The 72,089-nt window shown below is 45.1% G+C and overlaps 1 protein-coding gene across 3 annotated transcripts; it reads left to right on the top strand.

The window, feature by feature from the left end:
- Positions 1 to 14,833: 14,833 nt before the first annotated feature.
- Positions 14,834 to 41,720, top strand: TLX1 (T cell leukemia homeobox 1). 3 transcript variants are annotated; one of them, XM_028730473.2, is made up of 3 exons: positions 14,834 to 15,392; positions 20,397 to 20,598; positions 33,998 to 41,720. In XM_028730473.2, the coding sequence occupies exons 1-3, from the start codon at positions 14,873 to 14,875 to the stop codon at positions 34,218 to 34,220; spliced, it is 945 nt and encodes a 314-aa protein (XP_028586306.1). In that variant the 5' UTR covers positions 14,834 to 14,872; the 3' UTR covers positions 34,221 to 41,720. The 3 variants fall into 3 exon arrangements, with proteins under 3 accessions (XP_028586306.1, XP_028586307.2, XP_028586305.1); XM_028730474.2 differs by having other exon boundaries at positions 20,361 to 20,598; positions 34,149 to 41,720; XM_028730472.2 differs by having other exon boundaries at positions 20,361 to 20,598.
- The last annotated feature ends 30,369 nt before the right edge of the window (positions 41,721 to 72,089 follow it).

The raw sequence follows: 72,089 nt of genomic DNA, 5'->3' as shown, positions 1-72,089 counted from the left end.
CTACCTCCTCAGTAGTATGATACATGTTAGATGTTACTGCTATTCTGTTTTTGTTTGTTTCATTGCAATTACGATTATTTTATTTCTTTGTTCTCCATTATGATTCATGGGTGAAACAATAACCACCAATCAGCACAAGCAGGGCAACTTATACAACAGGTATATTTTGTATACATAAAACATAATGCATGCTGTCTTGAGCTCCTATGAGGAAAGGCAACTTATAAGCAGATTCTTATTTTTATTGGGCAGCAAAGCAGCCTCTGGAGGCTGAGGATTTCAGTGGTGGAGCAGCTGGGGAGGGGCTACTTAACCCTTTCCCTTCCAGATACTTTTCTATTTAAAAATGCTCCCTCCCTAAGCTGCTTTTCCTTGTTTGTGGTGTGGGGGAGGGGGGGAGATGTGGTGCATTCAGCTGTATCTTTTTCTTTGTGTGGTGATCAGCAGCTTTGAGGTGGGGTTTTGAGTTTTAAGACAATGTTTTGGAAAGGTTAAATAATCCTCCATAGGCTATTTTTATTTTTTTATTTTTTTATTTAATGGTGCTGCATGGAACATCTATTTTGGCCCTAAGAAACATTGTAAACAACATCCTCTTCCTGTACCCCAAATCCGAAGATACAGTATAAATAATAATACGTAAATGATCTGCTGGAAGTGTAGCCATTATAAACCAATCAGTATGCTGTTTGGTTCTGAGCCAATCTAAAGAGCTCTGTACTCAAAACGAAACAATTGTGTTATTAGAGCAGGTCAATCACATTGGCATAAAGTTGTCAACAATCATGTTAGTTTTCCTTCCGTGATCGGAGTGACTGAATCCCAAGCCCTCATTCCAAAAGCGCACTCAATGGGTTTCGGAGTTCCACCGTCAGCTGATCTCTAGTTATATCGTGGGCCTAAAGAATTATATTCAGCTTAACAATACAAAAGCAGAAGGGGGAAGGAAAAGATACGAGGATCTCTGTATAAACACCTTAATGCAGATGTGAACTTGCAACCTTCACATGTTTGTCATGTACAAGAGTTTCAAGTCTGCCCTAATGAATGTTAGAAGGATGCTGGAATGAAGCTACATGGTTTTAGCAGAAATGTTATAAAGAATTAAGTAAAAATAGATTGTCAATGGGCCAAAGTGTAAAATTTAAGGTCAGATTGTGTTAAGATATATTATAGAACAAAAATTGAGAAAGATGGAAAGGATTTGCTGAAATAGCTAATTGAACTAGAATACAAAAAAGGGAGGTGTGAGGAGGTCGATGAAACAAGTAAATGAAAGGTAAAGATACGGAAATATTGGGTGTGTTTTTTAAGTGTTTTTGTTTTTCTTACTGTTTTGCTGTATTGTTTTCTGTTTTTCTTTTTATTTTTGATGTATTGTAACTTTTTATTGTCTTTCTTTTTTCTTCTTTTTTTTGGTAACTATTAAACTTCTAATAAATATCATTTAAAAAAAAAAAGAGTTTCAAGTCTGCCCAAATCTGGTCAGAACCAGGGGCAGCTCAAGAGCCAGGAAGCCAATCAGCTGGCAGATGCTCCGATGCCCACCTTTTATCCACTTTTCCTCCCATTTGGAGATCACAAGTGGTTGACAAACTCAGGAATGATGATGATGATGCATCAGAGGAAGAAAAGGGAAGCTGGTCTATTCCTCCCGCTTTGCTGAGACCAGCTGCTCATGGTTTTTCTCCTTCATCTGTCAGCCAACAGCATCGATTCCATCAGGCTACCGGAGCTCTTTCCATCCCAGCTGGCCATTGTAAAAACTGGTGCTGAAGTTTGCTCTTTCTCACCCCCACCCCTCAGCTGAATCTCTTTAACCTTTTGTAATTTTCAAATGAAGGCCTTTATACAATTTTAATAAATAAAACAAATAATAAACCTGAGGACAGGGACTGCCTTTTTTATTGATCAGTAAGTTGTTCTGGGACACTTTTTGCCAAAGAGTGGGGTTCTTAAAATGCTTTAAATAACAAACTGAGCATTGAAACCATGTTGAGCAGAGCAACCTAAAGCAGGGTTTACTCAGAGGTTAGTTCCCTTGTGTTCAATGGATCTTACTCTTGAGTAAACATGTTTGCAGCCATGTAGGATGTTTCTAAGCATGCTAAATGGAACTTACCCCCAGGTAAGTGTGCATGGGATTGTTAAGCATGTTATAATAATACTTACCATTGGTACAATGCTTTCAGATATTTAAAGTGTTTCACATGCATTATTCATTGTAATCTTCATAAGAACCCTGCAAAGCAGTATTTGCCAACGTGATGCCCTCTAGATGTTTTGGACTACAACTCCCATCAGCCTCCATCAGCATGGCTAATTATAAGAGATGGTTCAAACTGTAGTCCAAAACTTCTAGAGTTGGAGAAATAAGTCAATGCTACTATCACCTTATACTGCAATCCATGAAGCGCTAAGCCTACTTGTGAGCAGTATGCCTTTGTACAGTAATAACAGGTAGGAGACACCAAGTACAACTCAGGAGGTTGAATTCTGCATCTTCCATGAACCATAGGCAAGCTGCTTCTCTCTCTGCCTCAGACCCATCTGCAATATAGGAGATAATAAACACTACCATCTTACAGGGTTGTTGTAAGGATTGCAACTAAATAATGGATGTGAAGTGCTCTGAACACTTGAAAACAACACATCTGTATTAAGTAATACTATTATTAGCTCTCCATAAAATGTACTTCCATTTCCTGGTTTGTTTGTTTGTTTTTTGTACCTAAGAAACTGTTCACAAGGCGGATGGATATCAGAGAGAAGAGGGACGGCATCTGCATTGTTCCGGCAAGTCTCTTCACCCCACCCCCTGGTCCAGATGCATACAATTGACTAGGTGGAGAAGAAGGGGAATGCACATCCCATTGAAAGTAAGCTGGACTTGCCTTTGAATTTGGATGCAGTCCCTCCTCACATACTTTGAAGTGGAATCTTATTCAGATATGCATCTTGCATGTACCCACCCCAGGATAACATAACTACAGGGGACCAGAAATGGATCGAGGCTCTTTTACACTGCTGGGATGACACACACTATACAATGACACAGAAAGGGGCCTTCTGTACAAAGGAGGGACCTTGCTTGTGGCACGCTCTCCCTTTGGAAACACACTTGGTTGCTGACACTTCTGTCATTTCAGCAGCATGTAAAGACCCACCTGCTGCTCAGGCATCTAGAGTATCTTAGAGTATGACCGAGAGTGAGTAGGCAGCCTTGCACCTTTAAGCAGCATTTTTCATTTCAATGAGTTCTTTCAAGGTTCCCTTACATTGATTTATACTTTATTGTTTTCAGCTGATTTCATTTATTCAGTGTATTTTTAATGTGTGTGCTGCACCTTGACCTGAGATCTATTATGAAGATGAAGGGTGGGCTAAAAAATACCCTTTAAAAATAAATAAGACTCAAAAATTGTCCTGCAGGGGTCCCTGGCCACTAACTAACCAGCCAGTGTGGTGTAGTGGTTAAGAGTGGTAGTCTTGTAATCTGGTGAACCGGGTTCGCATCTCCGCTCCTCCACATGCAGCTGCTGGGTGACCTTGGGCTAGTCACACTTCTTTGAAGTCTCTCAGCCTCACTCACCTCACAGAGTGTTTGTTGTGGGGGAGGAAGGGAAAGGAGAATGTTAGCAGCTTTGAGAATCCTTAGGGTAGTGATAAAGTGGGATATCAAATCCAAACTCCTCCTCCTCCATGGCTAGACAAAGCAAGTACACCTGTCCTTGCCTGGGCAAGTGGGGATGGAGGTCTTTGTTTGCCCAGCATATCAGGGTTATGAATAGACATTAATTCAAAATGCAGTGTATCCATTTCTTTAGTATGTTGATACTCTAGGCTTTCCATAAAAATGCCCAAAACAAAAAAATCCACGTGAAAAAAGTGACCAATGGAAACCCATTTCAAAGTGCACCAGAAACTGAACTTCACTAAAGTGCCTCACATGAGAACATGCACACACAGTGCCGGATTTACGTATAAGCTAAACAAGACATAGCTTAGAGCCCCACTCTCTTGGGGCCCCCAAAAAAATTAAAGGAAAGAAACCTGGATGTACATTTCCAAAATATAAGATAAAAAACAAATAAAATAAAGCCTACATACAGCAACAGTGTTTTGTGTTGTGTAGGCTCCTATGATGTAAGTAATGATGCAAGCCTGCTAGCCTGCTCCCTAAAATATCACTGGTTTGCTCATTTCTATATACAGGGTGCCTACATTCTGCATGGACTCTTATGTGCAATTGGCTTTAAAAGGTAAATTGGACTGGACCATTAGGTCCAGTCGTGGCCGACTCTGGGGTTGCGGCACTCATCTCGCTTTATTGGCCGAGGGAGCCGGTGTACAGCTTCAGGTCATGTGGCCAGCATGACTAAGCCGCTTCTGGCGAACCAGAGCAGCCACGGAAATGCCATTTACCTTCCCAATGGAGCAGTACCTATTTATCTACTTGCTTTTTTATCTACTTGCTTTGACATGCTTTCGAACTGCTAGGTTGGCAGGAGCAGGGACCGAGCAACGGGAGCTCACCCCGTCGCGGGGATTCAAACCGTTGACCTTCTGATCGGCAAGTCCTAGGCTCTGTGGTTTAACCCGCAGCGCCACCCGTGTCCCTTTATATACAGACACCCTCTATATATTCTATATACAGGGTACCTACATTCTGCATGGACTGTTATGTGCAATTGGCTTTAGGTACCTATAATTAGGTCCATAAATTACCATATAGCATATATTCAACACAAAAAACAGCAACAAACTGTTGTTGACAAAGGAGGGCTGGACATATAAAGGACCCATTACCTTCAATAGCTTAGGGCCTCATCAAACCTAAATCCAGCCCTGTGCACACGCACCAACATCAAGGGAGAAAGTATGAGAGGACTAGCCTGAGCCAACCTCCCATCCAAGGGAAACTAAGCTTTGAAGCAGGCTGCCTATTGGGTGCTTCCTTGTCACTGGGTTGCACTTTTTTGAGGGAGGTGAAGTGTATATTTATCCACCTTTCTAGGGATCAGCCTCCCATTACACAACAAGGCAGAGAGGGGGGGGGGGAGCCAGATTCCCCACCAGTAGCCTCCGGGAGTGCAATTAAACCCTTTGGGGGAGGGAGGGAGGGACCCCCTTGAAGCAGTCATCAGCTCCTTCCTCCCTAACCCCCGAATGCTTCAGCTCTCCCAAACCACAAGGACTTTGGATGATGGAGCTGGCGCCAGCAGGTTCCCTAAAGAGTTCAGAAGTCAAGAACTTGAGGCAGGTAGGGCGGGTGCGGCGGGGGAAACCCGATCGCCTACAGACAAGGCGCTGCAGGAAGGAAGGGAAGGGGAAGATCCTGCTGGCCAGAAGTGGGGGGGATCAGGGCCCTTTCTCTTGGGAGGGGAAGGAATAACAGGATATAGCCTGTGAGAGGCGCGGGGAGGGAGAGAGCTGCGTGTCAGCCTGTCTGGTTTGGCGCGAGGAGGTCGCGCTTTCGCATTGCTTCAAATAGAAACGAGTGGCACTTTTCTCAAGTAGAAGTTCAGCAGTCTCAGCTTTGAATGCTGGAATGGGCCTCTGGCAGGGCTCTTCTTCGGTTATTATGTCAGATACGTAGGGTTGCCATATTTCAAAGAGCAAAAAAGAGGACACGTTTGCCGACTTCTGCTTTTAGCTGTGGATCGCTTTGACGACCCCACCCATGAAAAGGAGGACGTGTCCTGGAAAAAGAGTCCTGGCTAATTCGAGGAGTTCCTAAGGATTAGCTCCAAGTACAGATGTTCGGTTTTCATTAATGAGAAAGTCCTCGAAGGTCTCTCTCATTCTCACACACGTGTTTGCTGACAATCCCGGGATAAACAAGGCTTGTGACCCTGCGTGTGGATGACTGTGTGCCAGCGAGTAGAAATTAAATGGCTGTAAATGAATGCGAAATACAGATTTCTGCGCAAACAATAAAAAGAACTTCTCACTGTGTGAGAAGCAGATAAGGCTTGATTTGGGCCAGGCTTCACCCTCAAATTCTCGCAGCTTTTGAAAGCACCTGCCTTTCAGCATATACACCTGGCGCCTAAGAATTCAGCAGTGGACGCTTTTGCATTTGAGGTGTGCGTGGGTGCGCGTGCCCACGCGTGTACATTTCCCCATGTATTCCAACGGCTGTTGCTTTATTCCATTTCCTACTTTGAAAAACACAGCTGGCCAAAATGGAAAACGTTCAAATGGCAAAGTAAAACGGGAGTGGAGGGTGGGGGTAGAGGGAAGAAAATGAAAATATTTTAGATCCACTCCTGTTTTCTTACTCGTCGCCAGCGAAGAAATCTAGCCCTTGGGTGACTTGGAGTGAGAAAGGTCAGCAAGGAGCGGCTGCGGTTGTGTGGACGCTTCTTATAAATTGGAAGTGACACGGAACGAAAACGTCCTCGCAAATATTTATTTGGCACTTGGGAAGCCCGGGCTGGGGTTTCCTCGGGATACTTGAGAGCGCTCAGAGGAGAGCTTCGGCTCCGCGCGAGAGGCGAGGCCACGTTTCCCAAGTGAGGGGCAGGGGAGGGTGTGCGCCTGAACAGATGCTCTTTTCCCAATAATATCGTCTCTCCATCACTTAGCATCGGGAAAGCAAGAGACCATCTGGTGAAGGCCTGTTATTCTATATAGCCTGGGGGACGAAATTTGGGGGTCCCGCAAGCAACTGGGAATCGAAGCACTATTACAAACTGAAGAGTTTGGTTTATTTATTATTTTCCTTTAAAAAAAAAAAGACCTGTACAGATCTACCAGGACAAATACGGTAATTTCAATTTCCAGTATTTTCTAGTCCTTCCCAAATGGACTGCAAACAGCTACATGGTCACACCATAATGGGTCCTGGGTCTTTTCGGAACATATTTGGAATTCCCTTTCAGCTTAAAAATAAAAATACAATTTTCTGCCTAGGCGGTTGAGTCAAAGTAAAGATCTGACTACCGTAACTGTAAATTTTTGATTTACTCCGCTTCTGCTATGACTAATCAGAGCTGTCAGTTAATTTAAAATTTAGTCACTGCATTAAAGTTGCTTTAAATCGGTGCAGTTAATACACCGAGAATACGGTGTGGAGAAGTGTAGAAACACCCCCCCCCCAAAGGATAAACAATTATAAAGGCTTTGTTTAAATGAAGAGACGGGTGGTGTTCGTTCTCTAAGATGCGCTCAGTAGGCTTTCGCGGAGCACGACTGGTACTTATTAAAATCTGATTTAGAGTCCACATTCTATAAGATCAACGTGTGACTCGATTACCCTAATGATTAATCGATTAATTCCATCAGACCCATTAACAACTCTGCAGTGGCAGTTTTTTAAGAAACAGCAACTGTGCTTATCAATGTAATAGCAACACATCTCATCACCCAGCGAAGAATTCGACCTGCCCTTTAAGGTCCATTGCTTACCACCTTTTAAACTCCTTTGATTCCTACGAATTAAGTTCAACGGGACCTAACTTCCAAGGATGTTGCTTCAGAATCTGGATCATACATTACCTTTAGCTATTTGTGTAACAGAACTACTAAACAGATCCATAAATGCAAATTCGAACCGTATATATAAAATCCATCCATATTTTTTTTCCATTTCTTTCTTTCTCCAACAGAAACACAAACGTTCCCTTTCCCACATTTGCAGATTGCGTCTCAGGATCTTCCAGCAAATAGATAATCGTAATAATAATTGGAGGCTGACAGCGCGATATAAACGTGACTCTTGGAACTAATTGTTGTTTCCGCTACCTGCTGTTAAGGGAGGAGGTGGGAGGAAGAGCTATGGCTCTGCGTGTTCTGGCATTCTGCAGGCACTCGGAATTAATTCCTGTCTGCTGAGCTTCCCCAAACAAACCTCGCTCCAAGACGCGGCTCTGCCCTTAAGTTTGCGCGCCTGCGTAAGCGCGTTTCTGCGCGTCTATTTCTACCTCGACGCGCGCCCCCCACCCCGAGAGTTGCATTTTGTGCCTGCGTGATAATGGCTCCCGGCTCTAAATAATCCCCCTGACCTGGTAGGCTAGCATTTCTTTTTAATTATTTACCTGTTAGTGGAAGTGCTACCGCTCCCCTCCCCATTATTATTTTTTGCGTGCTAATGGTCCCTGCTCCTTTGGGCTGACAAGCCTTCTAAATCTGGCCAGCAGATCATTTCATTAAAGTTTAATGTCCGTCAATTGCCCGACATAAAAAATATAGACTCGGATCCCATCTAAAATATTAATACTTTAATGCTTGCTGTTAAATAAGCCAGGCCCCCGAGCGCCCCAAATCAATTCGCCATAATGCACTCCTCATTTGGCCACCGGCTCGGAGACATTTTTCTTGCGCTGTTATTAACTTCTGTCAATTGCTCACCCAATTAGTGCTCGCGAGAGGAGGAGGAGGAGAAGGCTTTGGAAAGAGAAAGCCTCTCTCGGTTCCTTTGAAAGCCAACACCGAAAGCGAGGAATGCTGTGAACTCTCCGGGCCGCAGGACTGGAACAGGCTAGGAGGCACTGGCATCAATCTAAGGATGGATGGATGGATGATGGATGGATAGGAGAGCCAGGAAAAGACTAGCTCCTGGATAGAGGTGCTGACTTTTGTTTTGTTCCAATCCCATGTCTTCATTAAAACACCCTAACAGTGCAATCCTGTCTGTTGAGTCCAAAGAGGTTTCCTCGCTTGGGAGCAGCTATAGGACTGGACCTTAAGTCGTTATCTACAGCTGCGGCAGAATGAGAATGGTAGGGAGAGTCTAAGCGCAGGCGATTTGGGAACGGGGTGTGTGCTGTGGTAAGCGAGTAAGCCAGCCCTCCTCCTACTGTTTTTCATTCAGGGGGTTGTTTAAGAAGTGTGACTCCCCGACCCCCCCATGCTAAAATGGCACAGTGCGTTTTGGCACACCAGGGCTCTGCTACCTCCCCACCTCATTCTGCTAGATGTGTAGACCCGGAGGAAGCGAGGTGTAGAGAGAGAGAGCCGGTATCATCCTTGTCAAAAGCTTAGCCTGATCCTAAATACTGCTCTGAAGTAAATCACACTAAGTTCGACGTTGCTGTTTCCGAAGCCATTTCGAGCACTGGCCTGGTGAACAGATTCCACTATGTTCAGTAAGTACCTTTAGAATGGCAGCCTCTAACTTCAGTCTGGATCCCTCCCCTCCTTTGCCGGGTCGACTCCTTGTGGGGCCTTGGACAAACCTCTACTTTTGTCGGGTTGCTGTAAATCCCTTGGCAAATTTGTAAGAGCTGCGGGAATGACACCCTGCGGGAGCAGGAAATATTAGCGGAATATTTGACCTTGAAAATGAATTGCGGAGAATTTAGGCTGGCCTGCGAGTTTATAGACCGGAAAGATGAACAACAAATCACTTTCGAGAAGCTCAAAGATAATTGCCACAAAGCTTTGAATCCAAAATTAAGAAACAAATACACAAACAAACAAACAAACAAACAAACAAACAAACCCCTCTGCCTTAAATAAAGATGGTGATGGATTGTGAGACACTGGACCAAAACAATAACAACAACAACAAAGTTGAAATGTCCTGAAAATATTAACGAATTGGAAGCACGGTTGTGGAACGACACGTGATGTGGCGGGTGACAAAAATGCTTTTTATATGCCAGTCGATTATGCGATGGGTTGCTGGGATCTCCGTCTGCCACTTACTCTCTCGTTCTTCATCCTGAGAATATAAACCTCTCCCCCCCTCTCTCTATCTCTCTCTCTCTCTCTCTCTCTCTCACACACACACACACACACACAATCCATCTCACCAACTGCGATCAGATGCGCTCTGATTTGGTATCGTGGAGCTAAACCTTTCCTTTTTAGCTATTTTATCTTCCCAGGCATATATGCCTGTTGACACGCCAATTTAGCAGACGGAACAGTCCGTTTCTTTCAGCTTAAAAACAATCATTTCAAACAGAAATACTTTAGCTTCTTGAAGCTGCCACAGAGTCTGGTCAATTTCAAACAGCCAAACGGACTCTAGAAGAAGACGGAGTGGGGGGGGGGGAGCAAAGGAAACGCCACGTGTTGATTTACAGTGGTGAAGTTTCCGCCGGTACCCCCCGTGACACAACCTCCATAGTGAACACATCTTTTAAATAAAGTGTAAGCAAATCTGAACAAATGGACAATTGACTCGAGTTGTCTTCTAAGCCCATGAAAATTGCTTGGCTGTGTTTTATATTATACAGAAGTTTATCCAGGCTATTAATTTCGGGGGGGGGGGAGAGCTGCTAACTTGCTTCATTGTTCCGAAATGGATAATAGCTGTCCTTATCCAATAATGAGGGTCACTTTCAAAGCACATTCTCAATAAAAAGTTTGCATTTTTGTCACCATGGTTTTGGTTTAAAATTATGCCGATTTATGCCTTTGACTTTCACGAGAAATCGGCTTACATCTAATAAAATGATGGCACTGAGGTCTTTGTTAAATGGTTTGAGCGAAATAGGAAAGAAATGGTTGCATGTGTATTTATACAGGCTACAGCCCTTGCGCACTTTCCTGAGAACAAACCCCTGTTTAAACACAATTGGATGTACGTCGGGTGACGAATACAGTTTGGTCCCAAATTAATTTCAGTTCAAGTATAACTGAATCAAATTGAGTAGTAAGCGAATCCCTTGAGTCCAGATAAAACCCTGCTCTCTCCGTCTGCTCTCATTGGAGAGATGGGAGGGGAAGAGAGGAAGTTCCACTTGAGAACTGGAGGCAAAGAAGGTTCCATCTATGGCAGAGTTGACCAAGTTAACAGCAGGACTAAGAACGGGATCTGCATTCTCTGGGAATGTTTTCAAACGGGTTATGCTGCCTTGCGTACTTGTAGCGAGGTGTATGTGTGCGGAAATAATAATGGCAGTAGCAAAAGCAAATGTTGTAGTGGTGTAGTCACATAAACATCACTGGGTGGCATTCAGCTTCCTTGAATAATAAGAAAGTGAGAAGAGCCCTGCAGGATCAGACCGAAGACTCATCTAGTCCAGCATCCTGTTCTCACAGTGGCCAACCCGATGCTTATTCTGGGATGGCCGCAAGCAGGACCTGAGGGCAACAGAACTCTCCTCTATGTGCCTTTCAAATATTTGGGTTTCAAATTGCGCCGACGTGACATTGACTTCCCTGAGACTTAAATCCCCCTGAAACCAATAAAATAAATTTAATTCGAGATGATTGTAAGATTAGTGTCTTTGTTCTTTAACTCTCAGTCAATGAGGTTTTGGTTCAAGTCCCACCCACCCCTTCCTCTGTTATTTTCTTTTGTTTGTTTTAGATTGTAAGCCCCTCGGGGCAGGGGACCTGTCTGACCTGTTTTTCTAAAGCGCCATGTCCATAGATGGCGCTATATTAAGAATAACAACATTAGCCTGATCCTGCTTGGGAAGAACTGGCCCGTCCATCGGTAGCCGCAGCAATTAGTAAATGTCGAAAACTTTCTGGCTTATAAATTTAGAAAATATGCAAACCATTTCCTCTGTGAAAGTAATTCTAAACTGATGTGAAAGGGGAGGGCCGCAATCTGAGGCAATAAGAAGGGAAACAAGGGAGAACGGAGATGATTCTAGGTCCTGGGAAATGGGGCTCCCAATTTCACTCAGCTCTGAAGGGACCCAGCAAAGCACAGAAACAGGTGTAGTGGAATCATCTGGAATCAGGAAAAGCTCTATAAGCAAGTTCCCCCCCTTCACCAGTGTAGGAAAATGTGGTATTTCCTCTAATACATGTATCCTATTCAGCGTGAATAAATCCGTGTTGGTTTTGAAAATGTCTGGGAAACTCCCCTCCCTTCTAAAACAGTATTTCATGGACACAATTCCTCGAATGGATGGTCAGTGTGGTTTAGTGGTTAGAGTGCTGGACGGGGCCACGGGAGCTCAAATCCCCACGTAGCCCAGAGTAACCTTGGGCCCAGCACTACCTCTCTGCCTAACCTTCCTTCCAGGGTTATTGTTGTGAGGATGAAAACAGAGAGAAAGAAAACCATGTGTGCCACCTTGAGCTGCTTGGGGGAAAGGTGGGGTATAAATGTAATTAATTAATTAAGTCCTGCGCTTTCTGACCTGGAAGCAAGCGCCCTTGCCCTCAGTGAGACAGCGCCTGAATCAATGTGGATAAAATTGGGGTTCACACGCAAGAGACTCGTTTCGTTAGTTCTGAAATCGTCAATGCTGCTCAAAACAATCTTCCGTAGAAATATTGGGGTTTTGGGGGTGGGGCTTTTTTATAGGAAAGTTCAAAAGTGCCATTCTCAACCCTTTCCTGTGGTTTTCATTAGCAGCAGCAGCAGAACTAGCAAAAAGTTTTCCATCATAGCTGCGTAGACGCGATCCTGAACTTTAACGAGTCTCCTTCTTTGCTAGGGGTTGCGATTGTATCTGTAAACGCGTTTTAAAAATGAAATGATAGCTCCAGTCCTCTACACACTTGAACTCAATGGGACCTAATTCTGCGTAGACGTGCATAGGGCTGCTCCATAAACTTCTTAAAAGTTTGTGTTGTTGGCACATTCCTTTTAGAGGACGCAAACTGCTTGGTGGAAGCGGGGATTGAACTGGGGGGGGGGGCGACATATAGAATCCAGAGGAATGATAATTGTCACGTCATTACCTTACCGGTTTTCAGAAGCTCAATACTAGAGCTACTTTTTGAGTCATGATTGTACAGTGGGGAACGCTGGAAGATTTGGATTGGGGTTGAAGCCCTGTCTCTATATCCACCTTGGCCCATGGAGGGAATGGGAAGGTGGAGCACATAACATAGTATCCAACTAAGTTTTACCCACTGAAATTAATGAGCACGACTCATTATTTCAGTGGGTCTATTTAATGGACTTGCCACCCCACGACTATAACCTCTGAGTTTTAGCGGATTCTACTTTCTTAGTTCTGAGATCTTCGTGGTCCAACCTGAGTTAACGCTACGGGGGTTACCCTGCCTTTCCTACCAAAGCTCCAGGGACCCCAACTCCTTGAGATCTAAATCACAAGCCTATCTTATTAAGAAGATTGTCGTATTAATAGACTAGGAGGGGGGGTGCTTCGGTTTAGGCCCAGGTAGGACAACCTCGAGAACTGAAGTAGCTCTTGCAGAATTATGAGGGCACAATGGAAGGATGGGTAGTTGAGGGCATTCCTTGAAGCTGCGGTTCCCTGAGGCTGGTAGAAGCCGGAGTGGCCTTGTCTCGAGGGAACCCTAAGACGGAGTTCAGCAGGCTCGGAGTCCACTTGTTCGACGCACGGACGGTCTGGACTCCTTAAATTTTCTGCGCCTGCCTGCCCACATGGACAGACCAAACCTTGCACTGGAAACTGAGTCAGCAGCCAGAGCAGATCAGGCCACACTCTGAAATACATTATGCGGGTATAAGTCTTGTTGAAGCACCTTACTTCTGAATTTTGAAAAACAGCTTCTAAAAAATTGCCCTGGGACTGTTGAGCTGAAGGGAAAGAAATCCTGCGTGGTCGCTGGTGTCCACTCTTCACCAGCTCCATTGGCCAGAGTTAGAATCCAACAACACCTGGAGAGCCACATGCCTGGCATAAAGTGGGTGGGGTGTGTATGTCACTTGTGCATATCAGATGGTAGTTCAGAGATTATATAATTTCAGAAGTTGGTACCTGAGTTCCCCTTCCCTCCCCAGTTGTCCATTACATTTCGGTGTGAAGATCTGATGAACTCCAATATGTTCATTTTTCTTCTTCCAACTGATCATGAACAAAAAAAATATGTATACAAAAAGCAGTAGCTGGGCTCTCAGTTTTGTGGTTTTTAAGAGGTATGGAAGCGAAATTAAAATGAAAGACTCAGGCCTTTAAAAAACTAAACCCAAACCCACTAAACCATAGTCAGAGTAGACCCTACTCTAAACGGTCTTTAGTTCATTTATTTTAATGGGTCTGCTGTGAGGACGACTAACAGTTTCACGCACTGTGTGGAGAAGTATGAATGGCCTTGGAGGACATGTTCCGCTTAGGTGGGGTCGTGTAGCATGAACCTGGGGATCGGGACCACGAAGTGGCCCATTGGAAAGCCGTCGCCGACCCATCAACTTGACCCTCCATGCTCCATCTTCATCTCGTCCTCCGTCTTGCCCGCTAACTACATTAGCCCAGGCAAGTCCATGGACTGTGCGCAACTTAGCAGACTCGGGTGCCCAGCCTCTGCGTGGTGGGCCTGCAGTTGACGAGGATCTCAAGAAGAAGGAAAGGGACTCTTCCTTTCCTTTCCCCTCCGCGGCTTTTAACATTCCCTGCCCCGCCACCGGCTGGGTCTGGGACGCACGCGGTGCTACAAAAATAACGGGGCGCAGAATTGCGGCCGCGCGGATAATACGCTGACTCAGGCGGGAGGTTGCGCGGGTGCTTCGCTGTCTCCCCAAGCGCCAGCGCTCTGACTCTGCTGCGCAGACGAATGGTCTTGCTAGGGTCCATGGGTGCCTGGCGGGGCTCCCCGCTTGGGTTTGGCTGGGAAAGAAACTCCTTTTCTTCTCCCTCCCTCCCTCCCTCCCTCTTTCTCCTCGGCTGTCATTCATCCAGCTTCTCCGTGCTCCAGCCAATGGCGGAGCAGGGCCTAGCAGCACCAGGCTTTTGGCTAACATGATTGATGCCCTCGCAGCTAGGCGAGAGAGGGAGCCCACGGGCGCGCACATCCCCCTACACCCTCCCCCTCCCCCTTCCCCCAGCTTTTCCTTCCTCCGCTTCCATCCTCCTTTTTTTTACCTCTTTGGGATCAAGTGAAGCGCGACCAGGAAAGCTGCGCGTATTTTGAAAAAACCTCTCGCCTGGAAGAAGAAGGGAGGAGGAGGTGGAGGTGGTGGTGGAGGTGGTGGAGGGGGGAGGGTAAAAGTCGCCCTCTTTGGGGTGGCTGTGGGCCCAGCATGGATCACTTAGGGGCGCACCACCTCCACCAGAGCCACGCCGAGCCCATCAGCTTCGGCATCGACCAGATCCTCAACAACCCGGACCAAGGCAGCTGCATGATCTCCAACGCGCGCCTGCAGGACGTGGCGGACTACGGCCTGGGAGGATGCGTGGTGAGCAGCGCGTACAACCCCATGGCCGGCCACTACGGCTCGGCCACCGGCGGCGGAGGCGGCGGCGGAGGCGCAGGAGGAGGAGGGTCGTCCTCCGCCGGAGGTTACAGCAACGGCGGGGCTTGCAGCATGGCTTCTCTGGCGGGGTCTTACAACATGAACCTGGGGGTCGGGACCATGAACGGAAATAACCTCAACGCGGCCGGGGGCGTGATCCGGGTGCCGGCGCACAGACCCCTGACCGGAGGCGTCCACCAGCCTCTCTCCACGGCCGTGCCCACCGTCCCGTCCGTGAACAATCTCACGGGGCTGACTTTCCCCTGGATGGAGAGCAACAGGCGCTACACTAAGGACAGGTTCACAGGTGAGTGGGTCTCTTTCCCTCCTGCTGCACACCTGCACTGGTCTCCCCCGTCGCTCGCTCACTCGCTCACTCGCTCTCCTCTCTCTTCTCTCGCATCCGAAAAACAAAACAAAAATAAGCTCACTGGCTCGGAGATGGAGCGTCCCTTCTCTGCCCCTAAGCAACAAATTTACCGGGCAGGCCTTGGGCACGATTTGTAACTGGTTTAATGGCATCGATTGGCCGTGATTTATAAATAGCTTTGATGGATTGATCTTAGATTTATGGCCCACTAGAGCGCTCATATATATGCCTGGGATTTGGCGGTAAAAAAAAAGAGAGGACTCCGTAGTAGAGAAGTTTAATCACACTGATTATCATTATTAAATTGGCTGTATTTGACAGCACTGTTATCCCGAGGTTCTAATGTTGTTGAAATTCCAAGGGAGGAAGTAGGCTTTCACCCTCTCGAGCTATTCAAGTATTTCTCCCAGAAATGGAATTGGCATGCTAATAACCCGTAGTTTATCCAGACTTTGTTCAATGACATTCATAGGAGCTGAGGTCTCCTTTATTTTTATTTTTAAATTGGTGGGGTGATCCAGCCCCAGTACTCACGCGAATGAATTTATAAATGATGCATTCCTGCTGTAGCTGAATTCCCCCTCCCCCTCACATGGCTATATCTCTCTATAGCTCTTAAAACTGTCACAGATATATTTATTTGAAAGGCTATAATAAATGCTACCACTAATAGCAATAATCACCACCACCACCACAATAGTAACTTATAATGTGGTCAGGCGAATAGTGTGTGTGTGTAAAATATAACATTTTGGCCAAATAATTATGTTTATAAAAAGTAATAATAATTCATCTACTACCGAAAGAACAGCCTATTCCAATGTTCAGGTAACATTTTAATAACCTTCCCGACTGTTTTCAATAGAATATACAGCACACGTGCGCGTGCCTTTATAAAATAATTTATATACACATACACATACACATATACATGTTTCCCAGCCCTAGACAGACAGCATTACGTGATACTGATCTGTAACATAAATAATGAAAAGGGGCAGGATCCAGATGCGAATGGCAGGGGCGAGAGTGGCCGATCAATAGTCTGGTCTTGGGAACTATGTCTTCCTTTTGCGCCTCCTTTCGGATCCAGTCTTTTCTCGAATCTCTGGCCTGTAAATGGAGAGATCTTCGCTGCTATTATACACGAAACAGAATATGTGAGCCGATCAAAACGTATATTAGTTCAGAGGCAGATCCGTTCGAAGGAGAACCGCCACATAAACCGGTGGCTTTCGGAACATCTCGGGGATTTCCTGCCCCGCTCCCCTCCCACTGCAAACAATGACGGCCATAATATTTCAGTTTTAATTTAAAGAGTGAAACCCGAGCTTCATCAATAAAATCCCCATTATCTTTCGCTTGGAGAAGGATAGGATTACCCCAAGGGCTGGCAACTTACCTATCTCCCGGGGGGTTGTAAAGTTCAAACCAATGACTGTTTGGAGAGCCCCAAACAAGACAGATGGGCAGATAAACACCCGCGCAGTCGGGGTCTTTCCACCGAATAGAGCGCGCCCACCGCGCCGCGCGCCGAGGCCTGCGATCCGCGTTGGGTTTGAGCCTCGAACCCTCCGCCCCGCTTCGGTTTCAGGAGGGTTTCCAGGATGTTGTTATTCCACAGCAGGGAAAACGCCCCAAGGTGGGGAGGAACCGGGGGTTTCGTTGGAGGAGCGAGGAGAATCACAGGAGCAAGACCCGTAAGAACTAGTCTTTTATTACAGATGACCCCATAAAATATAGAAATGTAGATGTTATCTTGCATTCCCTCTGCAGCCTTTATTTTATTTATTTTATTACGTATTGCAGCCATGATTTCCAGGCCTCAATGAGACGGCTGCAGCACGCCTGGCTCTGTGCCGCTTGCTTTTAGAGCACAATTTTTTAAAAAAGATTTTTTTTAAAGCGCAGTCTGATTTATTCATTTATTTCAACGAGAGCGCCTTGGGCTCCTAGGTTTGTTCTTCCGACGAGGCTCCTGTAGCAAGTTAGAGGCCTACCTCTTCCTCTCTCCCCTTGCCTTCCGCTGAAAGCATTCGGGCAAAATAGGAAAATTGTTGCCGTTAAACCTGAGGGAAACACGTGTGTGTGGATTGGGAACTGCGTGATAAAATATACGGAGCGTTTGGTGGAATTTATTTTCCTCGCTTTCCTGTGGAACGCTTCTTTAATATTCATAAGCAGCGCAATAGCATGCACGTTTACTCGGAAGTAAGGCCCGCTATGTACAGTTTCACTTACTCTTAGGTAAAAAGTGCATAGGATTGCAATCGAATCTAGCCATAAATAAAGATATTTTGAAAGGTCTCTTAAAGTCTTCGGATATGCCACTAGCGTTCAGATATTCTAGGACGGGGGGGTGGGTACAAATACTAAAATAAATTCATTTCAGATTCTTCACCTATCGCCTTCCCCTTACTTCCAACTTATTTCCAGTTCCCCCAGTTCAAGCTTACGGTATGTATTTCGCTCCATGCTGCCCCTATAAATGCCTGGAGTATTTTTGTTTGTTTAGAAATTAAAGGAGGAAAAAGTACATTAGGCCTGAATAGAGAGGTGTTGGAGGATCGCGCTGTTAAGTGTCCTATTTAACAGAATAATTCCCAGGCAAACTTGGAACCAGAGGCAACACTCCAAAAGGTCCGCGTCCTCAACCCCCAAGTGACTCTTAAATCCTTTTGTTTTCCGCGTCCGAAAGTTTGATCTTGCCACAGTGGTTTTTGGAAAATATCTTTCGTAGGAAGACTAATCACAAGGGAGAGGAAAAGTTGAGAAAGCAATCTAAATAGTATTTTGGGGGCTTGCTTGTTTTTGCTCTGTTTTGTTACTTACATAGCAGATTGTTGTTGCCATTTGAGAATGATTTCACGCCAGCATCGGAAAGGTCGGAAAACAGGCCACATTGCATCGATTTAAAATCAAAACGACAACCATATGAAAAATCAAAAGAATATATTTGATTACGCGGCCCATTTCCCATTCCTTCCCCCTCAAACACACGCGCGATTCATGCCACCCGCTTTTTACCTAATAGTCTTCGTTCGTATTCTTAATAGTTTTTACGAGCATTCCTTTAAAAGCAACCCGCAGGTTTCGTGTGCGTGTGAATTGTATTTTTAAAATTAAACAAGCAAGTGCTCTCAGTATTTCATGAAACGCTGTATCGATTATATCGAACTGCATCCGCTTGAAACACAGTAACACCCAAAGAGCAACGTAGGGGACGGGGGGGCGGGAGAAGTGTAGCCCAATTCTAACCACGTTCGTTCTACACTAAGTCCCACGATGGCCGCAGTTCTGTGCGCACTGATTCGAGAGTAAGCGCATTTGCATTGAGTGAGACTTAGTTCATTGGTAAGCTTTACAGCGCAATCCCGCGCGTCTTTCTTCGGAGGGTGTCCCATTGTATTCAATGGCTTTTTCTAGCTTAGGGCTGAGGTTTACAACAGGGATGAGTAACCTCCAAATGTTGTTGGGTCACCACTGCCATCATCCCTGTGCATTGGCCCGGGCCTGATGGGGGCTCCAGGATCCCCAACCCGTACAACTTTACCACCGCTGCTCATAGCCTGACGCTCTGCACCCTTTTCTTCCGAGGTAATTCGACCCAATGTTTATGACCCAGTCCTACGTTTTATTTCGAAATAAGCCCCATTGATTTCAGTGGGTCTTGATTCGTGTGTTGAGAGTCACCCGTAGCAACGTTTTCGGGGGAAAATAAACCAAAGTGGTTGGTAGGGAAATTGCCTGAAAGTCAGAGCTGCTTCAGTCTTTGCAAAATTAAAGCCTTCGGGGGCAGGAGCGGGCGCGGTGAAACATTAATAGGATTTAATTGCTGCAGTGATTCGTGACTCCTGCGAGGCCCAGATGAGTTTTGTCCTCATTTCGCTCGCGGTGTTGTTCTGCGCTGGCCTCCGGGGTAGCGAGGCAGCAAAGCTCAGCCTTCCTTAGGATTAGCCAACGTTTTGCACGATTACATATGTATTTTGAAAAAAGTCGCGCCCGAGTCCCTCGATGATCATCCATTTACTGTCATGTTGCCCATTCCGGGGTTGTTGTTGTTTTATTGTTGCTTTGCGGGGGGGGGGGCGGAATGCTGAACCCCCAGAAAGTGAATGTTAATGGGCCAACCTAAGGTGTTTCACCCTCGGTCACCTCCCCAAAGTCAGCTAGGGACAAACCCTTCTCATCCTTGATTCCCTATCTGGGAAAAGGGACGGAGATGTTTTGTGGATTGTTCCACTGGTCTCAAAGCCTTCGATAAATGTGCCCTGTGGACCATTCAGTCTAGTTTTGTCTTACTTCGAGGGGTGAGGGGGAAAGGGAAACCCCAGTTTCAGTCTTCAAGGGTCTGTCTGCTCGCCTTTAGAATATCCCATCTCTGGAACTCCTTTCCAACTCGTCTCCCGGCCCACCAAGAGCCCCCAGATTAGATTTGAAGTCTTTTCAATATCCAGGGGACTAGTCTCGTGGCTAGTTTACTAACTTGATAGATGTCGTCGTAGTGCTCTACATGTGTACGTCTAACCCAGAGGCTCTTGGGGCAATAGAAATAAATAGGATGATGTAAATTAAAAAAAACTGGAGAAGCTCAGGCAAGTCGAGATCTTCGGAGAGAAATTTGGAGAGGTTTCCACTTTCCCCTTCGCAAGGCTAAACGAAGAGAGGGTGTGGATTGTGGGCCATGGCCTGTCTTGAGGGGAGGGGGGGGTGTCTGCCTCTGTGCCTGGGATTTCCTCCCGTGCTCTCCTCGGCCCACCTCGGCCCAGCCTCGCTCTCTGACTGTCTGTCTGTCTGTCTCTTTCTGTCTCTCCTCTGCCGACGCTTGTGGACCCCTCCTGATCATGTCGCCGCTTGCTTCTTTGCCCCCACCCCCACCCCCGCCCGCCCTGTCTCCCCCTCCAGTGGCCCTCTCACCGTTCACTGTAACACGCCGTATAGGTCACCCCTACCAGAACCGGACGCCCCCCAAGAAGAAGAAGCCCCGCACCTCCTTCACCCGCCTGCAGATCTGCGAGCTGGAGAAGCGCTTCCATCGGCAGAAGTACCTGGCCTCGGCCGAGAGGGCGGCTCTGGCCAAGGCACTGAAAATGACCGACGCGCAAGTCAAGACCTGGTTCCAGAACAGGAGGACAAAGTGGAGGTGAGCGGCCGAGGCCAGGCCTCGTGTGTGTGTGTGTGTGTGTGTGTGTGTGTGTGTGTGTGTTAAAGAGAGAGATTCTCCTCTTTGCAAGCGCGAAAGTGCCCTGGGATGCGCCTGGGCCTGCCATCTGATCTAAAGATGCCCCCCCCCCACCAAAAAAGGGGGTGGGAAGCCCCATTAGCTCTGTGGGCTTCACTTTCCAGCCAACTCCTACATTAGGATGCAGAGCCAGGTAATGGCACCTCCGCTCCTGCTCTTTGCTTTCCTCTGGCTCCCCCCCCTTTTGTGGGGGGTGGGGGTGAGATGGGCCTTCGGGGTTGCCTGAACCTGCCTCTTTTCCCTGAGGTGTGAGCCAGTTGTGACTCAAACCATTATTGGCGGGTGGGATGTGTGTGCGCGCGCGCGGCCGCGCGACAGTGGCGCCATTGTATTGACTCTCAGTGTCTTCCGCGCGCGATGAATGGGAGGCTATTGTTCATGCTCTAAGTGGTTCTCCGCAGCCTTGTCTGCACGTGCAGTTTGCTTAATACATGACGACCCTGAAGCTTGAGTTGGTTGGGAGCAGCGGAATACTTTTACCCAGGAAGTCATATCTGCAAGCGGAATCAGTATTAAGGGACCTGTCTATGACACCTATTGAATTCATGTCTCCCTTATCTATACCAATGTATATGTGCGTTATTTAAACCCTCTGTTATCTCTGCCTGCCGCGTGTTCCTTTCGGTTTTTCGTCGAGCCAGTCGCTTCCACGTTTGACAGCCTCTTGCATTCTTTTCAGTCCCCGTTTCAGACCTCTTTATAAGTCTCGGATGTCACGAATTTCACACACATCAGACAAAAACGCTTGTCCACAACCCCCCCGCCCCCACATGGATGTTTTATGATTAGGCAGATGCTGGCATCATCTATCTGCCTGCGCTCGCCCCCCTCCCCCAAGCCGTGCGCCTTCTAAATCGTCACGTGCATAGCCTGTCTCGCAATTTGCCTCGCTTTCAGAGCGAGAGAATTTGATGGCCTGCCACTGGAAGGGTTAAAGGCGTTCCAGCCTATCTATCCATTGACCGCTTTCCGGGGGGAGGGGGGGCTCGGAGGTGTTCTTGCGCTTTGCCTTTTCAAACAAAAGGATCGGCGGGAAAGAGTCTCAGGCCCGTTGCTATAGTTGCAGAAACAAATCAAGAGGCATTGTATTGAGAGGGTCCAAGTGTACATCCGGCCGTCGGAAGTGAGCGGAGGTTCCTGGAGCCCTGGAGAACTTTCTGAAGGAGGCGCTTCGCTAATCTTGGTCATGGCCAGGGCAGCATGGAGCCGAGGTGAAGGAAGCCCCTGCCAGAGATGCTCCGCAGGCTCTGAATGTTCTTCCTCTGGCTTCAGTGACCGTGTAGAAAAGAGGCCTCATCTTGCACGTGCTCTGTTCTTCTCAACAGAGCATTTAATCGGATTCAAAGTCCTGCCCCACCCTAGGAAAGGAAAGGCGTCGCCCCTGGGCATTTTTGTTTTAATTTGCAGGAGATGGTTAATGTAGTATTATTAGCACTACTACTATTGCTACTATTAATAGTGAGAGAGCCGCCTTGGTGTAGTATTGGACGCCTGGGAGACCAGGGTTCAAATCCCTGCTCAGCCACTAAGCTCACTGGGGTGATATTGGGCGCACCGCAAGTTGTTCAGCCTAAGAGGGTTGTTGTGAGGATAAAATGGGGAGAAAGAGAACCATGCATGGCTCCTTGGAGGAACGCTGGAGTGTAAATGAAGCAATACATAAATAATGGGTATTTTGGGGAGAGGGAGGAGCGCGCGACACCAGCATGCCAATCAGAAGTATGATTCTGAATTAGACTGCAGTCCAATCCGCTCACGCATTTCTGAGAGTCCCATTTAACGGAACAGAATTCGCTTCCGGAAAAACGTGCATAGGATGTCACTGTTAGGTTGCAAACCTATCTGGGAGTAAGCACGACTGAACGCGGCAGGACCTATTTCAAAGGAAACCATGGCTAGGATTGCGCTGTCGCGGGTAAGAGAGCAGCAGGACGAATTCGGAGTACAGTGGTACCTCGGGTTAAGTACTTAATTCGTTCCGGAGGTCTGTTCTTAACCTGAAACTGTTCTTAACCTGAAGCACCACTTTAGCTAATGGGGCCTCCTGCTGCTGCCGAGCTGCCAGAGCACGATTTCTGTTCTCATCCTGAAGCAAAGTTCTTAACCTGAAGCACTATTTCTGGGTTAGCGGAGTCTGTAACCTGAAGCGTATGTAACCCGAGGTACCACTGTAAATGGTTTGCCCAGGTGAGAAGGCATTTACATGAGTTCAAGGGCCTCAAGGGAACCAGCGTTTATTCAGAGTCACTTCCTAGAGAGAAAAAATAGAATATTATAATAGAATAATAACCCTGAGAAAGTCTGGGTTTCCAGTTTTAATATAATAAACAATACATGGGGCGGCGGAGTCTCCCAAAGACTTTTACAGTGGAGGTTACAAGCGCTAAGCGCATGATAAAACGCTAATGCCCTTTTTGAAAATGGACGTTATGAAGCCAGCAAGTTTAAACACGTGTTTGTAGAATGCGGAGTTAAAGACTTTTTGAGGGGTTAGTAAAAAACAAACGGGTGGCGTGCGGGTCACGGCTGTGCCAATAGCCTCGCCACTGTCTTTCCACAGCTAGAGCTCAATGGTAGAACATCTGCTTTGCATGCAGAAGGACTCAGGTTTGCACCCCAGCATCTCCAGGTAGGGCGGGGAGATAGAACTCTACCAGAAATCCGAGAGAGCCGCTGCCAGTCAGTGTAGACAATACTGAGCAATGTGGACCAAGGGTTCAAGGGAAGTAGGGAGGCCGGGAGCCTTCGGGGGTACACGCTTGCTTCCAGATCACGCGTGGAAGCCTGTGCTGAACCTTGGTCCCTTCATACCTTCTGCCTTTAAGAATATAAGAAGACCTCTGCTGGATCAGACCAAGGCTCTTCTAGTCCCAGGGGTGCCAACTTTAATAAAATATGGGGTGGGGGTGGGAGTAAGCCCCTTCCCACATAATCGATCACATGCCGTTGTGCAGGCACACCATTTGAATGGCAATGCCCACCAACGTGCTGGTGGGGGGGGGAGGGGAGGACGGCCCTCTCAACCTCGGCTCCTAGGCTCTTATGTCCAGTCCAGTGCTGTTAGTATAGTGCCCCCCTCCCGAGGCTCACAAGAAACCAGCAAGCAGAACCTGAGATCAACAGAGAATAGCCCCATGAGCCTACAGGACAAGCTTCTGAAGGCAGGGAGGGAAAGGGTTCTTCCCACAGGCTGCCTAGTGATCTACAACCTTCCGGATCCCGTGGAATCCTGTGCCCGCAAAGGTTCTCTGCCGCCCTTCCGACGTGCACCTGAGGAAGCCGGGGGGGAACAGCTACCCAGCGCGACTCCGCCCCCCGCGCCCGCGTGTTCTCATGAACTAACAATACTTAAAGCTGGTTTGAATCTTAGGAATCGGGCGTTTGAAGCCCAGAAAAGTGGGTTTGCGGTTTCCTAGTCTTAAATTAGCCAGACTAGACAGCAAACTTTGCCCTCACTGCGAATGTAAAAGCAGAGTCGTAGCTATGGGGCGGCTAGCCAGCTGTTTTGTTTTGTTTTGCCCCTGGAGCCTTCAGAGGGGCGCCATTGAGGCCCAGCCTCTGTATGTGCATGCAAATACGCATGGATATGTGCCAAACTGGCTCTTTGACCCGAGCGAAATAAAGCCTAGTTTCGCCCCTGGTAAAAACAAGGTAGTCCTTTCCCGAGCAAGTCCCCCTGCCCTGCCCGCTTCGTTTTGCGGTGCTGACATTTCACAGCACCCAAGAGATTTCGGCCCTAAAACCCACCGACAGAAGATGTATTTGAACGTTTCAAACGGGAGCTCAATGCCTTTCACATGAGACATCACTGGGCAGGATAAGCAGTTTCAACTTTTTTTTTTTGAAAGTATTCTGAGCAAGGATAGATTTCATCAAAGTAGATTTGACATTTTTGCCCAAAATGAGTATATTCTGTGCTAAGCGGGCGGGCGGGGGGAGGTTACTGTCGGAATTTTGCAGTTCTGACAAAGAAACAAAAGTCTTACGTCCTCAAAGCGAACCATTATTGTTAGCCATTAAATGGGATTAAACGAACTATGGTGTAAAAGGACATATAAAGACAAGAATTTGCTTGAAGTTTGCGCGGTCCCTTCAGTGGATACTAATTCTCTAGAAATATGAATGTTAAGATAAACAACTTTGTTAAAACACAAATTATTACTATTTAATTTATTTTTACAACTGAAGCAATTTCAATGGGAGAACAACTCTCCGGTTTAGAATAGAGGCTTTATCCCTGTTATGCTCCCCGACGTTGCAAATGGCCCCTCCCGCTCGGCCAGATCAAAATCTGCTTGAAAACTGCACACCTACCACAGGACAAAGCAGAGAGCTTTTCCTTCCTGTAGACCAGAAATCCTCTTCATCCGTTTTCAACCTTTCCTTCAATTTATAGTTTTTAAAAGGCTGGGGGCATAATTTCGCTAAAGTAGAAAGGAGTAAGGTATTAGGGATTCCATTAATCCCCCAATAAACGTCATCTCATAACTGAGTGCTTGTAAGATGAATGTTCCAAATGTTGTCTGTTAATATATTTTAAAATAGTTATCAGTATGTGTTGAGCTATGTATGTAGGTATTTCAACTTTCTGGGTGACTTGGAGGCACACTTATTTCTCCCTGGGTATGATTGTGTCAGATTGCAGCCTCACAATCTTTTCAGAACAACAAAACCGATCCTTGCAGTGTAATTCCCTTTGCATTGGCTTCAGTAGGGTGAAAAACACTTCTTTCATGGTTGATTCTCTCTCTCTCTCTCTCTCTCTCTCTCTCTCTCTCTCTCTCTCTCTCTCTCTCCCTCCCTCCCTCCCTCCCTCCCTCCCTCCAATTGTAAACTGCCTTGAAAATTGTTGCAGTTCAAATGCATCCATGAGATTAAATCGCTTATTTAGAATTGGGTATAACTAGTGACACAAGTATGGAACTTGATATGTAGTTTTTATTTTATTTTAAAAGCTCAGTCGGATTTATTCACATTGCCTGTACTTTAGGGCTGTGTTCATATTAAAATATGGGGTGGCTTTCATCTAACTTTTACTCAGAATACAGCCACTGAAATTAATGCATCTAACTTGTTCATTGTCATTCATTTCAATGGCTCTACTCTGAGTAAAAGCTACTTGCATACCACCCATGGTCTCATAGAAGACAACTCCTAGGGGCCGAGGGCACTTCAGCCCCCCAATAAAATAACTGAGGAGCAGGGCCCCCCAAAAGTTGATGTGCATTGCCATTCAAATGGGGTGTGTGCACCTTGTGAGTGATTATGCAGGAAGGCACTTACCTGCCCCCCCCATATTTTATTCAAGTTGGCACTCCTGTATCTCATTAGGCACATCTGCAACAGTAATCCACTTTAGGGCAGACAGGGCAGACTATATGGGGTTTGCTGTACAGTAGTTGTTATTTCACACTGAAGGCTCCAACTTTATGAATGTATTTCTATTTATTTAAAAATACGCATCCTGCTTGTCTCAAAGACATAAACGGAAGTAGCTTAAGACAAAGCACAAAATACAAAATCAGTTCAAGATTGGTGACATGCATTAAGCTGCGATTCAAGTTGCAAAATCGGGAAAGCGACAGCTCTAAAACCACACTACAAATTGAAAATTGGGGGGGGGGGGCTTGGTAGTTCCATCCACTTGGAAGTCTGGAGGGTGGTGGGAGAGGGAACTCTCTGTGGCAGGAGCCCCTAAGCTAGGGCGCTCCCTCTCCACGAAGGTGCACATGGCCCCTTCATTCTACAGCTTTCCAAGAATGCTGAAGATGCATATTGTTACCTTGGCCTTTGAGGCTGCATATTTTTTAAGGACCCAGACAATACTTCTGATTGGGAATGGTTTTAACTGGTTTTTATATTGTGCGCTTATATTGTTGTAACCCACTCTGAAACCTTATGGTGAAGGGCGGGTGAGAAATCCTATCAACCCACAAATAAACAAACGGAGCCACAGGATCAGAGCTAGTCAACAGAAAGCGAGGAAGCATCAAATCAAAGAGCCTGCTTTTAACTTGCTGCCCGAAGGGCCGAAGTGCTGGAGCCGGATGGACCTCCCTGGGGAGGGCATTCCATAAAGGTAGTATCACAACTACCTTTGAATTGTGGCGCTGTAATATTTTACCGGGTCAGGCAATTGATTAAGCTATTAGAAGCTTGACAGCGGACTGGGCTATTAATGGATTGACTCCAAGCCAAGGTGCAACCTGATCTTGTGCATCGAAGGCAAGGCCCACTTGGGGTTTACTCGTAAGGAAGCGTGCATAGGCTTCCAGGACGAAACTAGCCAAGTCCACTGAACGGGACTTACCCTCAAATAAAGTGTGTTTAGATTTTACAGCGTTTAGCTTACTGACAGCGATGAAACTTAGTCGTGACTCCTTTAAACAGCCTTAGACTTCTCTGGGACTTAGCTGCCGTGAGTCATGTTCCCCAGATTGGGGTGGGTGGTGGTAGAAGACGGCCTTTGCTGCATTTTCTCCGGTCCCAGCGCGGCCTGGGCGGGAATCCCTCCCTCGAGATACTTAATCTCGGTGCTAGGAAGGTTTGCTTCTATCTGCATATTTGCAATTAAGGCGCTGGACGTTCTGTGGCGGAGCTGTAACTAAGCTGCTCACTTTCCGTTTGCAATCTTGAAACAAATTGGGCTGGGACGCGTGGCTCTTGCTTCTTCTTCCATCTCTCCCTCACGCCCCCCCCCCCCCCGTCTTCCTTCCAGAAGCCCGGACAGCGCTTCTCTCTTTCTTTGACAAATTACTCCTTTTTGCCCGCGCCAAGTGATGCTAACTGAGAAAAATGCCCCGCGCTGAAATTAATAATCTGTTTTTCACTAATTATCAAAGCGAGGAAGCAGGGTTGCAATTCTCTCCGAAGTCAAAACAATATTAAATATGCATCAGGAGTGAATTTGTGGTGGAAAGAAAGCGAGTGCATTATTCATGCGGTTCTTTCCTGAAGCGGAGCGAGGCTGTAAAACTCCTTTAGACCTCTCTCCCAGGCGTGGGTGCAAAAGGTGCGCGCGCAGAGAGTCCGATCCTGACCCTTTTCCGCCCCTTTCCGTCATGCGTAAATGTGCCCACCGAAATCAGTGGGGAGTGCCAAGCGCCAAGATTTACTTCTTTGGCTTTTATCTTAGTTGTGCGGGTCTAGAAAGTAAGTTCCCCGACTTTAATTTTTGTTCTAACCGGTGTGTCTTCAAATGAGCTCAGAGCTCCTTCGCTGCTTTACCTTCGCCAGATGGGCCAGGACAGCAGCACAGCTAAATTAAAAGGAAAATGGTAATTACAAGACAAGAGCCCGGTTTTGTTTCGTTTTTTAATTGGGCAGGTCTTCCGCGAAGTGGGTCCCTGAATGTGTTATTAAAGAGGAGCCTGAGATGACTCATGGAAAATTATTCCTCCCTTGCCCGCGCGTTCCTTCAATGGCACCTTTTAAAGTCTGATGTCAGGACGCAAGCAGGTGGCAATTAGACGGTGGATAAATAGTTATTTGGAGGCCGAAGTTAAGCAGCGTTCAGGGCCCAGTGCAGTCAGCGAGATGGAGTTGTGCAAGTGCCCTCTCTTCCCATCGAAAACAGACCCTCTTCCCATCGAAATCAGCAGCAGTTAAGCATGCACTCTGCTGTGGTTGGTTTGTGCGCGTTGCTATTTACGTTTAAAAGCGGTGCTTGAGTGACTCCAGCAAGTGCCTTGGAACTCAGTGGAACTTACCTTCTTTAAAAAAAAAACAAAACAGATTTTTATTGGGTAACAATAATCAATTTAAAGTCTCTGTTTTCAAGTCTTACAATCTTTCATACAGGTCATTCACTTTCAGAGTAAGACTTTACGGTTATAGGCAATACGAGGTCGGGAGAAGGGAGGAGAGAGGAGGGAGAAGGGATATTTTAGGATCAGGCTGTATTAAAAATGCTGTACTATACGTACTAATGGTAAATCATAGTAACTTTCAACTGATCATCGTAATCATCATCAACAACAATATACTGTACCAAAAGGAGCCTGGGATGCAGGTTAGCTCTTTGGGCTCCTCCAGCCTGGAGTATACGTAATATGGATTTGAAGCTGCTTGTATCTCTATGTCCTCATCTAACTGGCAGCTTGCATTCTCCCCTGTCCCGTTAAATTTGGGTTTTCTTCACCAATGGATAATTCAATAAAGGAAGAAAATGCATTTCACCCAACTGAACTCACCGAAGCTTATTATGTGGGTTGGTTGTGGGTTGTTGTTTTTTTTAACCTATGTGGTAGAGTTTCCCTCCGTGGTGTCTATCACTAACCCCCCCCCCCCATTTTGTTTCCATCAGTCCAAAGAAAGGGATGTAGTTTGCCTTTTTACACCTGTTGTTGCTGAAGGCATGTTCCTGGTGTTTTTGTTTCTGAAACAGCTCTTTTGTGCAGAACTGCTCTTGCAGAAAACATCTGTATTTTTTTTTTAAAAAAGGAGACAGGGAAGGAAAAGGGGAGGAAAGGAAGTGGGCCTTTCATGCAAGCAACTCCAAATCCTTGCTTGGCATGGAGCAACACGCATATTGTTATTTAAAAAACACACACACCTTTTTGTGCAAATCTGGTGTATTAAAAACTTGTGTTTCAAAAATAATAATCTTTTTTTATAAAAAAAGAAAAAAGAAAAGAGGGAATATGCACAGGTAAACAAATACTTTTATGCATGCCCACAATGGCTCTCACATATTCTGGCTTGGAATCACTATTATTATTATTATTATTATTGTTGTTGTTGTTGTTATTGCATTTTGTGCAAATCTGGTAGATGAAAAAACTTGTATTTCAATAATAAATAAAGAAATAAGTGAAAATGTGTCTGTGCACAGGTAAATGGAATACTTACATGTATTTCATCCACAAGGAACCAGAACTTATGCTGGGCAGGGAAGTATTAACTGAGGACAGGGCTTAACCGCCCCACATAATTGATCACAAGACGCAGCACACCCTTTGAATGGCAATGCCTATCAACTGGGGGGGGGCAAGGCACTCAAATATTTTATTGGGGGGGTCTGAAGGGACCTTGGCCCCTAGGAGTTGGCTCCTAGGTCGCCCACTAGTGTTGATGGGGGGAAATTAAGGTAGAATTCAAAGGCATAACATTGAAAGTGTTCATACCATGTGTGGACAAAGGTGCACAAATGCACACATGAAAATAGCAGCCACTTTAATGCATTTGTGTAGACACTGCCTCTTTCCCCACATCCTCATTTTCTTGACAGCAGTTTAGGTTTTCAGATGAGAAGTGGTCATTTTCTTGTGTTTCTGAGAAGCTAAAATACCTACCGTGATTCGTCACTTCCACTTCCCTGCTTTCTGTCTCTCTCACACTTTTAGTAGTAGTAGCTATCTATAAATATTCTAGGGCTGTTGGAATCATTGCAGTCAGTAACTGTTTAATATTATTACCAAAACTGTAATGGACTTTGAACTTGAAGCACTGTAAGGAGATCAATACTAATGAAGATAATAAAAAGGAATCTTCTATAGTTTCAATATAAACAGAGTTTCAAAACAATTTATTACCAAGTGAAAGAGAAGAGGAGGGAGTTGATAGATAGTAGAATCAGTCAGGTAACCTCCTACAGCTGATTAGATTGGCTTGATAAAAAGATGGGAGAGTCTCTTTGGGTCATACAAGAGAGTGAATGAGCAATGGGTGTCAGCCTGGCATGTCCTCATTTGCCATCCTGCTGATCTAAAATGTAAAGGAATGTGGTCAAAATGTGTCACAGTGAGCCCCAGATTAGTGGGCCTGAATAGTTGGCCCACTTCTGGGGAAAGCTAAGCAAGTCTATGCCTCAGTTTCCCCTCTCACCTTTTGCAAGCCTGGTTTCACAGTGTAGATATTGGGCAGAAACTTTTATGCATAAAAGAGGCAGTGCCTAAGCATTTTTACTGGACCAATTTCTATTGAGAAAATAATTTGGCAAGATCAAGAAGAGATACAGCAAAGCTGGGTCTGTCCTGAAAGCATATATACTGTAGGCCTGGGAATTGCTTTCAGTGTAGTCTCAGCACATAATATTTAATAGTTTTTAATTGGCTTATTAATCTGGCATCACAACTGATGAAGCGGATATCATTTTTAAAAATCCAGAACCCACTTCTTAAAGCAAAATTTAGGCAAAGGATTTGTGATTGCTGTAAAAGGGAGAAGGAAATTGGAAATAATGCCACAGGGAAACATCTAACTCACTCTTTCACCGGAGAGAAGCTCTGTTGAAAGTCTTCAAGAACTTGTAGCTCAGTGGCAAAGTATCTGCTTTGCATGCAGAAGGTCCCAGGTTCAAATCCTGGCATCTCCAGGTAGGGCTGCCTGGAAGAGATCCCCCTCTGAAAACCTGGAGAACCACTATCAGGAGACAAGATTGCGTTAGCTGGACAGACCGGTGGTCTGGCTTGGTGAAAAGGAGCTTCCTATGTTCACCGCACCAGGCCTTGTTTAGACTTTGTGGAAGAGATGGGAGGTGAGAGATTATAATTTGTTCAATCTGTTCTCTCTCTCTCTCTCTCTCTCTCTCTCTCTCTCTCTCTCTCTCTCTCTCTCAAAACAAACAAAAAACACACAAAAAAACAAAAAAACCCAAACCATTCTCCTTTAACGTTTCTTCCTTTTCTTCCTCCATCTTTTCTTCTTTGCCCCTTTCTCTCCTTCTTTGTGTCTTCACCATTCTTTTCTATTGTTGCCTACAATCATTAAGATCAGGCCCACTATCTGTTTGAATTCTCAGTAAATTCTCATGACTCTCTGAACAGGGATGTGCTGTGCTACTCTTTAGACTCATTGTGCCATGAACTTTCACAATACCTCAAGTAACTGATGAAGCCAGCAAATGGTTTATGAAACTGTGATTATGCCACACTAGGGACCTTAAAAGAACCCTCCTGCCTAGTCAACAGTAATAGCTCAGTACAGGCATATCTTTCACTTTCATCATGTAAAATTATTTAAAGGGGGTGTAGAAATACTTTGGGAAACTTTCCAAGTGTCATCCAGGACATTGCCCTAATGACCCGAGCTCATCTACATTCCGTCCAGTCATAAGTGACATCAGTCTCATTCTAAAGCCAGACTAATGTGTGCTAGGCGATACCTCCATTTGCATGGGGCGCTTTCAGACAGAAGCATTATGGGAGCTTTACATTGCAAATGCGTTGTTTAAATTTTCTATGCACACACTTGGCACATGAGAGAACAACTCACTGTTTTTTAGTTTCAGGTTTCTTTATAGGTATTCTGCTCTTTCCTATCCATATTATGGACTCTTAACTTGGAAGTCCTAAACAACTTTCTGGAACTTCTGATTAAATCCCATTGAATTGTTGTTGTTGTTGTTGTTGTTGTTGTTAAGATCAGGGTATTAATATGGATTCAACTTTGTATCCTGCCCCCTCCCCATTACCTAAATGGGAGAGGAATATGCACTGGGTGTAAATACTTCATATTTATTCATAGATGCCAACAGGCTATGAGACCTTTTCCCAACTCTCCTCTAGTTCAAAGGATTCTGTCCTGAATCTTCCAACATTCAACTTCTTTGGATGTCCCTGAGTATAGAAAGGCTTATACTTTAATCCTTGCTGAATCCATAGGTTCAGGGAGATTAATTAAATTCTAACACTTACTGGGTCCAGAAATTTAGAAGTGTCTATCACCCACAAACTCATAACAATAGTTATTAGAACTTATTGTTGGCATTCTTACTTTTTTTTAAAGCAATGTGTTGTTCAGATTTCTTTTTGGCATCCTGTACTGTCCGCTGGCACTTTTTTTGGGGGGGGGGCAAGTTCGCGTTCCTTTCTGTTATCTTCACCTGGACAAGATTTCATTTTTTTGTAAAGGAAACCCTTTATGTGAAGGAGATGCGTACCATCTCCACTGAAGACAAAAAGCCTTTTCTGATATGACCAAGCTGACAAGAGTAGTTTCCCCAATGTTGATTTATAGAAGCTTGGCAGATTAAGAAAACGATTATTGTGCTCATACATATTACTATGCTATTAGTAAGTCACATTTATCAGATGGTTGCATCAGGGTAGCCATTATTTCCTCCATGTGCACTTCACTGTGATTGCAGGTTTGAGGGCTGGGTTGCGAATGAGGGAGTGTCTTACTACAAAACCTGGGGGACTGATGATTCTCTTCAAGACCAACCAGGGCTTATTTTATTCTACAGAACTGTCACCCCAAATATGCTTTCGTGGAGGCCAAAGCTGACATTGAAAAGACTTTTGGGGTTTGAGCTTGGGGGGGGGGGCGGGGGATGAGCCCTGTTTGATCTTGAAGAGGATCCTCACTCCCCAGGTACTGTAGTAAGCCACCCTCTCATTCCCAGCACAGCCCTCTAACCTGCAGTTGAAGCATTACCGGGAAGTATGCTGTGGCATTGCTGAGTACGATTTTCTGAACCCAATCTGCAATGTGGAGATAAAATAAGCAGATAGCATTGCAAGGTTGTTGTGCTCTTTCATCTGGAGCTCATTTGAACAAGTGCGATGTGACCTGAAGCAGAAGCAGAGAGAGCCAGTGTGGTATAGTGGTTAGAGCAGAGGTAGGCAACAGGGTGCCCTCCAGTTGTTGTGGAACTACACCTCCCATCATCCCCAGCCAGGATGGCCATGTTAAGGCAATTATGGAGTTTATTTTATTTATTTAGTAATTAAATTTTTATACTGCCCTTCATCTGAGGATCACAAGGCAGTTTACAGTTTAAAAACACAAAAAATAGCATAACAACAAACAAAAACAACACTCCACTGCCCGTTCAGAGTTTAAAAGGCCATATAATAATAATAATAATAATAATAATAATAATAATAATAATAATAAATTTATTACTTATACTCTGCCCACTCTGGGCGGCTCCCAATAGAATATTAAAACCACGATAAATACATCAAACATTAAAAACTTCCCTAAACATGGCTGCCTTCAGAAGTTTTCTAAAAGCCATGTAGTTGTTTATTTCCTTGACATCTGATGGGAGGGTGTTTTTAATTAGCCAAAGGCTAATTAAACATCTGGAGGGCATCATATTGGTTTCCCCAGGATGTAAGACTAAGGCCAGGAAGACCTGAGTTCAAATCCTCATTGGACTAGGAAGCTTGCTGGGCGTCGATGGGCCAGGCACAGACTCTCATCCTGACTCTCACAAGGGTTGTTCTGAGGATAAAGTGGGGGCAGGAAGAACCACACATGATCCCTTGAGCAACTTGGGGGGGAAAGGCAGGGTGAAAACCTTATAAATCAAGAGTACTGAAAAATGATACGGTCTGCATCTTTCTCCCAGGCGACAAACTGCAGAGGAGCGGGAAGCGGAGAGGCAGCAAGCCAATCGCATCCTCATGCAGCTCCAGCAAGAGGCCTTTCAGAAAACCATCAACCAGCCCCTCCAAGCAGACCCCATCTGTGTTCACAACTCCTCTCTCTTTGCCCTCCAGAACCTCCAGCCATGGTCAGACGACTCCTCGAAGATTACCAGCGTAACTTCTGTAGCCTCGGCCTGTGAGTGAAGCCTTGACTTTGCCTGTGCATGGACTGTGGCGTCCCAAAATGGCTGCCCTTACCCAATGCCATTGGGAGAAGATCTATGACCCAGAAAAGGGAGTGGCGAACCAGCAACCAGATCGTGCCCTATGCAAGCAAATACTCTCTTAGTGGGCAAAACGTTGGCAGTATTTCAATAAAGGGCATCACTTTTGCTACTTCTTTGAGATTGCGAGGCCCGATTATGAAAATTCATGAAGGGTCATTTAAAGACTTTTCTGGGGAGAAAAGAACCTTACTGTTGTTCTTTTTTAAAAAAATATTTCCAAGAGAAACCACTCATATAATTCAGTTTTACTGGCAATATAGGGTTTGTTCTCCCATTTAAACGTTTTAGACTGATCACTTGTAAGCGAAATAATGACACCAGTTTGAATTGGAAATGTTTTTGAACAGCCTCTGCATCTTCAGCTAGGGTTTGTTTTTGTTTTGCCTCTAAGGACAGTAAGATCCTGCAGATGAACAAGAACCTCCCTCTTTTCTTTTTCTTTTTAATTTTCAGAGATGAATTCTTTGGGCTTCTCTCCTTTTCCTTATTTTCTCCCTGCTGAAGGAATGAAACCAGAATTATTGTTGAATGTAAACATTACATTGCAACCCATTGTGTGAAGGTTGTGATCAGTTTTCCTGGCTACCACAGACTCTGCATTGATCAACTTATAGTTTAATAACTCTGAGGCATCTGTGGCATTTTTGCAGGGCTAATGCAGTTTTACTTGATGGATTATTTTGGTATCGTTTATGATGTTGTTCAATATTTTATTTACTTTTGGGTTGAGAAGTCTGCTTTGCCATGAGTGGAAAAGCCCTCTTTTCCCATTTCCTGACCAGCATTTTCACAATTTTCTTTTCATCACGTTGAGGAAAAGCTTCTGATTAATTTAAGCACTTCTTATAGCAAACTCCAAGAATATAGAAAAGATATCTACAGCATATAGTTTTCACTTACTTTAAACTAACCATCACTGCCATTTTAAATCGGATGATACACAGAGCCAGGCAATTTATCAGAAAAGAATATTTTCAGTGAGGTTTTGAAATGCATTCATCAGTTCCCTTTTTTATTATTAAGTTATGCACTTATAAGATGGTTTCCTTTTTTTGTGTACTCATTTTCTAAAGTGTTTGTGTAATTTATGTGGAAAAAAATTGAATAAAAAGGAAAAAAAATTCAGTCCAGGTTAGTGGAAAGGGCAAAACAAAATGAAACCCTGACAAGCTGCTCTCTCGCTCTCTCTGATTTTTGTGCTAATTCTTCTAGTAAGAAATGAGCTCAGAGATTATACAGCAACTGCCTGTGCAAGCACTGCTTGGAACAAACAGAAAGAGGACTGCTTCATGTTCACCAGCATGCAGGGATTATGCATTAATTTTAAGCTCTGATTTTGCAGCCTCACTGTATAGAATCATAGAATTGTAGAATTGGAAGGGACCCCCAAGTTCATGTAGTCCAAGCCCCCACAATGCAGGAATGTGCAGTTGTGTACCTCTTGACAACCTTAAGTTTGTGCTTAATTTCAAGCAATGTTGAGTATGAATGAATGAATGAAAAGAAACATGTAGACTTTCAAATGGGATATAATGAAAGTAAAGCAGATAGGGCGATATGTGAAACTCCAAGGTGGTTGTTTTTTCAAAAACCAGATGACTCTTTGAAATGAGAGTCAATCAGGTTTGCAATGCAAATGTAATAATACACAATACTGATCAGAACGCTCTTCCCATTACAAATGTTTTGCCTTCACTTTCTGAACACACGAAATGAGAAGACACCAAGTTAAACAACTTGAGCAGCTCAAGAGGCAACTCAAGTCTCACATGTGAGGACAAAGGGTTGCATCCAGTGGAGGCTTTTTGTCTTGAGGAAACTTTGGTCTTCTAGCTGCTGCAGAACTACAACTCCCATCAGCCCTACCAAACATGGTTAGTGGGCAGTGATGCAACTGTAGTTCAGCAACATCTGGGGGGCCAAAGGTTCCCCAAGCCTGCCTTAGCAGCAGTGGTGGACTTTGGGCTCTCACATTTCAGTGGTATCTTGTGTGACACTAAAATTTGGCACCCCCCCCCCGTCTCTCATCTTCTGCTCTACAGCAGGGGTGGTGAACTGTGGTCTACTCACAGAGTTAAAAACTGGCAGTGGGCTACCCCCTTTTTTAGGGTTCAAAGTTGTTGAGCTTTTTTAGGAACGAGGAAAGCCGTTTGAGCCACTGATCTACCACAGATGTCCAGTGATCTACCAGCTACCAGTTCACAATCTACCTGTTGGACGTGCCTGCTCTACACCATTGTTGTGGCACCTGTAGGGTGGTACCCAGTGCAGCTGAACTGATCACACTACCCTAAAACCACTTCTGTTAGCAGGAAGAAGCATTTCTGGTCACACATTTGGGGCCCTAGATTTTCTTGACCTTCTCACTGTGCTATTGCCTGTTCTGTTCCAGTCTGCCGAACCTGCAGAGCAACTATTGGGAGGGAGACAATGTGAGGTTTCAGTGAGAAGGAGAATTAGCAAAAATTGTGTATCCTGGCCGGTGACGGAGCTTCATGCTCCGGCACCAGGGGGCGGAGAGCAGGCGGGGGCATGGCTGGCGCACCCCGGGGGCATGGCATGCATCCCAGAGGCATGGCACATGCCCTAGGGGTGTGGCGCATGCCCTTGGGGCATGGCACGCTGCCTGTGGAGGCATGGCACCCAGCGTGGGTGGGGGAAGCTGCGATGGCACCCCACCGGGATCGCGCTGCCAGGGGTGGTGCGCTCCCCCCCTTCCTCCGCCAATGATCCTGGTCTGCCTAAGCAAATGCAACACTGGATACAATCCATTGTCATTGTATACATTACCCACTGAAGTTGCATGGTTTGGCCAGTACTTGCTAGCATGGGAGAAAACGTTTGCTTACTTACATGCACATCATAGCTGCATTGAAAATTGAGGCACCATATTTATATAATCATTTCCAGCAGGCCAACAAATGGACCAGCAAAGGTAGGATCATTAGTATTTAAGAATCAGGGCAAAGTCTGGTTGTATGGAAGGTGGATAGCAACACAGAGGCACCCATCACTAACTGACAACTGAGGCACTGTATCAACTCCAGATGGACCAGGATCTTAAAAAAACCAGTAAGATCCATGTAGAATTCTCATGACATTCCCAAATACATTTTGGATTTTTAAAAATGCTTTCATGCTTTTTTCTTGATGACAAATCACTAGAACTAGGAAAAGGAAGTGTGCACTTTAAAATAGGCAACTGTAGTTTTCATAACTATATAATTTAAAAACAAACAAACAGGCTGGGCCACAGGAATTTCTTTAGGTATCTGAAGAATCTACCTTGTGTATCACCAGATATTGAAGGACTTCAGGTTGGGAAGACATTCAAATGGAGTTAGTTTAAAACTTAATCATCACCAACTCAGCAAGATTTGAAGAGCCTCCAGGCTATTGGTCAATATGCCTGAAAACATACTGAAAGGGAAATGGATGGGGATATTTTGCCTGGTTTTGAACAACTGCACAGTTCAGCAACACACAATTCAACCAAAATTAAGAATATCATGTTCAAAGAGGTGTTGTTGATCGTTCCTCCCCTCCTGCCCACCCCACATCAATTCTGTATTTACACTGAGATGTAATTTTGATCTGATGCCGGATGATGAAAGGCTGAATTTGTATTTCAGTGTGTTGTCATTTTAGTATTTGCTCTTTTGTGACCATATTGTGGAACGTTTGAATTTTGAGTTATGGCAAAATGAAATTCTTGAGAGACCATCACGGATTTCATGAGGCTTTGAATTGGTTACTTGCTTTCTTCTGTGAGAAAAGAACTGTGTATCTTTCAGCTTTGCACAGCAGAAGTCTGGTGGGTATAGACTTTCATGGCCCAGTGTGTTGGTTTTGTTCATAAGCTTCCTATTTGCAATCCCCTTCTTGATTTTTATTCCTTTTGCTGGCTTCATTTATTTGTGTTTATGCACAGGACTGATGCTGATGCTGCTTTTTAAAGACTCATGGCTAATACAAAAAACATCATTACCAGTGAGCTCTACCATTCAATTAAACCACTGGGTCATATCACTGGGCTGTAGCTCAATGGTCAACCACATCTTTACATACAGAAGTTCCTAGGTTTGGTTCCTGGATCTCCATGTTCAGCTTGGAAAAGCTTCTGTCTGAAATTCTGGAGAGCTGGGCTATGTAGACAGTACTGAGCCAGATGTACCAGTGACCTGAGACTTTGTATTAGTGTGGTGTATCAGTTAGAGCATCAGACTAGAACCTGGGAGACCATGATTCAAGTCCCCACTCAGCCATGAAACTCACTGGGTGACCCTGGGCCACTCACTTTTTCTTAGCCTAACCTACCTCACAGGATTGTTGTGAGGATAAAACAGATAGTGAGAGAACCATGTATGCCACCTGGAGTTCCTCAAAGATGTGCTATAAATGTACTGCAACTACTATTAATAATAATGGCAGCTCCTTAAGACATGAACACATAAAGCCTCCTAAGCTGCAGAGAGTCATTGAAGGCCTGGAGCTGGCAGTGCGAAAATACCCATTACCAATTGAATTGAATTGAAGAAGGATGGTAAATAATATAGATTTAGTTTGTTGTTGTTTCTTACTATTAGAATTGTAGTACAGTGGTACCTCGGATTAAGTACTTAATTCGTTCCGGAGGTCAGTTCTTAACCTGAAACTGTTCTTAACCTGAAGGACCACCTTAGCTAATGGGGCCTCCTGCTGCCGCCATGCTGCCGGAGCACGGTTTCTGATCTCATCCTGAAGCAAAGTTCTTAACCTGAAGAACTATTTCTGGGTTAGCGGAGTCTGTAACCTGAAGCGTATGTAACCCGAGGTACCACTGTATTAAAATGTAATTCTAAGAATAAGAAACAGAGTAACAAACTAAAAGAATGGTTGGATTTGTTTTGTACTTTTATAGAGCCTTGGAAAATCAGTACGACCATGTGTGAATAATATTGCTGATTTTGTTGAAAAATACTTTTATGGGAAATTTGAAATTCTACTGTGAAATGTGTGTGGACTGGAGAAGTATCTGGAATGGAGAAGAACGGAGATCTACCAGAATTTGACTCAACATTTTTTGTTTCTTAAAGCACAGGAGTTTGTAAGAGGAGTCTTCATTTCCAATACTTGAAAATACATCAAAGGTGGTTTAGGCGTTTAAACTCAGCCTGTTTTGGCTATCTGTAAACTTGATGCCGGATAATGGCTGAGCTGGAGCTGGTTGATTTATTTATAAGATTTCTTAACTGCCCTTCACCATAAATTCTCAGTGTGGGTTACAAGATAACATACAATCATCAAAACTATAAAACCTACATTGGTTCCCAGTATGTTTCTGAGCACAATTTAAAGTGTTGGTGCTGACCTTTAAAGCCCTAAACGGCCTCGGTTCCAGTATATCTGAAGGAGCGTCTCCACCCCCATCATTCTACCCGGACACTGAGGTCCAGCGCCGAGGGCCTTCTGGCAGTTCCCTCACTGCAAGAAGCCAAGTTACAGGGAACCAGGCAGAGGGCCTTTTTGGTAGTGGCACCCGCCCTGTGGAACGTCCTCCCACCAGATGTCAAAGAGAACAACAACTACCAGACTTTTAGAAGACATCTGAAGGCAGCCCTGTTTAGGGAAGCTTTTAATGTTTGATGTATTACGGTATTTTAATATTTTGTTGGAAGCCGCCCAGATTGGCTGGGGAAGCCCAGCCAGATGGGCAGGATATTATTATTATTATTATTATTATTATTATTATTATTATTATTATTATACCATAACATCAACCTGTTCCAAATGGAACAGTATGAATGCAGAGGACAGAGATCCCATGAAACAAAATACCTTAACTGTCAAAGCCAGGTAAAGAGGTATGTATTCAGCATACGGTGAAGGCTGTGCAATGGAGATGCTAGGTACACCTCTATGGGGAGGGAGTTATATAACTTAGGGGCTGTAGCCACAGAGAAAGCCATCTCCCAGGCTGCCATTTCTCACACCTCTGAGGGTGGCAGAACTACCAAGAGCTTCCTCTGCAGATCGCAATGCCTGAGAACATCAGTAGGGATGGAGATGGTCTTTCAGATATCCAAGGCCCAAGTTGTTTAGGCATTGGAACAAGATTAGCACAGTCTAGGCGCACCAACACTAGCAGGCAGAGGTGTCATCAGCCCCCTTAATATTCCTTAGTTCAGCTCGCCCCCCCCCCCAATATTGAGGGGGGCAGAGGAAACCGAACTGCCAAGGCGACTGTGGCACAGCATCAAAGACAGACTCCTCCTGAGCTCAAGAGAGGAGAAGCCATGACCACTGAAGCTACATGGCACTGGGCAAGGCCTCTTCCCAATGATGTGGTGGCACTGACCCATTTTTCTACAAATGTCAACTTCCTGTTTGGGTAGGTTTTCCTTCTTCTCCTCAATTCTTGGCCAGAGTGCTCCCACTTAATTTTTTTTGGGGGGGTAACAATTATCCTCTCCGGTTCTGAGGATGTGACTGAGCGTGAGTCTCATCACGCCTTTTTGAGAAATGATCAGGAACGCTCAGGAAGCGACAGCGGAGCGCCTTTCCCCCTTGCCGCCTTCAGAGGGCTTCAGCTTCTGCGCTGGTGACAGCGAAGGCTTGAGACAACTTGCTCTAACTGGCCTTCCCAAGAATGTGTCAATCCCTTGTCACTTGAGTACGGCCTGCCGTTCCCTGCCTGTCTCTCAGAGGTTGCTCTCCAGATGAAAAATAATAAGATGAAATACTTCTAGGATGGGGGTGAGTAGGAAGGAGGGAGGGCGTGAGTAGGAACCGAGATGTCAAAAGACAGCTTGCTGAGACCCTGTCAAAGAGAGGCATTCATCAAAATATGGAGAAGCCTTGCAATATCCTCAGGATAAACAATTTTGATAACTTAAGAAAAGCATTTCTTTTTATGAATATCTAACTTACTGGGGGTTTTTAAAATAAAAAATACCTTTTCATTTACCTTCCTTTTTCACATTCTCAAAGGACAGGACTTTGATGAAAGCTTTCAGGAAGCAGATCACACTTGTCACTTAAAGTGACTGTGCTTAAGAGTCCAATAGAGCTTGGTGGTGAGGAGTCAAACCCTTCAAAGCACGGTGCTCAATTTTGATCCTGCAAATAACTTAAGCACACACATGCCTCCATTAAACTCACCAAGGCTTAGCATTGATTGGTTATTTATACGCTGGAACTTTTGCATAGGGCTTTCCACCTTTCTCAAATCTGATCTGGCTCCAATGCCCTTGATGGCAGTCTAGAATTCGGTAGTGTAGCTGATAAAGGTTTCCCTGAATTGCAGGGGCTATATGATTCTATGATTCTACTTTTCTCAATGCTAGGAAAAGCTGCCTTCGCCTGCTACATGTCTGCATTCCAGGCTGCTGTTAAAACCAAGAGTAAGTGTGAAAAAATGTGTTTCTAACAAACAAACCCAGTTTTGCAAGAGGTGATTATCCTTCCCTCAAAAAGTTAATGACTAATTACAGTGAAACTCGGAAAATTAGAATATCATGGAAAAGTTCATCTATTTCAGTAATTCAACTTAAAAGGTGAAACTAATATATGAGATACACTCATGACATGCAAAGCGAGATATGTCAAGCCTTTATTTGTTATAATTGTGGTGATCATGGCATACAGCTGATGAAAACCCCAAATTAACAATCTCAGAAAATTAGAATATTAAATGAAATCAGCAAAACAAGGATTGCAAATAGAGCAATATTGGACCTCTGAGAAGTAGAACCATGCATATGTACTCAGTAGTTGGTTTGAGCCCCTTTTGCATCAATTACTGCCTCAATGTGGCGTGGCATGGATGCTATCAGCCTGTGGCACTGCTGAGGTGTTATTGAAGACCAGGAAGCTTCAATAGCAGCCTTCAGCTCTTCTGCATTGCTCGGTCTCATGTCTCTCATCTGTCTCTTGGCAATGCCCCATAGATTCTCTATGGGGTTCAGGTCAGGCGAGTTTGATGGCCAATCAAGCACAGTAATCCCATGGAAATTGAACCAGGCTTTGGTACTTTTGGCAGTGTGAGCAGGTGCTAAAGTTCTGCTGGAAAATGAAGTCAGCATCCCCATAAAGCTCGTCAGTGGAAAGAAGCATGAAGTGTTCCAAAATCTCCTGGTAGACGGCTGTGTTGACCCTGGACTTAATGAAGCACAGTGGACCAACACCAGCTGATGACATGGCTCACCAGAGTGGTGCATGCCCTGGTTACCTCCTGCTTGGACTACCGCAATGCGGTCTATGTGGGGCTACCTTTGGAGGTCACTTGGAAACTACAACGAATTCAGAATGCGGCAGGTAGACGGGTTACTGGGAGTGGCCGCCGATACCATATAACACCGGTTTTGAAAGATCTACATTGGCTCCCAGGGCATTTCTGAGCACAAGTCAAAGTGTTGGTGCTGACCTTTAAAGCCCCAAACAGCCCTGGCCCAGAATACCTGAAGGAGCATCTCCATCCACATTGCTCAGCCTGAACACTGAGGTCCAGTTCTGAGGGTCTTCTGGTGGTTCCCTCACTGTGAGAAGCACAGTTACAGGGAACCAGGCAGAGGGCCTTCTCGGTTGTGGCACTCTTCCTATGGAACACCCTCCCTTCAGATGTCAAGGAAATAAACAACTATCTGACTTTTAGAAGACATTTGAAGGCAGTTTTTAATTACTGATGTTTTTATTATATTTTTAGATATGTTGTAAATAAATAAAGGTATAAAAAACAACAACAACAACAAATTTTCTGCTATTTCCCACTAGTCTACATGAAAACTTTTGAATTGTAATACCCAGCAGCAATACTTATATTTCAACTTTTGTTAAAACATACATTCACACGTTGGAAAGCACATGTTACCTCTCTCTCTCTCTCTCTCTCTCTCTCTCTCTCTCTCTCTCTCTCTCTCCTGCTTGCCAGGCTAGGGCAAGTGTGAGCTTCACTTGCCAAGCCATCTGAATTGTATTTTAACTGCCCTTGGGGAACTTTCATTCATTCTGAGGCATGCTAGAACAATATTTGACAACACATTATATGTATCGCAAGTGGTTGTGAGAAGACATTGGTGTATTAAAAATACAGCCACTCAAGACAGCACTTTCTTTAATGTCGCCTATTCTTCAACTTGGGTTTATTTACACAAGGCTGAAGAGGACCTATTCCTTTTTATATCTCCTACTGAAACTGGCAATTTCCTCCAGGCACAGAAGGAACGCTGTGCATGATTTCCAGCTCCCAAATGGAACCTGCAATGAAACATGTAGGCTTATTGCTCCCTCTTGTGGCCACGGAGGAAATTATATTTAGGATCCTGCTAAAATTGAATACAGTACATACCCGTTTCATATTTTGTTTGCAGCCCTACGACAATAATGCTGAAGGACTTGGTATCAATCATTCCAACTAACAAATAAAATAACATGACGGAGCATCACCAGGTAACTGCAACCAACTTCAGGGCAGAAGATCCTGCCAGAACAGCAGGTGCAAAATGTGCTGATATTTGTTAAACAGAGTTAAAAAATAAATAATACCCATTTATTTATAACAGCAAGGATTGTACTGTTTTATGCATGACAAACCTAGTTCACAAGGAGGAGGCAAATCTGTATCCCAGCAGTACCATTTCATACTGCAGGTATGTGTGAGACATGATAAAATACTCTTCTTAGCTAAATTGGGTCAAATTGCAGGGGCAGGGCAAGGGAAGAGATTATTATATAGCTTTTTCATATATCATATCATATCTGGGAGAAAAATTGTTTATTTATTTAACTAGTTTCTATGCTGCCGTATGTGGTTCTTCCCTGTCCCCATTTTATAATTACAACAACCCTGTGAGGTGGGTTGGGCTGTGATGTTATTTATTTATGTATATATTCCTGGCCCTTACACCCCTTTTGTAAGGACATCTTACAAACCCCAGCACTACAACGGTCCCTGCCCACACACTCACAATCTAAAAAGACATGGCACGTGAAGGAAAACGAAATGGGAGGGAGGAGGGGAGAACAAGTTTAAGCACATGCTCGTCAAGTTACAGTTCTTATAACCCAACTATATAATTCTAGAGGTAAAGATTCTGACTGACTAGAAGAACAGCAATTCTTTGCTAATGTCGGCGGTGGTTCTGACTGTCCTGCAAGTGATAGTAGGCAGTCTCTCCCTGGAAGCGCTCTCAGCCTCCACCAAATACCTTCCAGGAGCAGAGCAGGTAAGAGCACCCAGAACAGGTAAAGATGAAGGTAAAGGACCCCTGGAACAGCGGCGTAGCGTGGATTGTCAGCACCCGGGGCAAGGCAAGTAATTTGCGCCCCCTAACCCGTGGATTTGCGCCCCCTAACCCGTGGATTTGCCCTAACCCAAGATGTTGCGCCCGGTGCGGCCGGCCCCCCCTGCACCCCCCACGCTACGCCACTGCCCTGGAAGGTTAAGTCCAGTCAAAGCAGACTATGAGGTTGCTTATCTCACTTTCAGGCTGAGGGAGCAGGCTGAGGGAGCAGTTGTTTGTCCACAGAGAGCTTTCCAGGTCATGTGGCCAGCATGACTAAACCGCTTCTGGTGCAACGAGACACCGTGACGAGTGCCAGAGTGCATGGAAACGCTGTTTACCTTCCCGCTACAGTGGTACCTATTTATCTACTTGCACTGGCGTGCTTTTGAGCTGCTAGGTTGGCGGGAGCTCGGACAGAGCAACGGGAGCTCACTCCGTCGTGGGGATTCGAACCGCCAACCTTCCGATCAGCAAGTCCAAGAGGCTCAGTGGTTTAGACCACAGCGCCACTAGCATCCAGGAAGGCAGGGCAGCTCCTGCCAGAGAGTGTGAGCCTTGACAACAGTTACCACTGGTAGCTGGTGCCCATTGGGACAGGTGGGGCAGAAGGCAGGGTGCCCAACAGTAGGCGGTGCCAGAGCCAATGATAGGCAGAGCCAGCTAGTTCTAGTTTTGTCCCCATCCTCCTCCACCCTGCTGAGTTTGCAAGGCAGGGAGGCTAAGGAGGAGGAAGTGACAGGTTCGCAAGAAGGCAGGCAGGTGAGGATTGGCTGAGGGCAGGCTTAGGTTGGTGGGCAGTGCCTCATATGCTCTAAGGGACCAGCCTCCACGGGGCAGTTAGAATCTTTACAGGAGGAGGTTTGACGGAGTTACACCCTTCACAAAACATGCACTAGGGACCTCAGCACTCCAGGGGAGGATAAAGTATCTCCCAGTGATGGACAAGGGAGGTGGCCACTTTCAGCCGATTGAGCAACCCAGCAGCCATAGCCAATACCTAAGCAACAGCTATTTTCCTCCATCCATTGAGGAATCCCAGAGAAGACCTGGGTGTTTAGGGCATTGGAAGACCAGTGGTGGGGAAATTATTCCTCCCAGGAGAACAGAGAAGAGATGGGGGGATACACAAACAGCAGTTAAGAACTCTGCCTCACTTATCACTATTATTATTTATTAAATTTATTCATCACTTTTTTGCCATGGGCAGCTCAGAGCAACTTACAATAGTTTTCAGCAAAAAGCAAACATACATATACATTAAAACCAGCATTTTTAAAAAACTAAAACATAATTCTATTATTATTATTATTATTATTATTATTATTATTATTATTATTAACATTAAAACATCCCACCCATGCAAAAGGGTCATTGATAGTTAAAAGCCAAAGGTCAGATGAATGAGAAATGTTTTTATCCTGGAGGCTAAAGATATGTAACGATGGTGTCAGGTGAACCTCTCTGGGGTGAGCATTTCATAAGTGGGGAGCCACCACTGCAAAGTCTTGTTCTTGTCTTGCAGTATGCAGTGGTAGGAACTTCTACAAAGATGGCACATGACATGATAAATATGTCCTGGGTCACTGAGGCCAACCTGCCCTCAGATCAGGGATTGGTGCCCTTATCCAGGTTCATTGACCCCCACAGTCTCTGCCTCATAGGGGCTACTCCTAGGAGCAATCAGTGATGAGCAGAAATTACACTTCTGCAAAATGTTGAGGTGAGGCAGAGACTTATGCAAGAGCCTTACGGCTGTGGAGCAGATACTAGAAATGTTTGTTTCTGTGTCTTTATGGTTCAGACTTAGCCACAATGTAGGTGATGATGTAGGTGGTACTCTTGGCTATTCTCAAAGGGTCATGATGGAACACAGAAGGAAAGGTAGACTCTAAAGCAGAAGATGTCCAAGCTTTAGAGGTCAACCCTGGAACCTTGAGTTTGGCCCAGAAGATACATGGGGCAGACAGTCCTAGAAAGCTGTAAAGAGTCCCAAGACTGGTCCATATAGCTGTGAAATGAATTTCAGTAACAATGACTCATAGACTGAGAGTCAATTCTGTCTTGTTTTAGGCTAGTGGGAATCAACATGCACATGACATTGGACAACAATATCATACTTCAGCAAAGTTCAATGCAATACTTTTTAAAATAAACCCTAAACTGGAAGAATACTTTAAAATGCAAGTCATATGTGTATGACCTCAGATCCAGCATGATTTCTCTACTGATGATCATGAGCCAATATTATTTGCCAGCAGCCTCTCCCAATCCTTGAAGCCACCAAAAATAGATTCTGGGGGAAAGCATCACTTTTGACCTCTCAAGGGAAGAAAAGTTGCTAGATTCCAAACCAGAGATTGGCAGCTCAGATTTTTGGGGGTAATGTGAGTCAAGAAATCAACCCACCAGCCATCAAAGCTTTCTACTCTGCTATAGCTCTCCAATGGAGAATACAGTGGGCAAAATTCATTGCAATTCAATGATTTCACAGTGCATAGATCTAAACCTTGAGTTTCACTTGAGGGCTACATCCATGCATCCAGACCCTGGTCACCATCCTGTCCCACCTCTGCATTGTCTAGGCAAGCTGCAACAATGCAGGGGTCAGGAGAGTGGTTCCACAGCTCCACCACACCACACCAGCCACTCTACTGACTGGCAGAGGCCCAGCACCTCACCATAACTGCAGATGATGCAGTTGGCATCATGTGTAGATAGGACCTGAGTGTGCTTAGAAGCTGAGGGTGGTGTGTTTGCAGGATACATTCTGATGGCTAAGAGCATAAGACTTAGCTGATGGAGCTCCAAAGAAGGTTGAGATGTGGTCACTTGGGGAAGAGGCTATTGCCTGTTTCTCTGCAAGACTGCAACCCAAACCACCGCATTGCTTGAGGTCACCACCAGCCTTAGATGGGGCCTCTGCTGCTGGCTGGGTTATTCTTCTGTTTTATCTCCTCCTTGTACTTGACAGCACAATACAGCTCAAAGCAAAAAATTATTTGCAGACAAGTGCGCAGGCAAGGGGATATATCACCAAGAAAGGTGTAGGGCTGTCGTTGTATATAACAGGCTGGGAACGGTATTTATAGAGCTACACAGGGTACAAATCATAGCTGCAAATCCTTCCTGAAGCAGAGAACTAGGTATAAACTCTAGAACTATTGGAAGCAGTCTTTTAGAAGGGGCTGCCCGGTGGCTCCTTGGGCAGTAAATTACACTGTAATGCCATCCGCACCTGGACAAGCTGGTGGAGTGGTTCAAGTGTTAGCAGTAAGCTCCTATTTCATTACTCCCAGCCTGTGATTCAAAGCTGCTGAGGCCGATTCAGAGCCAGGCAGCTCAGATTTGATTGACTAGCTCCTGCTGGGAAATGCCTTATTACTCATCCCCTTGATGTAACTAGCTCCAAAAGGATTGAACACATTCAAGAGCACCTATAATCTGCAATGTCTTGAGTAGATTTCCCACAATAATCAAAATATTCACATATATCGGCACAATGGGGCAAAAGATTGCTTTTTAAAGCAGATGTCTGTAAAAGCCAGACAGTTTGCTCCATTATATCAAACAGTATTGTGCCATAGACAAAGGAGATGTTGTGATTAAAACAATGTCAGGAGAGAACACAAAATTCCTAATGTGCATGTAATTCGGCATGTAGTTAAACTGTGGAACTCACTGCCATGTGATGTGGTGGTGGCCACCAACTTAGATGGCTTAAAAGAGGATTATTAATGGAGGGTAAGGCTATCAATGGCTTTTTCATAAGGCTTCCTGAAACATCAAAAACTTAAGCTGGTGCTTAAAACAGACAATACCTGTTTGAGTTCATGAGGTAGAGAGTTCTATAACCCCACAAATTTCCCTGTCACACAATTTCAAATTTTTCGTGCTTCAGATGTGAGGAGTGCCAAAATTTCTCTCTGATTCTTTGCTATGGTCTTATTGTTGATAAATCAATGGCTATGCAAAAGGAGAAGTGCTAGCGTTTGTGTAATTGTATGTAGGGAGGGAATAAAGGGTGATTGCAAACTTTTGCCTTTTGCCTTGTTTGAGAGTGTTATGATAGAGCCCAGGTATCATGGAAAGGACACAATGAGTGTGATTACATGGAAGAGATCCCGGGAAACTGAGGGTCAAGACAGAAATACTTGAGAGCAGTTGCATAGATGAACCTCTGCTGTTGTCAGTGCTATTTTATATTTTCCTGGAAGCCGCCCAGAGTGGCTGGGGAAATCCAGCCAAATGGGTGGGGTATAAATAATAAAATTATTATTAAGGCCAGCATATTGTTGCTGCTGCAAGTCCATAGGATTGCAACTAAATAAGAAGTTCAAGGATAGCTGTAGAAACAAGAGAGAATTAGCCATGACAACAGACACTTTCACAGCATCCCTGGCTACTCCAGCACCATCTACCAATTGCACAATGCCCCATCATTACCCATGCCCAGGAGGCACCAATCAATGCACTGTGGTGGCAGAATGACTCCCATTTCAGCCATCCCAGTTCACACAGAACCAAAAAGAGACCACAATCCCCTGCCACTGTGGTCATGTGGGTAGGAAGACTGAATAACAGAGAAGAACCTCATGACAGTGGCTTAGAGTCCTAATGTAGGAGCCCTGCTTCCAAGCTAAACCAATCCCATTCCACTGGGTGAGAGTCATTTGCATTGCTGTTTGTGTGGGGAACTTTTGCATCATGTAAGGAAGAGGACTGCTGGCAGGAGGAAAAACAGAAGCTAGAACAACAAGCACCTCCAGCTCAGCCAGAAAAAGCAACGCAGCAAGAAAGAGATGTAGGCTCAAGTCGTGGGGTGATACTCATATGGCAAAGCATGTCACGCAGGGTGGTGTTGGAGGACCAACAATAGCTTCAGGTCAGGCATAGGCAAATGTGGCCCTCCAGATGTTTTGGGCCTACAATTCCCATCATCCCTGCCTACTGGTCCTGTTAACTAGGGATCATGGGAGTTGTAGTCCCAAAACATCTGGAGGACCAAGTTTGCCTATGCCTGCTTCAGATAGAGGGGGAAGGTGACACATGACTTGATCATGATAGCAGACCGAATGCCAGAGATAGGGGACCTGTAGCCCTCCAGATGTAAGTGCACTCATGACTTCCATCAGCCTCCAGTCATTTGGGGCCAATAGTCAGGTTGATAGGAGCTGTAGTCCAGCACCATCTGGAGGCCACAGATTCCCCATCCCTGATGAAAGTGAAGTTCCAGGTGCCTGCCAAACTACAACCCTTCCCCACACATGTGGCGTGATGTCACATGGATTATAACATTTCACTTGCTTTCTCTATGGGATCATTGCTGACGTTGACAATTAAGGGGTAATCTCATGAAATCAGGAATTCCCTTCCAGATGGAGAACTGACATTTCTTCATGCAAAACCTAAAGTGGGAACAAAACTGCAGAAGTAATCATAGCCCTTGGCTCCTACAGCTCAAGATATTGGAGGAGATTGCAGTCAATTTCAACAAATGCCTGTTCTTGCTAATTAGTAAGTTTAGGGGCAAATTACTACAGAGCCGTAGATTTCTAAATTGGCTTACTCAAAACAGAGCACCATGTGTGTGATGTCATTTCCCCTGTTTCGAGTGATGGGAGGAAACAGGAGATATAAACCATTCTGTTCTTCGACCAACAATGGTAGCAGACATGCCCAAGCAGAAATTCAAAGTCTAAGCATGAGAAAACTGTCCCAGGCTCTCCTTGCTACCTGTCCACATCTCCTGATGTCTCCCCATCCTATGCTGAACACAAGAGATAATCCTCCACCACCGCAACCATCATTATTATTTATTAGATTTATATGCCGCCCTTCATCAGAAGATCTCACAAGCAAAAATTTACAAGAGAAAAGCACAAAATAAATAGTTAAAGCAAAACCAAAACAATGGATGCCAGCATTGGGCACCTGGGAGAGGAAGAAACAGAAGGAGAGGAGTGGGTGGGAACTGTGGTTTGTTAAGGGTGTTGAGAGTTGTTAGGAGATCCCTGTTCCTCTCACAGAGCTACGCTTCCTAGAGTTCCTTGGGAAGTGAAGTTGATTGTTAAACCACTCTAAGAATTGTAGCTCTATGATGGGAATAGGGATATCCTAACAACTAGAGTTCTCCACATTTTTGGGAGGAAGCCATGGCTGTTTAAAGTGGTATGAAACTGCTTTAAATGTCTGGTGCAGATATGACCTTGTCCTGACAGCTATTCTAGTTTAAGTCCACAAGATGACTTCATTACATTGCATATATTTTTATTATTATTTCCAAATGGTCTTTATGACTCTGTTTGGTTTGCAGTGCTAAAGCGCTCTTAAATGAAGTGTGTGAATCTGAATTTATTTCTCTGGTTGATCTCTATAGACCAAAGGTAGGCAAACTAAGGTCTGGGGGCTGGATCTGGCCCAATCGCCTTCTAAATCCGGCCCACGGACGGTCCGGGAATCAGCGTGTTTTTACATGAGTAGAATGTGCCCTTTTATTTAAAACGCATCTCTGTTTGTGGGGCATAGGAATTCGTTCATTCCCCCCCCCAAAAATATAGTTCGGCCCCCCCACAAGGTCTGAGGGACAGTGGACCGGCCCCCTGCTGAAAATGTTTGCTGACCCCTGCTATAGACCATGGCATGAGGAAGAAAATTGACATAACTCTAATGTGACCTGAGATATCCTATCGTAAACTCTGATTCCAGCCTTGCCTCCTGAAAGGCATTAAAGCATATCCTGAGTCCATCACACCTTCTAAAGGCCAAACATGCAAATTTAGCTGCAAAGTACAGGATACTGTACCGCAGTGCCTGGAGAAAGACAGTCTGGTCATGTATCCATATAAGTGACCAGAGGAGAAAAGCCACTGGGAGGAGCGCAGACAGAAGAAATGCCATGGTGCATCTGCAGCAGCAAAACCGGACGCCTTCACCTTCCCCAGCTGCAACAAAACATGTCTCTCCCGTATTGGTCTTCACAGCCACAGCAGGTGCTGCAACCTTCCAACGGTTTGAGATTGGAGGTTTTCTTGGATGGGGCTCCTATGTCCCCAAACCTCCCCCACTATGCTATGTGAAGACAGGCAGGTTAGTGGTCTTTGTCAAATAAACAGTATATAAAATTAATAAACACAGAGATGAGGACAAGATATAGGCTGTCTACTTAAGCACACCCTGTCCCCCATCCCACCTAGGCTGAGTCATGGTGCTTCCATTTGTAGTGGCTTTTAGTCAAACACAATGAATGAATGAATGAATGAATGAATGAATGACTTGGTGCTTCCTTGGATGTACAATTGAGTCCCCAGTAACATCTCTAGCCCCTCTAACTCATAAAAAGCCAGCTGCTGGAGAACCAGACAAGGGCCCTGTTAAAAACCCCACAGTCGGCCAGTGTGGTGAAGTGGTTAAGAGCAGTGGACTCGTAATCTGGTGAACCGGGTTCAGTCTCTGCTCCTCCACATGCAGCTGCTGGGTGAACTTGGGCCAGTCACACTTCTTTGAAGTCCCTCAGCCCCACTCACCTCACAGAGTGTTTGTTGTGGGGGACGAAGGGAAAGGAGATTGTTAGCCACTTTGAGACTCCTTAGGGTAGTGGTAAAGTGGGATATCAAATCCAAACTCTTCTTCTTCTCTTCTTCTTCCAAGGAGACAGTGTCAAGCAGGGGCACCAGCTCCAGGGGGCCAAGCCCTTTTGCCCCCCCCCCCTATATTTTGGGTGTTGGGACAGCCACCCCCCCCCAAAGTTACCAATGTGTGGAGGTGAAGGACAGAGCCAACCATCATGTGGCTCCAGTGGGTGGCTTCTCCTCCTCCTCCTCTTCCTGCCATGGAGGGGAAGGAGGGTCAAAGCAGCCTTCTACTGGTGGCAACGTCAAGAGAAGGCGGAGGAGGAGCCACTGGCCATTGAAGCCACACAGCTGCCATGTTCGGCTCCTCTCCCCAGCTCCTCTCAATGTCCTGACGTCACACGTGTGATGTTGCCCCTCCCAATCACCCTTGTAAGCTGGTGCCTCTGGTGTCAACTGAAGTACAGGCATGGCCAACTTAAAGCTTCTTAAAACAACATCCAAAAACACTTTATTAATGTGTTGGAAATGCTGATGTACAGGAGTGGCTCCTCTCATGCCCAGACCTTCTTTTGGGTGATCTAGGAGCCTTTAATTAGCCAAGCATATTTCTTATCTCATGTTCAGACACCTGTTGATAAGGTGGATGATTTCTTATCTATCATTTGGTTACTGGCTTTAAGGTCAGCCAGTTGTTAAAGGAGCGCTAGCATCTTCTCACATAGTCTTGCTGGGGTGAAGCAAAGGAGATGAAATGGAGGAGAATGGGAGGGGAGGGATAGTATTCCTTGATTCTCCCACTGCTTTCCTCCCTGGCATTTTCCTTCCCCATTTCACCCCCCTTGTTTCTCCATGGCATTTCTCCTCCCCATGATCTCACAGCTCCTTTTTTTTTGTGGGATGTGAAACACAAAAGCAGTCAAGTACAACTTTCCTAGAGTGAACATGTTTACCCATGGGAAGGAATGTTTGTCCAGCCAGCAGGTAAACTTCCTGTTTCCTTCTGGGCTAGGACAAACTTCCTCTGCATGTGACTAGAGGTGGGCGTGGCCTCACCTGTGCAGGTAACAACAAAAGCACAGGGCAGGACAGCCATCTCTCTCTCTGTGACTACTTTCGTCGAAGAAGCAACATCTGCTTAGCCAAAGATGCTCTCTTGGCTTCCAGCCAAGAGAGGACAAAGGGACTGTTTCTTTATGGGATAGTTTCTAGGTGTATGTTACTTTCCAAGTCTGCCTTCTGGGATCCGATTGTGAACAGAATGTGATTAAACTCTTTTTATACTTTTATAGAAGACTGTGTTGTGTCTTATCTTTTATGAGGGAATAAGGGGAATAAGGGACGCGGGTGGTGCTGTGGGTAAAAGCCTCAGCGCCTAGGGCTTGCCGATCGAAAGGTCGGCGGTTCGAATCCCTGCGGCGGGGTGCGCTCCCGTTGTTCGGTCCCAGCGCCTGCCAACCTAGCAGTTCGAAAGCACCCCCGGGTGCAAGTAGATAAATAGGGACCGCTTACTAGCGGGAAGGTAAACGGCGTTTCCGTGTGCAGCTCTGGCTCGCCAGAGCAGCGATGTCACGCTGGCCACATGACCCGGAAGTGTCTCCGGACAGCGCTGGCCCCCGGCCTCTTGAGTGAGATGGGCGCACAACCCTAGAGTCTGTCAAGACTGGCCCGTACCTTTAAGGGGAAAATACCAGAACAGTTATTATAGAGGCTTTAGCAAGCCTGAGCAAACGCATCCGCTGTGAGTTTAAAAAGGGGAATGTTACTCTGCTAAATTGTGAACTTGTTTACACAAGTTGGAAAGGCTATAATCAAACAATATATCCTCTCCTGCATCCCTGAACATTCCCACATTTTTCGTACCTCCATCAAACCGCTAACCCACAGAGTCCCATTCAAGTTCTGTACTGCATGTGCAGCTCCCTCCTGATGAGCAGAACCCCAGCTTTGCAAGAGAGCAGCTTCTGTCTCCAGCCAATAAGCCATGATGCAAAGGCAAGAGAGAGCTCAATAGGCGGAATGGAAAGGGGATGTGTGGGTTTAGTGAGGGGTAGGAAATGAGGGCAAGGAAGTGGAGGGTGAGGTGAGCACTCTCCCACTGCCATAGGACCTTCTCTCCACCCAAAGACAAATTTCTGTCAGTAATAACACTCAAGGAGGGAACAAAACAGAACTGGAGAAGGGGCCCCAACTGAGAGGCCTGGAGGCCTGTGTTTGCTCCCTGAGCCTGATATTCCCTATCCATGCTCTAACCAAACACCCTTAAAAAGGTACAATTCCCAGGGGGACGTCATTTTCTGGTTCACCTCAGGCAGCAAAATATCTTGGGCTGGCCCTGCCCAGCGGCGTAGCTAGCCGCTCGGGTGCCGGGGCGGTGTGCGAGCCCTGCAGCTGTGGGCGGAGCAAGCTGCCCATGGAGGTAGGGCAAGCCAAGGCAGGGTGCACTATGTGGAACCTCTCCGCAGCCTCCCCCTCAGCTGTAGGGTGGCTGAGGCGGTGGGCAGACGCTTGAAAAAGCAGCGTGGAGCTTGTAGGCAGTCTGCCCACGCCTCCCCCTCAGGAGAGACCTGTGGCTCAGGCACACTGCAGGCCCCCCGGTGTGACGCCCAGTGCCTCTCACCTCACCTAGCTATGCCTCTGGATAAGGCAGATCACTTCTTTGGGCCAAGTGGTTTCTTTTGAGTACTTAATTGTGCCTCTGTGGATTGCCATTACTTTAGATCCAAAAATTGTTTACATTTATGTATGAGTTTGTATTAATGTTTACATGTATATCATCTGAATATGGATTAAGTTTGGTTTTACTTTTGCTGTGCCATATGGGTCACTTTGAGGAAGATATTTGGTATCTGTGGATAGCCAACACCTGTTACTCAATCAATTTTGTGCTTCTCCATATAACCCTACTTTGAAACAGTTGCTACTTACCGCAGCTACTTTTATGCCATAAGATCCACTGTCCTGTAATATCACATTTGGTATGTATAGTTGTTTATGGTTTTATATTATTTTTGCTGTGATATGTGTGAGATCGTGCTATTGTATTTATTTGCATTTCTTAGAGCTTTAAGTACTGATGAAGCCCAGGATAGCGAAACAAGGCCAATATTTTGGAAATCCTTGTCTAGACTCTGTGTACGGATTTCATGGAACTGTAACAACCTTTCATGTGGATTTTTGGGACTTTACGAACAGACAGATGGAATACACGGATGGACCTTATGCATGAACTGACTAAAGAATGATCCTATCCACTGGGTCTTCTGCTTGAGTTACTTCCATTGAAAATTATAATTTGATACTATGAATAGTATACCTTATTTATCTAAGAACACAGCCGGTTACGTCTCGTTTGCAAAGTTAGAGGCAGCAATGCTTCTGGTTTCTGGAAACCACTTGAGGAGAGGCTGCTCCTGCAGTGGCATAGGAAGGGGCGTGTGGTGGGTGCGGGAATTATTTTTTTCAAAAACACATATTTTTGCCATTTTGTCACCCCCTTAGTGATGATACCTGGGGCGGACTACACCCACCACACACCCCTTCCTATGCCACTGCCCCTGGCTGGCACTTTGCAAATCTGAAGCAAGCCCTCCAGGTTTGAAAGCACCCTTCCTCCTCCTCCTCCTCCTCCTCCTCTTCTTTCACTTCAGAGAAGCACTAACCAACCCTAGATGCACCAACCAAATTCTCCCTTTAGCATTAAGTAAAAACTTCCACCGGGTTGGGTCTGGGATTTGCAGCTTGAGGCAACAGCTCAGCAGGAGTGCGCCTGTTAATGCCATTTTGCGGCAAGCGAGAGAATGAAACTCTTTAGAAGACCATGATCAGGAGACGTCCTTAAAATAACAATTGAATTAGGCTTAATTCATTCCACTTAATTCCCTAATAATGCCTTTAGCAAAATTAGACTATCAGTACTCCCAAGAAGGGGGCTGGGAAACTGCAGTAGCTAACCAGCCGCACTAGCAGAGTCCTGGTGGAAATGGAGCTCATGTGAGAATGGAGAACGGAATCTAAGCAGGAACTCTCAAGTCTCTGGCTGCATTTGAGCCCCAGTCTTATCAGCCATAATTCAGTAAATATATATATATAACTCCATTCACCCAATTGCAATTTGGTTGTGATTCTTATGCCCAAATATATGAAAATGTCCTTTTGTAAACAGAAAAGGATGCAGCCTTGCAGTTAGTTGCTTGCTCACCCACCAAAGAAAATTGGTGAGGCTGTGGCCTCAGGATGTCCCCCCCCCCCAATGCCACCCGACACTAGAAAGTCCATGCATGTATGTCTTAAAAAATAATAATGAGGTCAAGTTGCTATGGAGGAATATAATGCCTAGAGATATTCTTCTTTTTGTCACACTTCTTTTTTTAAAAATGACCATTAAATTATTAAACTGGTTGAAATATCCATTTGTCATCTAGGATGCAATCCTAACAAGGGAGCAAGCCCAATGGGACACCTTCAGAGCAAAAGATCTCATGTTCAGCTCTTGCACCTCCCCCTAGAAGGATTGTAGGTGTCAGGAAATGGTTGGGAGTGAGCTTGGAAAACCTCTGCCAGGCAGAGAGCAGGCCAGGGCCAGTGTGAATGTTTTGGACTACAGCTCTCACCTTCCCTGGCCATTGGCCATGGTGGCTGCGGGCAGTGGGAGCTGTAGTCCACAACATCTGGAGGACACCTCCAGATAATACTGGGCTAGACTGACCAAGGGACTCATTCAGTATCATGTGTGAAATAGATGCTCAGAAGAGTGAGAAGGAGTGGAGATCAGGCTGTTGTGCTTATGGCCAGCCTTTCTCCTTGTTGGGGGAAGTGTCTGCTTTTAGTGACTCACCAGAACAGGCACAAGACATTCCAATGAGAGTCTGCTCTGTAGTCAGAGGACAGGGGAGTTCCCCGCACAGCAAGCTAACATGAAGAGGGTTCAGATGACCACCCATTTTGCATGCTGAGTGACAAGGCTGTGGGCGGACACCACCCCATAAATGCAGCAGGGAGAGGGAAGGATGAGAGAGTTCTTGAGAGTTGGTAGGGTGGGAGAAGAGCCAGTCCCAACAACAACAACTGGAGGGCCAAAATTTCCCCATTCCTGAGCTAAGCCAATCACAATTTGTTTTTGAAAGTGTTTCTCTGCTTTTCCTATTTCTGCTTATTAATTATCATCACAACTATGGATGTTTGCTACAAGGATCTCCCAAGAGATGTGAATAACAGCAAGATCAAAACATGGTTTTAAGATTAAAATCAAGAAGTGGACCTCTTGACGTAGCCTTAACGTTGCTCCCAAGTTGCTGTGTGAAGTAGAAGGCAAGCGATCAAATACAAGCAGGTATTTCACAGCTTTGGCTGCAGCAACTTCTGTTCTTTCTGTTGTAATGGAGTTGAGAAGATAAGGAGATCAGAGAATCGAAACAATTACCATTAAATTAAGAACAGGTGCACAATGACATGGGGAAAGGAAAACACTATCAAGGTAAGAAGTTATTGGAACATAAAACCCAGTGAAAGATGTAAGGAAAAATGGGACTGTCAGCTGTTTACAACATTTATGACTTTTCCTGTCTTTATGGGTCTGCCTTACGGGAGCCTGATATGGCTATTCTGCTTTGCCACCCTGCTTCTATAGAAGGTGACAGACAAGGATCAAGCAAATAAATATTTTTAAGTGTTCCTCTTTAGTAACAGAAATAGAATCTCTTCAAATAAATACAGAAGCTTATTTCTGTCTTAAACTTTGAAGAGAATATCTTAAGTATACATAGCAAATAAATGCATAAAAATACTGCTTTAAACATGATCATTAAGTGGCATTGGTGAGCCAATTCCATGGCAACTAGCATTATTGCATCCTCTTGTTCTCATCTGGGTCTTCTGCACTGGCTGTCAGGGCAATTCTTTAACTTGAAAGGCAGAGAGCAGATTAGGATTGTGTGCTTTACAGAGTCTGCAGGTTAATGAGTTGCTAAAGGATATAGCCTTTCCCCACTCTATCTGTAGCATGTCTACAGTGTGGCTAGCACATAAGTCACAAGTCATTGTCACAGGTATTATTTATTCCAAAGCATATCATTTCCATCAGTGCAGTCTCCCCCTTCCAGAGAGAGGATGCATGCAGTGGTTTATGAGCCCCTAGACTATACCCTATTTATTTCCAGTATTTCCTCCCCCTGGCAGGTTACAACTGTAATGGAAAGGGAGGTTGGGAGAGCCTGCTTTTACCCTTCCTTGCACAACTGTCTTGCAAGTAGACCACTTGTGTGCTAAAACTCTCTGGCAATTGCTGCCAGCACCACAGGTCTAAAAACCCTGGCAGGGCTGACCTGGGATGTTTTGCCACTAGAGGCGAAACAGAAGATTTCCCCCTCCCCCTGGTGAGTCCCTGGCACCTGCCACCCGCCCCCCCAGTTGCCATGGGGGGGGGAGGCTGAAGATGAGCTAGTGTGCAGCAGAAGGCAAGAGAGCAGGGCTTTTCTCCACAACATCCTTTTCTGCTCACAAGGCTGTTCTGGGGCCCTAAATAAGGCTGCATCAGGCTGTCGATTTCTGACCTTAAAACATGACATACCTCACAGCCAATTGAAGTTATGAAGGGTAAGGATGGCTGAAGGTCCAACACCCTAATTCAGTGTGAATAGCCAAAAACCCAAACACAGGTGTAAGCAAGTGTGACAGAGTGGTTAGAAGGTGAGCCAAGGATTAGGAAGACCCAGGTTTAAACCCACGCCAAGTCATGACGCTGACTGGATGACTTTGGGCTAAACTCCCTCTTCCTCCCTCCCCCCCCCCCTCTGTCTCTGCCAACCTACCTCACAGGGATGTTGTGAGGGGAGAATATTGGAGGAAAGAGGATATATAAAGGTGGTACAAAATGCTGTTGGGCATTTATAGTTGTTTAATTTACTTACGTAATGGAATTCTGAGAAGGCACCTGGTTACAAGGCCCTCTCCTGAGGCTATAGCCCCGTTTCATGGCAACAATGTCCACCCTAGGCTGGTGGCACATATATGTATTAATGGGAGAAAAATGCATCATTCTGCAATTCATGAAATACCTTTAAATATTCTCTTTCCTTTAGTTTTATAAATCTCTACCTCACAAATGGGTGTGGGATAGTTAAAAAGCCCTGGGAGGGAAGAGGGAAATGATTGAATAGGGTGCATTTCACTACTTAAGTTGTATGCAGCAATGCCACAATTTATTTTTATGTTTTTTAAAGAAACAATCCTGAAATTTCTATTTTAAAAACTGCTGAATGTGAAATGCAGCCATTTCCCCACCCCCATCCCTTATTTGTAATACCATCTTCTGACCAGGAGAGTGCACTTTTGGAAAGCAAATGGGCTGTAACATCATTTCGAACAGTTTATTCACTTGAGTAAATGCATTATTCACAGTCCACTAGTACTCTGTATTTCACTTCTCCTGAAAACGGGGAGGGGGGGGATGCCTAGAAAGGCCTTTAGCTTGAAGCTTGAGCTTTAAACAAATTGCTGCTGGAGTGGTTTTATTCAGGCTAATTTTGGCCTCCTTGAAAAATGTCCAGGGTCCAGCTTTGAACTCTATCTGTAAGGTCACATACCAAGCAGTGTGAGAGCAGAAATTTCGTCATAGTGCCTATTTGCTACATTTGGGGCACCATGATTGTTAGGTGTGTGGCATTGAAACCAGACCTGAGGAACCATCGCTCAGTGGCAGAGCATCTGCTTTGCATGCAGAAGGTCGCAGGTTCAATCCCCAGCATCTTCAGGAAGGCAGGGAAGGAGGCCCTGGGAAGCCACTGCCAGTCAGTGCAGAGAATACTGAGCTACATAGGTGGACCAATGGTCTGATTCAGTAGAAGTGTTCCTCTTTGAGAGTATCATTTGACAGCAACTCAGGTGAGCTGTTTCAGTGGTTGGGTTGTTACCCTCTGGGAATTTGGCACACTTAGGTGTACACACAATCTTAAAAAAGACTGAGAGGTACTTAAAAAGAAAAGTATGTTGCCCTTTTGCTGTCTCTGATGTCTTTGTCTACAAGCTTTTTTTAGACAAATGCTTCTATTGTAACTCAAGATTTCTTTGGGTCTGTACCCTCGGGTCAGATTACTTATCCTCATAGTTCAGCTACCCCTATTTACCAGGGACCATCCCTTTTTAGGGGATGTGGGTGGCGCTGTGGGTTAAACCACAGAGCCTAGGACTTGTCGATCAGAAGGTCGGCGGTTCGAATCCCCGCGACGGGGTGAGCTCCCGTTGCTCAGTCCCTGCTCCTGCCAACCTAGCAGTTCAAAAGCACGTCAAAGTGCAAGTAAATAAATAGGTATTGCTCTGGTGGGAAGGTAAACGGCATTTCCGTGTGCAGCTTAGTCATGCTGGCCACATGACCTGGAAGCTGTATGCCGGCCAATAGAGCGAGATGAGCGCCGCAACCCCAGAGTCGGACCTAATGGTCAGGGGTCCCTTTACATTTACTTTATCCGTTTTTCTAGCATCTGTCCCTGGTGGGTATAGGAATAGATCAATTCATGGAAGATTAACAATGGCATGATGGCTCTATGACTTCCAATATCAAAGGCAGTATTATTATTATTATTATTATTATTATTATTATTATTATTATTAATTTATATACCACCCTATACCCAGAGGTCTCAGGGCAGTTCACATAAAAAGATCACAGTATATACAATAAAAATAAAAGCAATAACCCAATAATACCCCCCACCAAAAGAGCCACATTTTAAAAGGGTATGGGATGTTGATCAGGTCAACCAAAGGTCTGGTTAAAAAGGGAACATTTTTGCCTGGTGCCTAAAGGTGTATAATGAAGGCGCCAGGCAAACTTCCCTGGGGAGAGCATTCCACAGATGGGGAGCCACTGCAGAGAAGGCCTGTTCTTGTGTTGCCACTCTCCTGACCTCTGAAGGAGGCGGCACATGAAGGAGAGCCTCAGAAGATGATCTCAGGGTCTGGGTAGGTTCATATGGAAAGAGGTGGTCCTTGACTGCCAGTTCCTGGGTTTAGTGAGTAGGTGAGTGGCATTTCCCCCATGTTCTGCTGCTGGTGGGCCACTGTAGGAACGGACTACTGCACTATGTAGGCATTTGTTCTGATCCAGCAGAGTTATTCTTAATGTCATTAAGAAATTGGCTTATACCTAGTCAGGCCATTATTCCCTAGCTTGGTATTGCTTACATGCAATACTCAATGCAGCAGCCCTCCCAGATGACCATCCAGCCTTCAATATCTTCCTGTGAAGAAGAGCCTACTGCCTCCCAAGGCAGACCATTCCACTGTCAAACAGTACTTTAAAGAAATTTTGCCCAAAGTTTAGCTGGTCTTCTTTCCTGCTATTTTTCTTCACTTGTCCTGCCCTCTAGCAAGAACTAGCCCTCTCCATTTCTGCATCACCGGGCTTGAAGATAAAACACCTTACCATGCTAGCCACCCTCTTCTGAATGTGTCAACTTATTTATTAAAATGTGGCATCTGGAACTGTGTAAAGGGGGAGAGGGTACTGAGAGTAAGGTTGCTTCATGACGTCTGCTCATTTGCAAATATACAGGTTGTGCTTCAAGTGAACAAGCAGAGAGGCAGGCAGGCAATAGCAGTCCCAAAGCAGCACCAATCTTTAAAGCAGGATCCCTGATGCCCCATGTCTGATCCTGCCAACCCGGTGCTTCTTATGTTCTTGTGACCAGCTCAGAATAGTGAGAAACAATTACACTCCAGACACAATGTGTCCTGCAAATCTGGAATTTGGGGCAGGGCCTTTCAAACAAGAAGGCTGATTTCCCAGAAGACTTGAGCCATTTTTGTTGTTTAGTCATTTAGTCGTGTCCGACTCTTCGTGACCCCATGGACCAGAGCACGCCAGGCCCTCCTGTCTTCCACTGCCTCCTGCAGTTTGGTCAAACTCATGCTGGTAGCTTCGAGAACACTATCCAACCATCTCGTCCTCTGTCGTCCCCTTCTCCTTGTGCGTTGATCTTTCCCAACATCAGGTCTTTTCCAGGGAGTCTTCTCTTCTCATGAGGTGGCCAAAATATTGGAGCCTCAGCTTCACGAACTGTCCTTCCAGTGAGCACTCAGGGCTGATTTCCCTAAGAATGGATACGTTTGATCTTCTTGCAGTCCATGGGAATCTCAAGAGTCTCCTCCAGCACCATAATTCAAAAGCATCAATGCTTCGGCGATCAGCCTTCTTTATGGTCCAGCTCTCACTTCCATACATCCCTACTGGGAAAACCATAGCTTTTACTATACGGACCTTTGTTGGCAAGGTGATGTCTCTACTTTTTAAGATGCTGTATAGGTTTGTCATTGCTTTTCTACTTTTCTACTTGAGCCATAGCAAACTACAATTTCTCCTTACAAATTCAGTGCTGTCCTTCTCTTTAAGGTATGAAGACATGTAGTCCTGATTTTTATTATAGTGTTCTGTTCCACACCTGCCCAAAGAGCAGTGTTGTTGTGATACCACTATGCTAAAAACGGGGACATGCATTTCTTAAGCTTCAAGCTAGCACCAGCAGATGGCCACCTTGGATAAGATTTCAAGACTGCAAAGACGCTGACTCTAACAGAAATATTGTAAGGACTGAGTGTGCACAACAGAACCAAACTACGAATGTTATTTACATTTAAATTCCTGTGTTTGTGATCATTAATTTGGGTTAAATTTAGACAAGCTCTTGTTATTTCTCTGAACTCTTGAGAGATAATGGGGATCTGCAATGCACCCTAACCCAGCCTTACCCAACCTGATGCCTTCCATTCATTTTAGACTACAGCTCCCATAATTCCTGACTATTGGCCATGCTGGCTGGGGCTGATGGAAGTGGAGCCCAACAACACCTGGAGGGCCACAAGTTTCCTATTCCTGGATTAGACATCTGGGTAAAAAATAGCTCATTTTAAAATAAGTTGCATTCATTCATGTGGATAAAACCCTACGTTCTGGCAATAGAACTGCAGTCCTGCTAGGACAGATGAATTGAGCATTTTCAGTGACTCACAGTTCTTTAATATCATGAAGTTCTCACAAATGCACTTTGTAATAATAATAATAATAATAATAATAATAATAATAATAATAATAATAATTAATAATAATAATAATAATAATAGCGGAGGGGAAGCTTTTTGAAGCTCTTATTGTGTAGAAATTACCTTCCGTAGCTTGCTTCTGTTTACCCACATGACCATTCTCATCACTTGGATTTTTGTTCTGTGATCTGAAGATCCGAGACGATGAAACCTGAAAGAAGTCACCAAGAACCCCAATATTTTGCTCAAGTTGGTGCCTGCACCTCCAAGTGAGCTATGTATAGTTGTGAACGAATGGGCTGGGTACCGCTGTCAAGGTTGCCAAAGCCAATAGCTTCCACCAGCAATTAGATTCACCATCCCTGAACTAAAAATAGATCCGTTGTCCTGGAGAAGACTGTGACCTTGACTGTTATGAGAGAAAGTGCTTTGCTCTGAGGGCTTGTTTGCATGATGATTTGTTCAAGGCTAACGACAGTGTAGCATCAGATTAATTTACATTATATAGAGCTGTATGCGAGGCTGAAACCAATGAAAGGGGAGGGAAAGATGCCACAGATAACGGAGGCATGTTGCTTGTTCATTTCACCTGGGGAAAACTATCGGTGCTGGTTAAAAGGTCACGGGGCTGTGTGGAACTGCATTCTGGGGGCCCTTGTGTCTGGTATCTGCATCCCATGATACTTGTGTTGGTACACAGCAATGCTAGTCATGCACAGCTAAGATTCGTCACAGTAAGCATAAGATCAGAAGGAAATCCTGAGTCTCATCTCAGCTGACTCCCAGTACTTAAATTTCCCTAACAGCTCAGAGTATAGTCAACAGTCCTGTTATCATGTGACAAGAAAAGAGCCACCATGTTTTGCAGGATGTGCAATTAAAAGGAAAAAGAAAACTCCAATGTGATGGCCCCGACCACAGTGACTTTGAACGTTATCAGAATTGGTTCCAACTGATGATCATCTGCAGAGAACTCAGGTAAAGGAGATGCTCAAGCTTCAAGTAGATACACAGCTTGCACACCTCTTTCTCCTGCCCCACAATCCACACAGAACTAAAGGCAAAGAATAAGAATAAGAATAAGAATAAGAATAAGAATAAGAATAAGAATAAGAATAAGAATAAGAATAAGAATAAATTATTTATACCCTGCCCATCTGACTGGGCCTCCCCAGTCACTATGGGCAGCTCCCAAACAGAATATATAAAAAAGCAACAAAACATCAAACATTAAAAACTTTCCTAAACAGAGCTGCCTTCAGATGTCTTCTAAAAGTCAGATAGTTGTTTATTTCTTTGACATCTGACGGGAGGGCGTTCCACAGGGTAGGGTCCACTACCGGGAAGGCCCTCTGCCTGGTTCCCTGTAACCTCACATCTCACAGTGAGAGAACCACCAGAGGGCCCTCAGAGCTCGACCTCAGAACGATGTGGGTGGAGACGCTCCTTCAGGTATACTGGACTGAGGCCGTTTAGGGCTTTATAGGTTACCACCAACACTTTGAATTGTGCCCGGAAATGTACTGGGAGCCAGTGTAGGTCTTTCAGGACCTTTGCCATTGCACAAGCAACCCAAGCAGTTGTTTGGGGTGGCCATGCAATCAGTGGCACCAACAAAGCAGCATGCAATCAGAGAGCATTGTCTGAAACATTGCACTTGGCACAGGATGGTAGCAACATTCCTGAGCTAGCCAGATGTGCTGCATTGTTGGATAAATAAAAGTTTCTCTCCATTTTTCAACATCCTAGAGATGGTACCCATAATCCTTGGGATCACAACAAAATTGATTGGCAGGGCAGACTAGATGCAGGTCAGAGACAAGAAAGCACAGCTTCACGGGTGGGGGAACTTTTTCATCCTGAGGGCCATATTCCCTGCTGGACAACCTTTTGAGGGCCACATGATAGTGATGGGTGAAGCCAGAAGCAAACATGACTGGGCAACTGATGTAAACTTCTCATTTGTACAGTAGCCTAGTTTGTACATACCCTTCTCTATCCTTCACCCAGAGAAGCAAGAGGCAATATTGAAGTCCAAGGACACCTTCCAAGCAGGCAAAGGCACTCATACAAAGGCAGGGCAAGTGAGGCGCAGAGTTTGCAGAGAGTTCCCAGGACCAGATAGAGACTCAGAGGGCAACCCTTGGTTCCCTGCCCCTGCACAATATATTTGTGGTATAAGCTATCAGAAGATCTGGTGGTGGCCACTCACTAAGATGCATGTGAAAGAGGCTTAGGACAAATTCATGGAGGGCAGGTCTGTCAATGGGTGTTAGATATGGCCCATACAGTTCAATGAAACCTCTGAGTTCAGATGGTAGCTTTTCTCTGAATACCAGTTGCCAGTAGGAAAACACTGAGAAGCACAGGCTTCTCAAAAATATCTCGTTTGTCACTGTTAAGAGGCAGGATGCTGGACTTAGCAGGATCTTGTTCTTATTCAGAGGGGCTCTTATTATGGTCTTATTTGACTTCCTTTCATGGAAGCAATCATTGTACACACAGATGAACAAACAAATCCAGCTTCTAAAACACAAGAACCAAAAGGATAAATTGAGGGAGGTGAGAAAGAGGGGAGTGTTAACTGTGTTTTAGCTAGGAATGTAGCCCACATTACTAATCTAGTGCAAACAACTCTTTATTCTCCTTTGTATCTCTTCTGTGACGCTATCCTTTTTCTCCATCCAGTCGTAATGACATTACTATGCTATTGGATTCAGTAGGTGGCGCTCGGTCCTTATTTGAGTAGCCCATGATGAGTTGCAGGGTCTCTCTGGATGTGTCATATCACAGCAAAGCCTGTTTCTCACAACGGGATAGACTTCAAGATTTCATTTCTGCAAAAGGGGGTGCAATTTTAAGGCATACGCACTGGTTCAACTTAGGGGTTGAACATGATAAGGAGTTGGAGTGAGCTATAGAGCCTTGAACACTTTAATCTCCCAGGACATCCTCTACTTATTATGGTTATTCATGAACCTGAGTCTTTCTGTGCTTGCGAGGACGGCCCTATCATTAGGCAGAGTGGAGCAGCTGCCTTAGGAGCAGCAGTGAGGTGCTGGAGGAGAGAGCTGTGTCCTCCTATCCTCAAGTACAGTGGAGGACATGGAGGTTCAATTGCCAGCCCAGTTGCCTGGAATGGGGGACATCTTTTTCTTTCCTTTGGGCGTTAAAATGTGATGGGCCAACCCTGCAGGTTAGCCAGATTAGTACCACTGATGGGTAAGAGAGAGGTGTCAACAAACCCAGAGGTTTTCAGTCGCTCAAAAATAAAAATAAATAAATAAAAACTTGGGAGGGAGATAAGAAGCCCTAACAGGGCAAAAAATAATCAGGGCTGGCCCAGTCATTAGGTGGGCTGAGGCTGCTGCTTCAGGCAATGGAAGCTCCTGAGGTGGCATCCCTGTGGGCACCCTATCTACCCTGCCACTTCAGCCACTGGTGGAAAAGGGGCACCAGCACTGATGCCAATTTTGGGGAGATCTTGCATGAAATCAGTGGTAATGCAGGCATTGCTTCTCTGCCACTGACAGAGGTGGTGGAGTAGGCAGGGCAGGCAGTAATGGCAGTGTCAGGGCCAGGTGGCACTTCCCACATCACCTCAAGTGGAGAAACAGGGCATGCCGCCCCTGAAAATAATAATTCCAAACAGCTCCATAATAATTCAGTGGGACAGAATGTTGAGTAAGTAAAGGAGGGGGAAGGAACTGTCAAATGAGTGGAAATGGACAATTGACTAGAGTGGCTGAACAGAGCGAATGACCATATCATTGACTGGATAGGTCACTTCCCAATTTCCACTGAGAAGGTCATTTTCTACATGTATGGTGTCTAACCTTCCTGTGGGGCAGTGCTGTTTTTCTAGAAAAAGAGGTGCTGGAACTCACCACGAATGCCTCCCTTGTTTTCTTATAATAGCAATGTTGCTCACCTGAGAGGTGCTGGAACTGAGTTCCGGCGAGTTCCGGCTGAAAAAAGTCCTGCTGTGGGGCATAGTAGGAAAAAGCTTTCCAAATAAACTTCCTTTATTGATATTTAGTATCTGACCATATTTGATAGCTGACATTCCATGGGATTTAGTATTTCATAGTTTAAGGCTGCAAACCAATGCACACTTGGTTGTGAGATAGTCCCATTTGAATGAATGGAAATTGCTTCTGAATAGGCATTTATAGGACCGCACTGCAAGAGATTTTATACCTAGTTTATGTTTGTCAAAATCAAATCAAGAAATGCCAACAATGATTTAGGATTCTGAGGCAAAAATATAATGTGAAAATTTTCAAAAGAGATTTTCGCCTCTGAAATTTTGTATTTCGGAATTCGAACAGTGAACATCTTAACTGTAACAGATATTAAATATTTGTGAATGTTTGTTTTTGTTCAACTCTGTGGGAGATTGCAGTAATGATGTCCTACCTTAGAAGATGATCCTGTGTGGATTATCAGGAGGTTTTTTCCTTCTTTCCAGGCACTATGATTCTATAAAACGGGAGTTTTCTTACAGACCTTCACTCAAAAATGCAGGTAGTGCTTCACTATATTACAGAGATGCTGAGTTTTAAATGCAAGTTTCTTGACAGCCCATTATTACACAGGCTCTTGCTCCCTCAGACTGGGGGAAGAGAGAGGAAAGCCCAACCCATCAGCAATAACAAAGAAATGTGGTCTCTGTCTCTAAATTGCTATTTGGATGCAGAGCAGGCTGGGAGAACAGTTGTTTCTGAATTTTCATTGCTACTTGATGGCTTTTTAATCTGGTAGCTTAGCTAGCAGGGTAGCTTGCAATCCTTCCCAGCCTCCCTTCAGAAGGTGCCTGCCCAAATCCAGGCAGGCAAGCACACAAGCCAAAGCCCCTTCCTCACGTTTGGCTGTAAATCAGACCTCGATGGGCCTGCAGTGTGTGTACCTGGTAAATTGTGGAGAGAAGCCGTCACTCACAAATCCATCCTCCCGGACACAGCGCCCCATGAATCACAGCGGCCATAAGAAGGAAGTTATTTGTGAGTTATAAATTAGAGCTCATGCAAGCCGCAGACAGCTGATGCTGTATTACTACGGTCCAGGGAAAGGGTTGATTTTGATTTCCCATCCCCGTTACTCAGCCAAAGAATAATAATAATAGTAATAATAAAAAGCCCATCAGGTATTCACTCTCTTTATGTCCCTCCATCCTATTCTTTAGCATGTGTCCCAGGCTAATATATTTCTTTAGGGGCTGTGATTTCTATAAGGGAAAGGGGGTTCTTCCATGAAAAGAACATTATGATTTCCTTTTCGAGCATGATTCACAGTTGCTTGCCCTGAGCTGATCTGCGTCAGTGCTTAAGTTCTCTGAAGAAAAGGTACTAGGACTCAAGCAGAGCCACCCCTGCTATTAGGCGAGGTGAGGCAGCTGCCATCTCAGATGGCAGATTGTAGGTGACAGTAAAGGTCAGCAAATTGTAAACTATTCAATTATATTTTTACTGCCAGAGAAGGAAAGAGCTCTTCACCCTGGGCACCAAAATATAATGGGCTGCCATACCTGTTTGCAAGCCATGCTTCTTAATCCTAAATGTGCAATTTCAGTAGAAGGGGGAAGGCACTCTGCACATGCTAAGTGAGGCATTGCTCATCATTACCAATTAATTGTTTTCATGGCCTGTTTTTGAAAACAGATCCAGGGGTACAGGCTTGGTACAAATAAATTCTCTGTGTAAAAGTGCTGGGTAACAGAACAGAATTGTCAAATTATTAATGTGTTGTCCTGGGGCCAGATTCATGTTCGCATTGGCCCTCCTTTATTTATTATTTTGCTATTCTATCATTCAATCCAATACTGCTTTGCAGTTTCATGCTGATATGAAAGGAGGAAGCTAAGCCTGCAGTCCTATGCACACTTACCTGGGAGTAAGCCCCATTGAATTTAATAGGGCTTCCTTCTGAGTAGACTTGTATAGAATGGAGCTATAAATGGAGTGAAGCCAATGTACATAATATGGAATGGTCTCCCCTGAGGTATAAAAATAAGCCCGCTGCAAGGGAGCATACATTTCACCCCCTATTTACTAAGCCATTCCTTGAATTTGGCAAGCATCTCTGGCATGGAGCTTCTTGTTTGCTCCTGCTCTCTGCTTGTGGCACACTATAAGCTGGAAGACTGCTAATGCATATTGAATCCTGGCTCAGCGCAGAAGATCAGAGGAACAGATCTTTGGGTCCTTTCCAAATGGAGGATTATAGGATGGCAAATGACACTGTGGACAGATCCATGATTGCAGGGATTTACACAAGCAGAAAATTGAAAGCCTGGGCAAATAGACATCCTGTGTGGCTCAATCCTAACTGCTGTTCCTGCTCTCCCCCCCCCCTCTTTCCTCCTTGGGAGGTGTAATACTGAAAAGTCACCATTAAGGTCAAACCTCTGAACACAGGCAGGAGTAACCTCTTCAGCTGACATTTCATTTGGTCCACAAAAGACCTAGGTTCTAAACCTGTTTTGGTCTGAGAGCCACATTCCTCTGCAGGCAATCTTCCAAGGGCCACATACCAGTAGTGGGTGGGGCCAGAGGCAAAAGTGGGTAGAGCAACAGATGGGGCCATGCAGAAGTCAGAGGCTGCCTTCATCCTCCATCAGAGTGTTGGACTGGGGAGACCAGGATTCAAATCCCCCACATGGCTATAAAGCTCACTGGGGGACCTTGGACCAGTCATTCATTCTCAGCCTAGCCTATCTCATAGTGCAGTTGTTGTGAAGATAAAAAATGGTGGAATTGGGTGTGGAGGATGCAGCTGAATGGGACACGGCTGTGGGCAGCTTGAGAACGTACCATCTACCTTGGACCTGCCCATTAGAAGCAAGTCTAGAGTGAGAGACTAGAGTGATGCCTGCTGTTTCCAGGAACTCTTCTCATTGTGAGAGTTTGCTTGCACCCTGAGTGAGATCCTGGAGGCAGAATGGGAGGGTGTGTCAGAAGGAAAATGAATTGATCTTGATTTATGTACATTAAAATATTAGTAACACTTTTATATGTAGCAGTGCATTTTTGCAATGTTTCTGTTTTGAGTTGTCTGTTGCTGCTTCAGTTTTCCATACACCGCTTAAGGATATTTTTAATACATTGTGAGGTGTAGAAATTAAATAATCAGAATCAAAATTTAAAAAATTCAAAACACACCATCACAGTTCAAAGACAAATTCCAGCCAGGCAAAGCATACAAGGCAGGGTCAGTGAGAGGAGTAGCTTTGGGAGATGAGATGTAGCCTGAGGGGAATCCCAAAGGCTGGCCAGGTTGATGACTCTTGAAGGAGTGTGTCTTAAACAGGGTTTAAGCTGCCCACAGGCCAGAGGTTCCCTACCCCTGTTCAAGACACACTCCTTCAAAAGTCAAGCCTCATTGCATTCAGTGCCCATCACATCCATTCATCAAAAGTAGCTACTTGAAGTGGATTCATTCAGAGAACACTCTTCTCCAAAGATCATCATTTCTGATTTTGTAGGTGGGTAACTGTGATGCCCTGTTAGTGCAGAACTTTAGAGCTTCTTTTGCCCCCACCCTTCCCTGAAACATTAATAGGCCAGGAGCTCATCCCCAGTTCTGCAGAGCCAAGGTTCTGCCCTACATACGTGATACATTTCCTCGGCCAGCTATGTTGCACAAGGAGCACATGTAAAGAAATAATGATGTAACTGTTGTCTATACCACACTTGGTGAACGTACCTGAACAAATTCTGGTTTGGGAGGAGCCTGGTTTGGCCAGCCGACCAGCCAGTGGAATTCGACTAATAGTGCAATCCCTATGCGTATCAACTCAGACAGTATGTATATTGAGTTCAATGGGACTTTCTGTCATATAAGTGTGTACAGAATTGCAGCCAAAGAGATGGAGCCAAGGGGTTTGATTGGAGCAAGCCATTAGATGTGGGATGGGGAAGCACCATTCCCAGAGAGTATAGTAGTAAAGGTCAAAAGAGCCTGCCTGTGCCTTGGAGTGACTGTGCTCATGGTGCTGGACCTACAGCAGAACAAGTGGAAATGTTCTCCCTGTAGTTTGAGAAGTGACGGGGGTCATGGCCTGGATTAGGGTGGTGGAAGACCATGTGGCAATAATCCAGGTGAATGCATTTCCCCAACCCATTGAATTCAGATTAGCCTGTCCTAAGCATCCATGTCCTCATTTCTTCCCAGAAGAGCCAAGTAAATGTCGCGAAGGGTTATTTCTGTGCCAGCTTGCCTTATTTGGCTCATTCCATTATTGGATGGTGAAATCTCCCCCTTCCCCATAAACATGTAAAAGAGAATACAAACAAAAATAAATTGCATAATAGCCTCTGCTTTCCATCCCAGCTTCTTGATGTGATCCCAGCACTGTGAAATGACTGTTTGTGTCTCTGTCACACCAATCTATCGCTTCATTCATCACTTCCAAACACTTTGCGGGAGATCTTCATGTTCAGATTTGAGGCAAAGTGACTGCATGAAAAAGTTTATCTTTAGAGACAAAATTTCTCCTATTGGGAGTATATTTTGCATACATTTGATTTATGGGAATCAGTGCTTCATGAAATGTTTTGTGATTAGTGTGAGTAACTGGCACAATTTTCATGTCACAAATGAATAAGATTATTTTTTTTTTAACCTTATGGAGTCAGGTCAATGGTTCCATTTAGTGCACCACCATCTCTCTTGTAATAGCTGGCTCATGATTCTGAAAGGATACATTTAATAGCAGGATGCACCAGTAGAGTTGCCCAGTCACCATCAGTGGTTCTCAGTTTCTGAAAGTTGACTCAAAGTTATATATGTCTTAGCTTTAGCTAGCGACAAATAAAACAATCCACAATGAGATAGTCCTACATTTATGTTGTTTATGTAGGATGCACTTTCAAAACAGTATCCAGTGTTAGTCCTACTCAGAGTAGATCCACTGAAATTCAT

Source organism: Podarcis muralis, chromosome 6, assembly GCF_964188315.1.
Source record: "Podarcis muralis chromosome 6, rPodMur119.hap1.1, whole genome shotgun sequence".
Lineage (NCBI taxonomy): Eukaryota > Metazoa > Chordata > Lepidosauria > Squamata > Lacertidae > Podarcis > Podarcis muralis.
This window is presented reverse-complemented; position numbering and strand designations above follow the sequence as displayed.

What these genes read in the sequence shown, in the direction of transcription:
- TLX1 (XM_028730472.2), top strand. Translation starts at nt 14,873, where the DNA reads ATGGATCACTTAGGGGCGCACCACCTCCACCAGAGCCACGCCGAGCCC. An exon ending in CACTAAGGACAGGTTCACAG is followed by an intron (nt 15,393 to 20,360) that starts GTGAGTGGGTCT and finishes CTCCCCCTCCAG; the next exon opens with TGGCCCTCTCACCGTTCACT. An exon ending in AACAGGAGGACAAAGTGGAG is followed by an intron (nt 20,599 to 33,997) that starts GTGAGCGGCCGA and finishes TCTTTCTCCCAG; the next exon opens with GCGACAAACTGCAGAGGAGC.